Below are 70103 nucleotides of genomic sequence, written 5' to 3'. Positions count from 1 at the left end.
GCCAAATGGCCAAGAGTTGATATTTTTAGTGTTACTACTGCCATCACTGACTGATCAAAGCTTCAGTAATAAAAAGGTGCACTAAAGAAAATTATGCATCCTGTTAAATACGCTGACAAAACAAATGGAAATTATGTGCCACTGCATTCATTTTTAAAGCTGTACTTGTGCATAATCTCAACAGCTGATTAAGTTGATTTGTTGTGCATACAGGTACTAGCTCAGGCTTTACTGGCAGCCTTGCATCGCCATTTTTATGTTTGGTACTGATATGTTAGAGAGAACACCTGAAGAAGAAGAAAGGTTTTATGGTCCGTAACTAGGCATGATGCCATATTCAGAGCAGAGTGTTGTCGAGGTCTATCTTAATGATATTACTGATCTTGATTATACAGCTTGTTGACTCTAACCTCTGATCTCCACATGTTACAGCTCTTGCATTAGTCAGTCCAGCTTTTAAATACCTTATTCTGAAATAATACCAAGTCGAGAACCACTTGGGCATGCGCATTACAGGTGGGCAGATTTGTTGGTCAGTGAAGGAAAAACTCAAATTGATCACAGAAATAACTTCATCTGACAAAAGTAATAATAAATAAAAATTCTATGAAATTTAAATAATGAAAGTCAGACATTGGTTTTTAACCGTGCTTCAACAGAATTATATAAAAAATACTCATTTTTTTTCCAGGCCTGACTCATGAGTTTATTTTTTTTATATAATTCTGTTGAAGCATGGTTGAAAAGCAGTTTTGACTTTCGTCTGTTAAATTTCATAGAATTTTTATTTATTATTACTTTTGTCAGATTCAAGTTATTTCCGAGATCATTGTGAGGTTTTCTTTCATTGACCGATGGGTACAAACAACATGTGTACACTTGACAGATGTGAGGTTTTCACAGGGAGTGCTGTTGTGGAAGAAGAAGAAATAAGGTCACTTGCTGAAAATCCCAGAATAATAAACCAAAACCCATTCTGAGTACGTGTCATGGGACATGACAGCAGGAAAAAAAGAGAAAAGGTTGGGAGCAGTAGATTTTGCCGGATCTTGTTCCTAAGTGGTGGAAGGATGAAGCAAAAGACAGACAGACAAACTGGAGCTTCATCAGCAGTAATGGCAGCACTGCATCTATCAGCTGTGATGAAGCTTTCAAGCTTTCAATTTACTACTTTATCTACATTCAGACCCTCACCCATGATCACAAGATGGGTAGTGACCGAAAGAAAGAGATCACCGATAGAAGCAGCTGAAATGAGCTCGCTTCAGAAGGTGGCTCAGTCTGAGAGACGGGCAAGGAGGTCATAAATCTGAATGGACCTTGGCGCTTAGCCGCTGCTTTTCCTTATCAAAACGAGTTAGTGGTGGTGGATTGGACACCTGATTAGGATACCTCCTGGTCATCTCCCCTTGGAGGTTTTCTGGACAAATCCTACAGAAGGAAGAAGGGAGCCCGGGGCAGACCCGAGACTCACTGGAGGGATTATATTTTCCTTCTCGCCTGGGAATGCCTTGGCATCTTCCAGAAGAAACTGGACAGTGACGCTGGAGGAATGAGTATACGAGTCTCCCGCCTGAAACCGATGCCAAAAATAAGACATTTTTCAAAAAATAAGACGATTCTATTAATTTTAGATTAAAACAGCTCAAACTCGCATTCCTTTCTCCAATGCTCCCTCTTTTTTTTAATACTCTTGTCTTCAGAGTGATCCAGATGGCCAACAACTCTGCAGAAACATCCAAACTCAGAGCCAAAAATGTTCCAATTTGAATTATATGGGAGAGAACGCACACAAAAACTATTTCAGAAACTACTAAAAACGTTTTGTCCGCCTCCCCCACCCCCTTCCCCATCTGTCCTCAAACACAACCATGTCAAAGAGCCTAATGTTAAAAACTGAATCTGGTCAAAGATGCAGCTTTTAGATAAGTTTCTTTGATAACAACTGTCAGTAACAGACTCCACTCAGAGACGTTCTGGGGAGTGAAAAGGTGTAACTAAGACGAAATGATGCATTATTGATGCTTCAGAACAAAACGATATTAAACATCAATATAAGAGGATAGATTAACTGAATCTACAAGCCAATTTAGCTGACTTATTTGTGAGAATACTGTTTCATGTTTCAGCATCTTTGAGGTACCTGAGTACCATTCTTCAAAACACACATATACATAGATCAGGTCATGCTACACAAAAAGCAGTTTTCTATACTGTGTACGGAAATCAAAACAACAACATCCTGCGGTGTGGGAATGCTTGACAGTGCAAGTATAAAAAGTTGCAAATTGATTAGTTTTCTGCAATGCTGATAATACCATAAACACAGCTAATTAATTGCTCTAAAACTTGCACTTGTTTTCTTCTCATGTGGGAAGTAAATAAATACTTCTCACATAATCTCACACCTCAGATTGTGAGCGGGCCGAACACTGTGTGTGCTCGCATGCATATTTGTCTGTTTATGTGTGGAGGAGGAGTCTGTGCTACTGTTGTCAAGGAGATAAATCATGATTTCCAGTCTACTCTCCAGTGATTTGAAATGAAAGTATGGGAGGCTTCCTCTTCAACAGCTGGGACAGATACTCTCACCTGAGGCTTTGCTGTAGTAGTCATGATTGAGACTTTTCCTATATCTCCTAATACCAAGGAGACAAAAATCAAGAAACTGTACAGCACGATCCACAAACCAGTTTCACTGTGCTATGTCCCATCTGTGTGATTAACCACCATGCACAGATCACCCTCATGTCTTCAATCAGAAAATAAAAATATTTTCCAACAAATGCACTCCTTAGATTCATGCTTAAATAACATCTGCACAGAATATCTCAGGGAGTAAAACTTGTATTTCAAATGAAAATATTCATACTAATTCTGACAGCTATATGCTTCTTTACATGTCGTTCATTTAACTTGTACACTATCACGTGACTATCTACAGGCAACAGCATGCATTTACAACGAAGTCATTGATAAGCTGTTATGTGTTGTTGTTTTTCACCAGGGATAAATGCTGCTTGATGTGTGTTTGTCTGGTTTGCAATACTGTGAGCTGAATGTTCTCTCATTAAAACTAAACTGATTGACAGCGTGGAGCATCTCCTTCCTGACATCTGCGATGTGCTGTAATGCATAGCTATCTCCAGATGAAAGGAACTTTTCATGAGGAATCTAATTATTTATTCTTTAGCGCTGATGATCTCCTTTTTTCTGACAGCGTTAATGTGAGAATGTGTTATTAGCACCCTAACTTATTCCCAACAATCACCACCACCATCTGAGCACTTCATCAGCATAAAGAGGTTTACATAAAAGATTTTCTGAGATTAAAAAATGCCAACAAAAATGTGGTAAAAAGAATGGGATTTTATGGTGGATCTGAAATTCTAATTTAATGACAAAACAGTATAAACTGTATTTAAAGCAAGCAAAGCCAGCCATGTAAACTGATAAGCAATAAACAGGCCTATTACAATACATCGGCCTTGGCGTAGCTAACTGTGCTGTAAACTGCATCGTCTATGAATGCCAGGTTTTACAGAACTTAAAGTGTGAACTCAATCGGACAAAAATCTATGTGTAAACAGAGAATATAAAAGAGCTGGATTCATTTTCTTAAGAGCAAATTTCAAACATGATGCCACAGATATAGGAAGGGGTAAACATGAGCTGCTCAACTACACTTAACAAACTTATATTGTGGTTTTGAGCAGATTGTACGCAAATTTACTTACAAACCAGAAAAGCACTTGGAGAGTGCAAACCTCCGCCAAGACATTTAAAAAGTTCCTGGATCCAAAATGCTGACCCAGATCACCACCAAAATTAAATCAGTTCTTCCTTTTCACGTTCCCAACAACTCATAAAAATTTCATGAAAATCCATCCATAACTGTTTGAGTTATCCGAACACAAACAAACAAACAGACAAACAGATAAATGATAAACAGATAAATAAATAAAACAACAGATAAATATAAAATATAACTTCCCTGGCGTAGGTAAAAATTACTCGACTAACATGCACCTCATTGCAGACATGAGTGATTCTGTGTAACAGAACATAATCAACGGCACTGAGATGCACAGCAGTAAGATGCAGCAAATCTTTACAACTAAATCATAAAAGTTTTATACACAATGCTGACAAAGCATAGCTGATCACAAGTGATCCTCAACTTTTCCTTTGCGTTCTAGCGTCTTATTTTGCACAAGTGAATTGTGTCTTGTAGAGGCAAGATACGAGGTACATTTTGGTCAACAGTCAAATTTCTTCACAGCTAATTTATTTATTTATTTATTTTTTTTAAATAAAAATGCTAGCTATTGTGGCTTCAGGTCGGTTTGGTTTATAATAGCCATGAATTAAATTGCTAAGTATTTGAGTTAATTTATTCATTTTCTATACCTTCTAGTCCAGTTAAGGGTCACTGGAGCACATCATATATCAGACGAAAGGCGATGTACACCCTGAACAGGTAGCCAGTGCATTGCAGAGAGACAAACAACCACTCACACTCATGTTCACTCCTAAGGAGAATCTAAAGTGACCAGGTAACCTAGCATTCATGTCTTTGGATGGTGGGAGGAAGCCAGAGTACCAGGACAAAAAAACTTCCCTCTCCTGACGAGACTCGAAAAACAAACCTTCTTGCTGTGAGGTGAGTGGCCTGTGAGTGTTAACCACCAGGCCACTGTGCAATATTAGAATTGATACTTTGGATTTTTTTTCCATTTTTAAATGTCATGAAGCATAAACACCACAGTGTAGAGGTTAAAGAGCTGCCTTGCTACTGAGATTGTTGAGGTTATAGCAATAATTGTGCTCAGAGGGGACTTGATGGTATTTTTGCATAACAACGACCACCTCAATTTTTTACTTGTTAGGTTCTGTAAATCATCTATCAAATAAGAGTAATAAATGCACCGCTGTCACAACTTGTAAATGTCAGTCTCTCAACCCCATTAGCATGTTTTTGCTGCACCAACACATGGACTGCACTGTCAATAGGATATGACCTCCATAAAAGTTGCACACTGTAACAGCTTTGGTGACTTAGTCCACAATTTGCTTTTTGTTTTTTTGTTTTTTTTAAGTAAGATGCTATAAGCACTTTAGGGCTGAGGGCAAAATTAGAAGTTGAGAAAAACAATTTAAATGTTGTTGAGGACAAATAAAAGTACTCTCCCTCAAAATGCAATTCACTAAATTATCCAATTCTCTCTTATGAACATCAAGTCTGCTTTTGGAAAGGACAAAAATCTCCCCATGGAAGCTTCTAAACGTTCACCTTATTTTAGTCACATCTTCTAATCACCAATAAAAAAACATGGAAACCTGGCTTAGGTGGAAGCTCATCACTGTTATACCCAAATAGCCTGTGTGATAAGAGATTGGGAGTTGGTAATGAGTATAATATTTGTTTATCATTTGTCATAGACTACCAGTCAAAAGTTTGGACACACTTTCCCATTGGATTTAATGGGAAAGTGTGCTGAAACTTTTGAGTGGTATTGTATGCTGACTTGAACCTGACGGATGGTTGACTGCAATTTAAGATGACCATTTTTAAAACTTAAAGAGTGTCACACAGAAAGTAAAACTGTCAGTTTGGCTCAGCAGTGATTTGCCAAAAGCAAAAAACACCATCAATAAATAGATTTACGGTATTATGCTAAGGTACGGCTACAGCGGAAGACACAGAAATTTGAGAAAAGTCAAACATGTGATGTTTATTTAAGAACCAATTGGTTTGACACGCACTTTAACACAAATGTAGAAGCACATAATACAAAACTCATTACTACAAGCAAGACATATCAAATATATAAATTGAGGATGGATAGAACATTAACAAAACACATTTGTAAGTGGTGATCTCAAAATATTTTAATTTTTGTCTTAATTTTTGGTGTTGAGAACATGAAATAGATTACCAGTTAATCACTTTAAGGTTTGCTGCCTTTGGACTCAGCTCTTTTTCCTGTTAATAAAACTGTCTATGTTAGAAAATGTAAAGAACACAACAATTTTCACCTGAAAATTTAAAAACAGCTATAACATTACATGGCTAGTTCCCCAAAGGTAATAGTATTTCATTAGGCAACTCATGCACAGCCAAATGCAAAATCAGATAATGCAAAACTTTTAACCACTTGGAGGAAATAAAACAAGATGAAAAACAGCCAGCCAAAAGCTTGAAGGTATTTCCTGAGTGCCATCAAGATTAATGATAACCTCTGTGACGACAAGCTGCTCTCTAAAAGACCTATATTCCTAGTAAAGTTACAAGATTTACACGCATATACTTCCTCTTAACAATCCTACTGAATCAGAGGCTAAAGGTGTCACCAGTGTAGTAGACAGAAAAAGGCTAAAGTTACTAGAAAGAATTTAAACCCTTCAGAATGTAAGAGAGCCTCACTGGGAGTAAGGATATCTGTGACAGAATTACTACTTTAAAACAAGTCAGCACATATGTAACATAGTGTTTGAATGTCCTTCCTGTGCATGAATAAGTTTCATACTGATACTCCAATGACAGCCCATAAACCGTGATCCTTCATTGGCCCAGAAGTGAATGAGGATTATTGGTCTTGTTCGTCTCTGTGTTGGGTCTGCCATTGGATGTGCAATCAATCCAACATATACAGCTACACCACAGGTGCTGGGAAAGAGGATGGTCTGACTTTGATGTCGTCACATGTGCATTATGTTAAGCACACACCTGATCCCAACTAACAGCCCAGTGATGACAGATCTCAATTTACTAAAGAGTCAAGAGACAGGATTAAAAAAAAGCCAAATACAAAATGTACTTGGAGAAAAAAAAAGTCATTTCATAACAGTTTGTGGCACATTTATCAGTTCATTTACCACAACCAAACAGTACATGAATTCTGGCATCACAATGCTAATTTGGTTTGAATACCATATTTGGGAGCATAAAGCATCCAAACCAGGAAAAGGGAAGATCAGCTCTGTTTTCTGGAGAAATCTTTGAAGGTATGCAAAAAAAATATACAAACACTGAACAGGAAGGAATTACATGGCAATGACAAATATAAAAATTTCCCAGCTTTGGGCTCTGAAGCAAAATTCTGCGTTATATATCAGCCATGCTGTCAAAAAACTCCAATATGTGTCGACTGCACTCCAAATCAACTCCACTGAATTATGGGAAAGCTTGATAATGACAAGAACTCGGGAGATGTGTATATAATTGACTATATTATGTCTATGTATAACTATGGCCCAACATGAGACAACATTAGGGCATCTAACTTATAAAAGAAGCAAAAGGCAGCTGTCTTTTTCTAAATTTCTTGGTGAAGAGCAGCTGAATTCAGAATATAACATCCTGTGCCATGCATGACTGGAGCAAGATGCAACTGTGAGTGAATGGAGCAGATAAAAGTGTGTGTGTGTGAGGGTAATGGGTTGTGAGAGGGTAATTGAGTTCAATTGTTGAATAAGGGTGAGTGCTCACAGGACAGGTTGACTTAAGAACAAAGTAAAGACCAAACAAGTCAAAGTCTTGTATGGATACATGCAGATGACAGGAAAGCTATGAATATAAATCACCCTTCCAAAGCCATACTGGTATTTTTTTTTTTTTTTTGTACCTTCTCATTGGACCAATGTCAATGTAAATATTTGCCAAAGTGAAGACACGTTCAAAGAAAAACATCATATAAAAAGAAAACCCACATGTTCTGTCACACTTCATGTCAAAATAAAGGGAAATAATACAATTTATACTGTTCAAAATATTATTTCCTCTTTCACTCATTCACAGATGTGTAATGTTTCACTTGGTGCTTTGCATCTTTTCTAATATTTAATTTGCTGTATTCAAACCAAATCGCTATCTGTTGGTCCGCATAAAGTTCTTCCACAAAAGTCTTCACTGGGAATAAATTTTTACATAAAATCATCAATGTCTCTTAGGAGCTCCAGGAAACAGAAATGTTTGAAACAAACTGTATGTCTGTTGGTTCACATGGCTGCACAACATAAATGGTGACATTCAATTCATATACAAGGCAAAAAAGGAAGTTTAGGAAGAAATAGATTTTGTGTTTTAGCATAGAAACCCGACACTGTTCTGCATTCACAGCTTCCTTGATTACACAAATATATAATTACACATGGTTCAACACAAATCTAACATTTAATCCAGTTCTACAGCTTTGCTGGGTTGTCTGTCATAATATCAACATTAATTTCCTCATATTGTGTCCTTCTCCTTCTAACTGCCCAACAAATTCTAATGCATCAGTGTCTGGGTGGGTCTCATGTCTGCCTTTGGGATTTTGGCACCAGATCTTTAGCATCCTGTTGGTTGTGGGACAAGTTTGTTTTTTCTTTTGTTTTTTTAGATGAGGTACTTTATTGGTTTTGTATCTAGAAAGATTTTCATAAGAAGTTTCTGATCATCTTTTGCATTACGGTACAGAACATAGGATCTTTCTGCTGGAGAGAAGTCCAGAACATCAAGGCGAGCTATCACAAACGTCTGCAACACTGTTTGTTCAGATGGTCAGGGATCCCCAACTCTGGTCCTTGTAGGCTACCATCCTGCAGGTTTTAGTACATCCATGGTACTACACTTGATTCAAATTAAAAGGTTCTCCAACAACTTGCTGTCATCTTCTGCACGTGCCTGTTAATGAGCCATCGATTTAGGTCAGGTGTGTTACAGCACGGAAACACTGAAACCTGCAGGATGGCAGCCCTTAAGGACCAGAGTTGGTGACCTCAGAGCAATAGAATAGAAGTGATAAAAAACTGCATTGCAACGGGATGATCATTCTTTATTTGCTATAAAAGTAAGTGGTTCCAATGTTGCGGTATAGCATTGTGTATATGTGCACACATACCTTATATATATATATATATATATGTATATGTATATATATATATATATATATATATATATATATATATATATATATATATATATATATATATATATATATATATATATATATATATATATATGCATTGCAAATATGAAGCATTAAAGTGATCTAAAATCTTTGGAAGCACTCTGTCATAAACAGAAACAAATGGCAGCAATGCAAGCAGAGGATCAGCTGCTAAAGTCCAATTCAAACGATTTTATCCCTCTTAGTCACTAAGACATAATGTTTAAAATTAATACTGGAATTTTTCCTTTAGATGAAATATAAATCCCAGTACAAAAGCAAGAAACCTGTGGCTTGCTGTGCATTCAGGTGTCACATCTTGTGCACAGCTGATTATTATCTGTACATGAAGATAAGTGTTTGATTGTTGTCAAGTTACATCAAAGATGATGTCAGTGATAACAGGGGCAAAAAACCAACGGCTTAACACCAGCAGATTATGATGTAAATCTCTGCATTTTTCTGCAGTTTTCTGGCAGTTCACACAGAACATTTCACACTGGAGACTAGACTGTTCAATCACAAGATATAATTTTACGACATATTAAGTAATAGTGACAAACCACTTAACGCATCACCTAAATATGTGTGCAGCTTCATGCATGGGGTCAGTATCAATTGAGTAATTTAAATAAAATTGATTATACCCTGTTTTTATCAGTTAGTGTCTGCATACTTGTATAAATGGTATCAATTTTTATCAACAAAACATTAAAACAACAACACCGGGTTGAAATGACATCTGCCATGTGATAACTGATCTTTGTCATTAACCAAGATGCAAAAAAGTATAAAAGGATGTGGGTGAGGTGGTGACACTGGTAATGACTAAGTCCTGGCTTGCTCTGAGAATTAGGGTAATGAGTTGGTGTTGGTACAGATGGCCCAAAATTAGCTTGGAGGCAGTAACTGCCTTAAATGTCTGCAGGGAGTGGTTAATAAGGACAACATGTTAGAAGACAGGATAGTAAATGTAACTGTTCCTAATAATAGGCCTGATCCTCAAAATCACTTTTTGCATGACTGAGTTGCTGTTTTACTGCAAGGCAGGTTATTCAGGTACTTCTCTGTCTCTCAACACAACTTCATTTCACCTGCCCGGTTCAGTTACGGATGTTCATACCTAGGAACCAGTCAGGGTCTCTGGCTGCAGTCCACCCCTGGATTTGTGTCCTGCCTTGGCCTTTAATTTCAGCATGATGGAGGAGTGATTATTATGCTCCTAGGCAATCAAAATCGGAGCCAGATCATATCCATATATTGATGGAATAAGCTGATTGTTTGTTTCCACAGATTTTAGTAAAATTTTTCTTCATCTTCTTAGCAGATGCTGCCAGTTAGGACTAATGTATTCCTGGAAAACAGGAGGGAAGGGATAATAATGAGGATATAGTTGCTTGTATTGTCAGAACTGGATCAGAATTGTGTTTTTAGGGATTACACAGAGGAGACAACATGTCAAATGTTTCACACACAGATAAGTAAAAACAATGTTGGTATAGTGATGGTTAAAACAAGTTTTGGGAGTTTTTTCTGCAAGAATGAGCATATATAAGGAAGCAACAAAAGTAGTTTATTATAGGAGAAGAGGTGCGACTTCAGAATTGCTAAAGATCATGTTCAGTTACTTCACTTTGACTAAAACAAAGACCACATATACTTCTGTTGTCATTATTTTTCCCAGTGTTAATTACCTAAACTGTTGTAAAAACACTTCACCGACAAGGATTAACCCAGAATATTAAAAAAAGGAGTCACATCTCACTAAGCTTTTGCCATGATAAGGTTTTTTTCTTATATATAAACAGCAAATAAGAGCAGTGTGCAACTGCAGCAGACCTGAACCAACTGGGCCAAAAACACGTTAAGAAGCAGTTGGATAGACTGAGCCTGTAAGACACATACTAATGTCACACAGATCTCTGAAAAATTGAGTTGACGCCCTTTTAATTATGTTATCTCCTTGCTGTATTCAGTTATGGACATGATTTGTTTTTATGTTTAGAGAAGAGAAAATGCAAGAAATACATGTAAATATGTAAAGATATCATGTTTAGCCAGATTCTGTCGTTATTGTGTTAAGCCAAGCAGTGGATTGTTTCCTGTATTTTCCACCTGGACTATACTACTTCAGTACAATGAAGCTGTATTTTCTGTTTACGTTTTTTTTAACCATTTTCACAATAAAAATCCTTACTGTTTGTGTTTCACACCTTTCTTTTGTTTAACAGTCACACAAAAGCACACACACAGACACACATGCAGTATTGGGCAAGTTATCTTACTTTTCTGTCATACTGTGCATTACATTGTTCACAGGCAATTAAAAAGCTTAATCAGTTGTATAGCAGCCAGAAGCATCCACCTACTATGCTGAACTGAATTTTAGAGTAGATGGAGCGCGGGGACAGAGTGGCACCTAAGTGTGTTTGGCTCATGCTCCCAATAAACAAGATTCTGTACAGTTGGAATATAATAACAAAGATGATGATATTGCAATAAAAATGTCAGTGAGCATGTTGTGGGCAATTGAACAACAGTGGACCTTTTCATCTGCCTGGACATCCTTTTTTTTGTTGTTTTTTTTCGGGGGTTGGGGGCGGTTGAGGGGAAACTCTCTGGCTGGATGCCTGCAGACTCTCCTCTCTGACGCACATCCACTGCGTGTTTAACCATCCATTCTCGCAGGTTGACACACCTCAAACTCAAACGATAGAAGCCATAAAAACAGTTAGACTGTTGTTGCTTAAATAAGTTTCAACAAAAGCTAAAGTTCTCATTTTGTGTTATTTTACCTCCTGGTTACAATCTGTTTTTTAATTGTGAAATAAACATGAAGAAAACACAAGGTAGTGGTAATAGAAGGTGATCCAGAATAGGTTCATTCGCAGTTTACAGCCCTTTTTTTTTGTTTGTTTTTTTATAAATAACCGTGAATCAAGTGTACTTTCAAAGTAAAGTGCTTAGCTGACTGATGTGTTTAAATTATAATTTATAATCAGCCTTATCACTTCCTCTGCCTATTTTCTTTTTATATGTAGTCGATAACTCGCAGTACGGGACTCACCTGTGTTGGGCTCCCTGCCTCCGTTCCTCCAATACCGACGAGCCACTGGGCGCTTATAGTCTCTTGTATTCCGGCTGAAGTGCTAACACATTAAGCTGCCGCGTGCACAGGAACTATCAGCTGCACGAGCTACAGATGAGTGATATTCTGTGACAAAAAGAGAAATAAGAAGGAGAGAGGGAGAATGCCTGAAAGAGGTGATCTATGCTGCCATCTAGTGGCCATCCCGTGTAACGCGATGAAACAGATGGATTTCGAACTACAGGAGCCTGCGAAAATCTCATGGGTCATGATATGACGATTTTATGATTATTAATCCACACAGCAACTGATTGCACAAGGGGGGAAAAAACGTGTCCAGTAAAAGGTACGTATAACAGAGTGTGTTAAAAAAAAACAAAAAAAACACTCAAATGCACAACTGTTACATTGTTGACTCAAGACAAATACTGGTCAGTAATGCTGGCACAAGGTCAAAAGAAAAGCCATCACTTTTAAACCTTATTTTCATGTCTAAACATTACCAACCCAACCAATAAAAAGAATGGCATTTCACAAAAGAATTTAGGGATATTCACCCTTTGGGTAACATAACAATTTAAAAAAAAAAGTGTCGTGTCTAGTGGTGTTGGGTTGTCTTTGTCTGATAATGTCATTATGGCGGAGACCTGCAAAGATTCTAGTGCTTCTACTCTTTATTTGGACATAATAGAAAATGCTAAACATTCCTATTTTTTGTGAGTATTATATTTCTATAAAACAAGATCGAGAGCAAAAGAGAGGATTCACTTTTTTAGCACATTAATACAGCCTCCACTTATAAAGGGTTTCACAGTAGTAGAAGATAATAGTTATGTATATTTGTATAAAGGAAAAGAAAAGAAAGATGAGAGATCTAGTCTCATTTCAGGCAAAAATCCCATTCCAATTTTTTTTTTTTTAAATTAAAAATTACATCAAGAAATAACATACAAGCAGAAATAAATAAACAAACAAATAAATAACATGTTCAAAATGCTCCAGATTCTCTTTACAATCAGTTTGGTGACGACAGTTTCAAATCCTCAGCCATTTAAACGCATAATCAGGAGTAATTTTATGCATATAGTAAAGCAGTAGCTGTCTTTGCTAGTTATAAGAGTAGTTTGAGAACTCATGTAAAAGTAACACCCCGAGTACAAAGAGAAGACGGGACAGAGATGAATAATCTATTTTAAACGTGTTTGACAGCAAAGAAAAGCAAAATGTTGTTTTATGGTCATATACATTTTAACATAAATATTCATTAGTCACACAAAATAAAATATGTTTGTAATACTGTAAGAGAAAAACTGACAGTGACTGCGCGGTAACATGATACCCTAAAAAACGAGCGGTACTTAAATGCGTCACTGTTTGCCAGCTGTATACTTCAGTTGACCTCAGAAAAAGCAGTGACGGCATAAAGAGAGCAGAAATTTGACACACGTTTCGTTTGTAGAGCCTCGCAGATTAAAAAAAAAAAAAACGATTCAAAAGCGATGACACCACAAGTCAAGGTCTTCTTATTCTTATTAGACCGAGTCTTAGTAAAGTTTAATGCCACTGTTGTCTAAAGAAAAAGTAAATCTTGACCGAATCCACTTGACAAGCCGAAGAAGTAGTACAGCTGCCCAGAATGTCTAAACTACCAGGAAGTGCAGGTGTATCGCTGCTCGGGGACAAATCCCTGGAGTTCTACCGGGATCCGGTGAGCTTCTGCCGGCAGAGGATTGAAAAACACCGAAGCAGAGTGTTTCAATGCCGCCTGCTGAATAGACCGACTGTCTTTATCTGCTCCGTTGGAGGGATGAGAGAGTTGCTGTGTGGTATGTTCCTTTTATAGAGAGGGTGTGCCTCTGTGTTTACATGTGTGCTCGTTGCTGTGGACACACTGTTGTAACGATTTATTTCAGAAATGCAAATAAACTGCACATGAATGTCAAATGTTAATTGAGTTTGGCTGATTAAAAATTTCATGTAAATGTTTCCCAGCTGACCCCTCATCTCTGCGTCCAGATAATGAGCCACATTTCATCTCCCAAACAAGAGTGGATGTTGGGTTTCTTTTAAATATAAATAAATAAAATAGCTCTCAGGGGTTAGTTTCAGCACTCATTAGAGAGACTCGTAATGATTCTGGAGAGGAGGGAAGGGATACTGAAATGAGGTGTTATAGTTCTCCTATCCTTTAAATAAGCTGTAGTAGCCATGAGAACGTATTACTGAAAATGTTCTTACATATATTTGTATTAATAATTATCTCAGCATCAGTTCTAAATGTTTAATAATAAAAAATAAAAAAAAGTTGCTGATAAAGAGTTCATGTGGTTAAGTAGGAAGTAAAATGTAATACCACATAATTTAATATGTGTTTATATTCACACACACACACACACATATATATATATATATATATATATAGTTTTTTTCAGAAAATAATTCTATAGAATTGTATACATTACCTTTCCTTTTTTTTAAGGAAAGCCTTTATGCATTAATATTATATATTCATGTGTTTTAGAGAAATCCAACATTTTTTTGAAGGACCCAACTGATTTGATGACAAACATATATGGTGACACCATCGTCACAACTAATGGTAATCACACACATATTGACATTACGATGCCTGACGTACAAGTTCAGAATTTTACTTTGCTAAAAACTACATTGTATTTATATTTTAGGTGAGGAGGCCTGTCTCCTTCGGCTGTCTCTCACCAGCCTGTTTACAGGAACTTGTTTGGAATCATCAGCTGATTACATCTCCAGGTCAAGGTCAAGTCTTCTGCTTTAGCTTTAGTTAATTAATAAATAATGGGTTAATAAATAGTCCTTTTGTTTATGATATTGAGAAGTATAAAGTAGAGATATTGAATAAGGTTTATTTTATTGTGCAGATGTAATTGAAGATAGTTTTATCAATGTGTATCTGTAATTTATTTTTAAAAAGTTCCTGCACAGATGTGTTTGTTTCTTTCTCTAGTGTATGTGCACGCTGTCTGAATGGCCTCTCACTCAGGTAACACATGTTTCTATCTGTATTAACAACATTACTAGATCATCATCATCACGTTCTGTTTGTCTTTTACAGTATTTCAGTATCATGGTTATTATACAGTATTACAGTATCATGGTTATTATACAGTATTACAGTACCATGATTATTACTTTACTCAGAGATTTGTAGCACTCATCGTTTAATTCATTTATTGATGCCACTTGCATTTAAATATTTTTATGTAATCAACTGAATGCATACAGCTCAGTCATGTTGTGTGTGTGTGTGTGTGTGTGTGTGTGAAGTGGCCAGCCAGAGTGTGTGTACTCCATCTTTAAGCGACTGGGAACGGAGTTGGTGTTGGGTCTTTTCTTGAACGTTCGAGCAGAGGAGCATCCTGAGCTTTTCCAAGAAATCACACAGCTCTGCATCCAGCATTGGCACGGTAGTTCAATGCACGCATCATTATATGAAAAAAGAAAAAAGCACCATTTACAGCCAATTCTACATTATTTATTTACAAATTCACATCATGATAGATGCATTTCTTAGGAAAGCTGCCAACAACCCATTAAAGCAGTCTAATTTTTTTTTTTTTTTTTTTTTTTTTGCTTTAAACTGTGTTGAAATAAAATGGTCCAGAAACGGCTGAAGTAATTCTGTGGCACTGGAAACCACTGACAGGATGACGAAGCATTACATTACTGTTTAAATTCTCTCTTACTGTTACAGTTTTAGGAAAATGATGTGCAATGCGGCATTGCAAAACTTCCCACTTCTTCTTTCATGTGGCTGCACAGTTTCTGTTGTGAAGCTGCTGACTGGACTTCCTCTCCTTCACCTGCAGGACTGATCTCTGCTCCTGTAAACGTGAAGGTTCCTATGTGGTCATCAGGTTTCTCTACTGCTCTGGATGCTAGAGATAAACTGATGAGCATCATCAAAGACAAACTGGAAAATGACACACAAGGGTGAGCTAGCTCAAAAACTTTAGTGTTTTTTTTCTGTTAAAGGACACACACTCTCTCACACAGAGTGTGTCGTAAAAACACAATAAATAACATCTTTCAAATTGATCTTTTTTAACGTTTCATCTACAAGTGAAAGAGTTTTGTTCAGATTTTGCAGGATTTCAGTATGCACACATATGCTCTTCTTCATTGCACTGCCATGCTTATTCATGATGCTCTCTCCTTTTTTATGTATGAAATTACAGACTAGATGAAGCCTCTGATCTTTGTTGATTCCCTGATTTGCTTAAAGCCGTAATTAATTAATAGTGATCTTTTGAACATTATGCAACTCCCCCTCTCGCTTTCTTTCTAGTTTTGTCGGCTGTCTTGGTTCTTTGCCGCTGCCTGACTCCACTTCTGCTGCTCAGCATCTCCTGCTGTTCATTTCAGCTCTCATTCCCAAAGCTCTGGCGTCACTGCTCACCTCCTTCACAATGGCGCTCAGTGGAAAGCAGGTACACAAACTCTATGACTGACTTTATGGCTGTTTTGATATTAGGAATTTTGAAAAAAAAAAAGTAAAACTTTAAATCTCAATTAAATAAAGTTAGTTATATTGTTATGTTGTAGTTCTATGTCAACATTTAATGTTCAGATAAAATTTCTGAGATGAGTCCTCTGTAATAATCGGAGTCATGTTACTAGACTCTGTCGCTACATTCAGGAGGAGACTCGTCGCCAAGCATTAGCAGACCCAGATCACCTCCACAGAGTACTGCTGGAAGTTCAGAGACTCTGGCCGCCCTTCATCGGTGGACGCAGGATAGCTGATCAGGTGAGTCTGATCACCTGGGTGCTGGTTTCACAGAACAAGTTTGACCATTTTTAATCCGATCACCAAATAAAGTATTAATAAATGAATCTCAGTCCAAGCAGAAGATGTTTTATTAAGCTGAGTATTCTGTCTTTCACATCATTTATTGCAGACAGCAACAATATCTGTTGTTTCTTACTCAGCATACACAGTTCTGCTCTGTATGGCTGTACTGCTACGTTCTCATACACACTCACCTGGTTTTTATAATCCTGATGTAAAAATGAAACATTTTGGCAAGAGTCATATCTAAGTGCATATTATTAGTCACATCATATTTAGGGGTAAAATATTGTATGATCAGAAAGCAAAATCGTCCTCGAACACCAGTTTGTACTAATATGAAGTGCCTCTGATGAAAATGTCCGAAACTGAGCAAATCTGCTGAAGTTATTCATGTAATGCATGAACATGAGCTGTTTCACAGAACATTTTGATTTTAAAAAGCCGCAATATTAAATAGGTATAGGCAATTTTTTAGGCTGCGTCAATTAGCCCGTGTGCAGATTTTTACACTTTTGGGCCCCTAATGAAGTTAATTTTGCACCTGGTTTGCTTTTTGTCTCATCTCTGAGCTCTCGCTGACCATTAAAAAAACTGTCCAATGTTGACTTTTGTCTTATGTCTGTCCGTTGTCTCTTTATTTTCCTCCGTTCCTTGTGTAATATCGTCTTGGTATTCTTTGCTGAATCAGTTCTGGTGCATGTTCAAAATTGCCAATGTGCTTTTATCCAGGGGCTAGGATCTGACATAGTTGCATAAAATAAAACACACCTGCAGCATGACGCTCCGGCCTGGCAATGACGGCTTCAAGTATGTGCACAATGAATGTCTGTGTGTCATCAAAACAAGTCAGAAGCACAGAGTTTTATGGTTGGATTCTCATGTAGTGTTGCTTTAATACAATCAGAAATCAGTTGTAATTTCAAAGTTTTAACCGTTTCCATCCTTTAAAAGTTTCTTTGAATGAAATGCTTCTCCTCTATTTAATTTTCAAAAATTTCTTATTGTTGGTTTAGTATTTTTTTCTTTTCTTTCTTTTTTTAAAATAAATATATTAGCACTTCTGAGCTGTCCCTACAATATCTGATTGTTTTGTAGCTGCCCTTCCGTCCACCAGATGGCAACAGGTGACTGTAGCGTTTAGGGCGTGAGTGAGTGAGTGTGTGTGTGTGTGTGTGTGTGTGTGTGTGTGTGTGTGTGTGTGTGTGTGTGTGTGTGTGTGTGTGTGCGCATGCTGGATGGTTCCAAGGGTTACAAAGTATGAAAACAACAATAGAAATGTTTATTATATTATAATGTGGAACACATGATTATCTATTTCTTTTATTCGTCTGTACTTCACTTAGGTCCACTGTAGTTGTTGGATTGGATATATTCGGAGTTGATATTTCATGTTAAGCATCAAGAATCAGTCGATGAAACTGTTACAGCTTTGTTTCCTGGGAACTGGACTGTTTCATGAAAAGATGTGTCACTTAGACAAAGCATGAGTGAGTTATTGTAAATGATTCACTGTGGAGCTGAAAAATGAGACTATTTGGAAATATTACATAGATGGGATTTCCAAACAACGTATTGAGCATTTTAATGCTATTGAGTTCAGTGCTGTTCTTTTGGGTTAAAGATCTAGTTTCTGTATTTTTACCCTGTTAATTTGAAATTGTTCCATGCATTTTAAATCCTTTTGTCATCTGCTTTCATGAGTTCCCAGCCTCATAAAATCTAAACTATAGTGAATTTGTGTATTTTATGAATTAGGCTTACTGTGTGTGTTACATACAGTAACCCATAAAAAAACACAGATTTTCATTCATAAAGACAATTATTCTCTTATTTCGCAATAGTACAGACGAAAGCCTCTTCTACTCTGACTCCTTGTACCTGATTAGCTCTTTGCTCACACTGAGGATGGATGATTCAGCCTCTTCCTGCTACAGATATCTATGATCATTGTGACCTCATCAAGGATGCTTATGCAATGACCCAATAGAAGGCATTGATCGCTCTCTGTGATTGATTCTCTCCGCTCTCTCTCCCGGAAGGAAGCGGAGCAGGGGTCAGGTACTCTGGTGGGGCAAATGTGTGCTGTGACGCTGTGAAGTGGAAAGTTTCCATTTCCGTTGTAATTCCTGTTTCATTGTGCGTGAGGCTTTCGAGAATACCATCAGTGTAGGACAGAATCATATTCAGCAAGAGCTGTGATATTAAACAGGCAAAACAGGGGAGGGATGCAGCATCCCTGGAGACTCAGGCAGACATAACATTATTTGTGTTAAGAAGTATTCCAACTAAAAGCGGCTCTTTGAAGACTATTTGCAGGTAATTAGAGGTACTTTGTTTCTGCCATAGGCCGTCCCCTGCCAATACGCTGTGTAACCCGCACTAATAAGAGTAAATGTAAGACACAAGAGCAAAAGGCTGCTGATGTGTGTGGGAAAGTGTGTGAGAGGTGATTAGGATTCACAGTCAGGTGGGAAAACTGGACCTTCCATCAAGTGGAACAAAGATATGCAACGTATTTAGCAACCTGAATGTGTGGACTTGTACGAGACTGAGTTTGGGCAAGAATGAAGTCAGCAAGAAGCAGAGGCAACTTTCAGATAGAACTGGGAGAAAGGAAGATTTGTGTAAGATTTTCCGCTCTACCGGAGAGCAACAAATCGGAGTGTAGAAGAAAGAGAACGAGTCATCACGTTCTCTGGCAGTCCATTAGCGCAGCCGCTAATGGATGCAGTGAAAATATGAACTGGGCAACGAAACGGGCAAGTGCTCTGTTTGCCTCAAGGTGGATGGGTTTTTTTTTAGCAACCAAACATTAAGCGTGTGACCAAAAAAGGTGATGAATTATCATTATAATGTTTTATCAACACAAATAATAGTGAACCAAAGCTGTGCTTTTATTAAAAGCCCAGAAATTTTCATCAGAGACAAAGGATTTGGTTTATTTTAGAGATAATAATTACGGAAGATGAGTGATAGCATCTGCTTCTGTTTGTGTGTGTGTGCTTGCGTAGGATTCCACCCTTTCAGGGTTTCACATCCCCAAAGGCCATGGTGCAATCTACATAAGCCACTCTGTCCACCGTGACCCAGAGGCGTTCCAGCATCCTGATGACTTCCTGCCGGAAAGATGGATCGGGAGGTGAGGCTGTCAGGAAGTCCTATGTTAGTTAGTTTATTTAAATCATGGTCATTAATCACAAATACCACCAAAGATAGCTTATATGAATACTGTGGGGAAAATTCCACACATGCTGCACACAAACCTCTTTTCTAAATCTGTGGACAGTCCAGGATAAACCTTAATCATGCCACTATGACATTTTTCTCTCTCTAGATTATGCTTTGAGATATAATCCACAGTCCAGTCCAACTTTAAAGTCCAGCATTAAGCTTCTCTTTAATAAAATCCCCAATGATTTAATAACATTTAGAATAAAACATCAGTTGCAGCCAGAAGCCTGATTTTATAGGATGATTCAGAAACATAATCATCCTAAATGAGCAGGTGTTTGCAAAATCACACTCTGAAGAGGACAACAAAGAAATGTGGGAGGTTTATAAGATGAAAGCCAAGTGTCCAGTATCATACTGCAGCAATCTGTTCAACATTACCATATTTATATACATATATAATAAAGATAGTTTTTTTGCAGGATTGGTGAGATTCTACCTGTGGTGGGAAACCTTGAACAACATTAGTGTGAGACAGCTCAGCCACACAGAGCATTACTTTGGGTGTTCCATCCCCTCATTCCACTAATTGTGATATCACACCTGCACACATGTAAGCACTCACTGACCATTAACCGGAGTAATAGGAAGGAAGCTTTCAGCACTGTGACACATCGAGGAAATGTGTCTCAAAAAGCCATTTTTAAGAAAATTTTCCTCCGTGTGCATCAGGGCACAGTTACTTTTCAGACATTTGAAGCTAAATTAGTCTGACAGCCACAAAACAATAATCAACAAAGTGTTGAAAGATTATGTACTGAATATATGGCACAGACTAAAAGAAACATGATTATTTCATTGCTGACCTTCTGCTGCAGTGGTAGATTTACACAGCAGATGCTCTATAGCATAAACAAACAGCAGGCTAGAGGAGATGTGGAAAGACAACTCATGGGACTTATTTCTTACTCACTTTAGGTTTGACTTCTTGTTTTGTCAGATATATGCATTATAACTATTTGGTTTTGTTAAAGGCAGCACAGTTTTTTATCTGAATAAAATGTCTTGATTAGGTTAAGGCAGTCTTTCTCAAACTGACCCAGATCAATTGCAGGTTATTGTAAAAGGAAAAAAAAAAATCCAATTTGAGATTTTTTTTAGAGTTATTAAAATGAACACGTTAATGCAAAGACATCAATCCATGAAATTAATGTGTTATGATTTTTAACACAGTAGGTGGGTGGGTTGGGGTTACACATCGAATTCACAATGATCATATGTGAGGCTAGGAACGTAGATGACCAGTAAATCTAGAACTTTACCTTTGGATTCAGCTCTTTCTTCACCACAACAACCCAATGCAGAGCATGCATCAGCTGAGGATGCCACACTTATCCATCCATCCATCCATTTTTTAACCACTTTCTTCAATTCAGGGTCACGGCAAGCCTATGGAGCCTATGCCAGTAATCATTGGGTGAGAGGCAGGATACACCCTGGACAGGTCACCAGTCCATCACAGGGCGCCACACTGATCCACTTCTTGATCTCCCACTCCCCTTTTCCCTCAGACACGTGTAAAGCAGGATTTCATTCCCGACCTAGAGAGAGAACGCCACTCTTAAGGACTGTGGTCTCAGATTTTACTAATCCTCATCCAGTCAGCTGTCAGCAAACTGTTCCAGAGAGAACTGATGAAGCAAATCCCCAAAGTGGGACCCCTCCACAGCTTGGCTGTACCTAGTAGTTGCAGTACTTTTAACAAAGATATTGCATATTGTTGTACTTTCTTTGCACATTTTTCTAATATTTTGCATTTTTTTGGGGACTTAAATTAGCATTTTTTTTTAGTCAGCAGAGCATAGAAATAATAAGAGAGCTCGAACTGCTTCCTAATAATAATAGCATGTCTTTAAGACTCTATAGGCCAGGGGTGTCAAACTCCAGTCCTCGAGGGCCAGTATCCTGCAGGTTTTTGTGGTTTCTCTCTACCAGCACAGCTGATTCAAATCAAATGGATCCAGCACCTTCTTGTCAACCTATTTATGAATGTTGGTCAGGTGTGTTGGAGCATGGAGACAACAAAAACCTGCAGGATACCGGCCCTCGAGGACTGGAGTTTGACACCTGTGCTATAGGCACTACTATACCCAAAAAACATGGCAGTTATTGACTTCACTTGTACTGTCAAGTTGTTCGACAACGATTTGAATGGAACAGATGTGTTTATTTTACACAAGACTCCCCACAAAGCTGTTTCCTGTTTACATAGTTTTAGTTATAGATACGGATGTAAAACCGTTGCTGCCTTATCTGTCTGCCCTGTGGTAAAACAGACACAAGGTTTCACTTTGGATGACCCAGCCCCTTCATTTGCCAGTGGTCAGGAGTGTTTGGCAGAAGCACAGTGAAACAACAGCCTAAACTGCAGCACGCTTTACGATGCTGTGTTGCTGGTTAATCCTGTAGTTACAGCTGCTCATATATTGGCGTGGACAGCCAATGCAGACAGATTAACGACATCTGAGCACATTAACCTTCCGGCATCATTTTTACTTCCATGTTATGGCTCCGATGGTTAAATGTTGATCTAACTGGAGGAGAAAAAAAAGCCTTCTTTACAGAATAAAAAATACGCCGCCACCCTCTGTCTTTGACCTCTGGATAATTGAAACCTCATCTCATTCACTGATTCAGTCTCTCAGTCAGCCCCTTACTCTATTCATCCGTCTCCTCCATTCACCTGTTTATTCTCATTCATGCGCATTCACTCAGGAGACGGAGCAGAGGGGGAGCAGAATCTATGAATGTATGCATCTGCTGCCATGGGAACTGGTCACCTGCCACCATCTTTACCAATAGGGATTCCCTGTGTTTGTGTGTGTAGTTGGGGGAGCAGCTGTTTTCTCTCCCGTGATGCCTTTTGGAGTGTGATGGGATACAGAATGAGGATCCTGTTGTTTTCATTTCAGAACAGAAACTGGGTGCTTTTTCTAAACTTGCATGTATTTCATTGAATCTTACAGTGTTAATAGATTAGAAAAATCATTCTGAGACCAGAATAATCACCACGTGATCATAGATATTATAGCTGTTGTCTAAGTAGTTTGGACTACTTAAAGAAAACCATGAATTCCTTTATGTGGTAGCAAAATAAAGGAAAAATATAAGAAACATCAGGCATCTGCTTAGCCAATATATTCCCTGATAATGTTCCCGAGGTGAACAAAATCTTTGCTTTTCAATGGCTGCTATTTTTGAGGTCTGTAATAGCAGCAGAGCACTGAGCTACAAAAAAAAAAAAAAAAAATCTATGAATGAATAGACAGGTAGCTGCTGCCATGGTAACTGGCGACCTCACACCTATTTTTACCAATGGGGATTCCCTCTGTGCTTCCTGGGCAATTTGGCGTGTAATGTGTGCATCGTGCAGGACGGGGTGGTGTTAAGGAATGACTCAGAGATTTTCCTTTAGGCCATATAATGTAAAAATCCAGAAAGCGTATTAATGAAATTGCACAAAATAATGAGGCAACAAGACGTTTTGTTTTTCAGGTGCTACATATTTTTAAGTCAGTTTTTGAAATATCCAGACATATAAGCATGTCATGATTTTGTTTGGATGAGAATCTTAAGACAAACTTGATATATTTTATTATTCTTAGTGGGAATTAATCCCATCAAAGCCCAGTCTTGCAGCAGATTCCCTCTGCTATATAAACCAAAAACACTACGCTGTTGCTATGCACACACAGTATCAAGATGTTAACTCAGTAGAAGGCCACTGTATGTGTAGATAATCTTAACTACTGATTTGATGTAGTTTTTTACCTTAACTGCTTTTTAACTAATGATTTCTCTCAGGGTTAATAAAGATGCTTCTGTCTATGTCTGTCTTTATGGATGTGTGTTTGCTTTATCATCTGATCTCTTTCTCCTTCCTCCTATCTCCATCTGCCAGTCTTCCTGTAGACCGCTTTCCTGTCTGCTGCGATAGTTTCCAGGCTCCTTTTCATGCCACCTGGCTCTATAATTTAATGACTGCAGTCCTGTTATATAACAAGTCCACCTACTATCCCCACAGTTTTATCTCTGTTTTGTTCTTTTGTTGTTGTTTTTCTTCTTCTTCTTTTGTGTGTGTGTGTGTGTGTGTGTGTGTATGTTGTTGCAGGGTGGATTGCCATGTACGTGTGTGTATTTTTTGTGTGTGATCTTTTTCAGTTGGAAGCAAATGGTGTAGCTGGCAAGTTAACATCCCATCAGCCAAACGCCCACACACACATTCCGGCCCCAGATAAATGGCTCAGAAATACTACCAAGCACAGATAAAAATCTAAGCTACTGCAGGGGACTGTGCTGCTGGTTTCAGATGAATCCGAGAACAGGCTCTTCCGTTCTTATCTAACCCCTTGGAAAAAAAAATAAAAACACATTTGTTTTTATTGAAAGTGAACGTTAAATTGCCTCTATGCATTTGCATACTGTTTGCATGAATTATTAGACATCAGACACGCCAACATGAGCTGCAAAAGACGACATTCGGATGATTTTTCATCATTGCCACCTACAGTACATGACAGTGTCTGAACCATTTACACGTGTTTGCTAATAGGTTTAATTTGATAACATGAACACATAAAAGTTAAGGACAGCTTCAGTACAAGTCATGAATTAGTTTTACCCTCATATAATCCTGACATACACCTAAACCTTCACTGAGGCTTCTTTTATATATATCTGTAAGAGGTGAAGTATTTTTTACTCTTTCTTTTTGTTCTGCCTGTGCTTTACTTTCCCACCAGATTTAATTGAATTTAACTCAACATTTTTTGTCTATTTCTTTAAAAGCCAAACAAAAGGTTCTTTACAACACTATTGAAGTTTGACCTGCTTGGTGGAGACATAGGATCACTTTAAATCATTACACAGCAAAGTCAGTACAACTTTGATCTATAACCATGGAAGCATTATGACTTTATAGTTAAAGCTTTCATATTATCCTCATTAACAGTCGATGAGAATCAGATCTATGTCATTACACCAGTGTCCCAGCACAATGAAATTGAATCTAATTATTTTGGTGTCACTAAAGCTTTCTTGCATGCATGTTTGAAGCACCTCATACTGGTTTGTGTTCAAAACACTCTGCTGTTGTTCATGTCTCTTGAAGTCCTGATTCTGATTGGCCAGCATATCTTTCCAGGCTTTGACCCCAAACAATTTGTTCTGTTGATGATATTACACGTTTTTTGTATGGACTGCAGTCATGCCAACATTTATATAAAAAACCAACGTGACACCTATTAGGAAAGGGGGAATGCTTGAAATTATTATATAAATGAAGGAAACAAAGCATTTTCCCCTGTAATTTCTCTTTATAAAGATGTCCAAAATAGCCCAGCTTTGATACAAGATGGGATTTACCTTTGATTTTGTATATTATGGAAGCATTTTGCTGCCATTTAAGTGTATTTGTATGAAGTCTTATAAGCACTCTGTTTTTGACCTACAATATTCTGCAGCCAGAATACTCCTAGTTTGGGGAAGCTGGTTTGCTGAGTGGCAGCTAAAGCTTAAAACTACCCAATAAAATATAAAACATTGAAGGATTTTACACCTCGTTAGTGCTATGACCTCGTATTTGTTTGCTTTGACACTCTTTCTTTATGACTCTTTCTCGGCTTCAGAACATCGGTGTGGCAATCTGGTCAGCAGTGCATTCCCAAACGGTCACATTCATGTTGCAACACAGACACTGTTACACAAATCCAGTTGCGACACAAGGCAGAGGTGTGAAACACAATCTCCTTAAAAAAAAAAAATAAAAATAAAAAGCCTTTAAACCCACATCAACTGACTTGCAAACGAAAGCAAAAGTTTTTTGGGTTATTCCCAGTTTGATTTTTCTGACAAAGCCATCTCTATCCATCCTAATGGTTAATCTGACTGATTCAAGTCCTCCTAACCTCTGACTCAGTATGTCAGACTGTTCCCACATTATACTTCAAAGTAGTAAAATGAATTTTTATAGGACAGCAGATTTTTTATTTTTATCTCTGATTTGCTTCTCACCCACACAGCATATTTGATAAAGCTGTACTCCCGTACTTCCTCTCCCTATGTCTCGGTATTACAGGACTCCATCTTGGTGTTCAAGAATGGACCTGACAGTACATTAATCCAGTAGACAGATGGTAGCAACAACAGTAATATTCTCCTATACACATCACTGATGCTTCCTGTTTGCCTTTAATCAGTGATCAGGTTTCAGGAAGACAGGATGCATTAGACACAAGTGGCAAAAGATGTCCGGCATCAGCAGGTTATTGACTGAAAGCTTGAAACAACCAGTATCTATTTAAGTGTAAGAGAGACTCAGACCGTCAGTCTGGTTTATGATTTTGTCCACTTTCAGATTTACTTACCGAGCACTACATCCTCAAAGGGGAGAGTGTTTTGGCTGTAAATACAATTTCAGTGCAGATGGAGTCCAATTTTTAGTCCTTGACCTTTATATCCTGTGAAGTTTGTGATCAGTAGAAACACTGCAGCATTGATGTCTGTTTTGGTTTTCTTTCACATGGTGCATATTCGCACATTCGCAAACATGGAAATGAATGACAAAATAGGATTCAAATGAAAATTATGTGTTGAAAAGTTTAATTTCTAAAAGGATCTGGTTCATGTAAGTAGAACGATGTTTTCAGGAGCTACAGGACCAGTCAGCAAGATCAACATAACAGTCTTTCTTAAGGAATTTATAAAGATAAATACCATATAATCTATTTAAGAAGTGTGATGTGTCAATACTTGTATTAAAAACATAAAAATGAAAGAAGTTAAAAAATTGAAAAAGAAAAAAAAAACATTTAATTTTAATCTGTGAAAGCAAGTTGGATAAGGTGGCACTGCAAACAGAGATGTGGCAAAAGGGAATATAAAAGTTTATCATGTGATTTCCACTCTTACATGTGTTCATCGTATGACCATCCTATGATGTGACACTAGTCTGTGGATGACAATGCTTCCTTTCACAGTTTTATTAGTCATGAAGCAGTCATTGCTCTGCTGAGCCACTGTGAAGGTCAGAAGCTTGAGACATGTTAGAAATAAACATTTCTCACCATCCTTTAAAGCTCTGTAACTCTTTAAGTTTTAAAGGAATTTGTAGTTGTGACAATTCAGTTTCTTTAACAAAGCATGTCTCAAGCTGTTTTCTTTTGCGTCCACAGGAATGCAGGTCAGGAACACTTTCTTTGTTCCTGTGGCAACGGGCCCAGGAGCTGCATCGGAGTTAAGCTCACCAGTATCTTACTAAAGGTGACGATGCTCAAGACATCTGAACACACACTCACATATCTATATATGCATACACGCTGTTTAATTATTGGTGTTTCTCAGTTAGTAAAATTGCTCAGGTACATTTCACTCCAATGTTTCTTTTTTTTTTTTTTTTTTATTATTCCTGAATGAAGAGGTGATATGTCCTGTATATAACCAAACAGGAAATGGTCAAGTTTGAACTGGTAAGTGTAGGCACCTGCATCCGCAAGCCGGTAATTCTATATAGGCGTTGTAATGTGTTCATCACAGAGGGAACATTATGAGAAGATCAGATTGGCTGCTTCAACTTCCCGTGAGCTTCACTGGAAAAATGTTCATCGTGACCAAGCTGCGGCCCACTGCCTAGACTTGAGCGATTGTGGTTGTTGTTATTGTGGTTCATTGTAACTAACCTCTCGCCCACGCATGCACAAGCACAAATAGACACACACACGGAAAATAAACCTTAAGAGAGGTGAACCATCCCCCATCCATCCAGTAAATAGAGCACTGCTCATGGGAATGACAAAACGTTTGGCTGTATGTGTGAATGCATTTTCATGTGTTTGTTTATTAGACTAAGAGAGGAGATATGTAATCACCACTTCCTGCTCCTCATGGCTGCTCTCACCATATAACTACCATTGCCTGCAAGAACGATGCACAAGTCTACACACAGCTTATAGAAGGCAAGAGCCAAACATGTATGTCACAGGTGTGGTCTATTTATTAGTCCTTCTGGAAGCAGTCATGTGTAAACAATATAATTATATGATTATATAAGGTAAGTTTATTTGTATAGCACAATTCATGTACAAGACAATTAAAAGTGCTTTATATAAAATATTAAACCTGGACGGTGCAAAGAAAGCACTCAAAAGTAATAAAAGGAAACAAATTGTAAAAGTAGCTAAAATCATAATGAAATAAAAAATTAAATTATAAGCGCAACAAATTAAAAGTTACTGTGCAAATTTCATACATGAGAAAAGAAATGTTTTAAACCTGGATTTAAAAGTGTCTAGATTTGGTGAGTTTTTTTCTCCACTGACAGTTGGTGGCTTCTCCATGTTTAGTCTGGACTCTGGTCTGGACTAGTTGACCTAAATCTTTGGATCTAATAGTTCTGCTTGGTTTGTATTCTCTGAAAATATCACAGATATATACTGGGCCTAAACTGCTCTGGGATTAAAAAAAGGGGAATTTTGGGTGGTGATTTGGAGAAACTGGCTGCATGGTGGAATAGTGGGTAGCACTGTGGCCTCATAGCAAGAAGGTCACTGGTTTGATCCTCAGCTGGGTGGAGGCTTAAATGGTGGCCTTCCTGTGAAGAGTTGGCGTGTCCTCCCTATGTATGCGTGGGTTCTCTTCGGGTACTCAGGCTTCTTCCAACCGTGCAAAGACATGCTTGTTAGGTTAACTGGTTCCTGTAACCTGCCCATAAGGCTTGTGCGGTTGTTTGTCTCTTTGTGTTGGCCCTGTAATGGATTGGCGACCTGTCCACGGTGTACCCCACCTCTTGCCCAAAGACTGCTGGGATGGGATTCTCTGGGACCTTTAGTTGGACTAAGTGGTACAGATAATAAATGAGCAACAAATTTAATGAAGGCTTTTTTTTTTTTTTTCTTAAAAAGGATTACAATCTTTCTTAATAATAATTTTGCAATCATGCAACTTGTCTTCATCTTTAACTACAAAATAATTGGCCCTTGATTTATGGAGTACAATGGTATACAAAAGTACGGGCCTTATTTCTTGCAAATTGCTAGAAATTGGTCAGGCTGAAACGGCATCTCCAATGCGATTTTTGTTGATACAATATTTACTCTCAATATGTAAGAATTTTGACAAAAAAATAAATATGTACACAGTGTGAGAAATAAAGAAAAATTGTAACCCAGTTTGGATATTCAGCTACATATATACTTGTACAACACGTGAAATTGGAAATTTCACGTGTTGACTTTTCAACATTTCAACATTTTTTATTCTCTTTTTTTTTTTTTTTTTAATAAAATATTGGCAAATCCAAAAAACAATAACAGAAAATATACTCCAAAGTTACTTTGCTGTGTATTGATTTAAAGTTATCCTATGGCTCCACCAAGCAGGTCAAACTTTAGCACTGTTGTAAAGAACCTTTTGTTTGGCTTTTTAAAAAAATACACAAAAAATGTTGAGTTAAATTCAATTAAATCTAATGGGAAAGTAGAGCACAGGCAAAACAAAGAGAAAGAGCAAAAAATACTTCACTCCTGACAGAAATAAAAAGAAAAAAAAAGCCTCAGTAAAGGTTTAGGTGTATGACATAAGTGTTTAACTTAGTAAGAATCATTAATTCAGCCAAAGTGCAAAAAAAAAACAAAAAAAAAAAAACCAAACCCATGTTCAAAAGAAGACACATTAAGGTGCTAAGATTTATCTTGACACAGTAGTACAGAAGATTGGTTTCCATGTTATTGTGAAAAATAATGAACAAAACATGTCCAAAAATATATTTTGTACATGTAATGCTGTATCTAGTTATAGAGATAAGTTGGGAAAGGCCAAAGTTCACAGCATATGGCAAGCAGTGGCGAAAACTATTTTTGTCACTAACAAAAAACATTTTTGTGATATTTTCTCAACTGTCTCAGATATTGTTTTTTAACTGAAATCACCAAAAATCCCAAATGAAAAAGGAAGTTAGTGAGTCGTCCACAACAATTGTTAACTTTGCTGTTTTCTGAAGCAACAAGGCAAAAAAAAAAAACAACAACGAGGGAGCAAAGAGAAGAAAGCACTAGTCACCCAGTGAGAGAATTATCTCAGCAGCATATTTCCGTTGAGTCAGACTGGTAACTCTAGCACTCAAAGTGTTATGTTCTGTTACGTATTTGGTAGATAAAATTCACCCAGAGACTACTGATATTTCTTTGTTGTCAGATTATTAAAGATTAAAAAACAGCAGTGTACTTTTGTTATCACATGCTGCCCAACATTCATGTGTGAGGAGTGAGTCAACTACACATGTTCACATGTATGACGCATGTGAGTGTTGAGCATGGTTGAATAGAGCGCAGGTGTAGCTCACAGCGGTTTGAAATCTCTTCTCGTTGTTCAACAGACCCATCTTGTGTCAGATAAATTGAATTAACAAGTAATAAAAACCTGCCGAACTGCTATAGTGTGTTGATCAGGACAGGACAGAACAGCATTATGATCTCTCTTCTATATTACATGTAGTTTAATGTCTTGGAGTTCATTGACCTGTTATGTTCCAGTAACCAGCTTGAGATGATTTTGAGCTGTGTGACGTGATGATTTCTCCTCCTACAAGATGGTATGCTGTGGTTGTAAAGAGATGGGCATGATAAGCAACCATACTCAGGCAGCCTGTGGTGTTTAAATGACACTCAGTTGGTACTAAGAGCCTAGTGTGCCAAGAAAATACCTCCTCCACCATTACACCATCACTACCAACCTGAACCATTGGTACAAGGCAGAATGGATCCATGTTTCTGCTGCTGTTGTGCATTCAGAGATGATATTCTGCATAATTTGGTTATTACCAGTGATTGCTGCCTTTCTGTCACCTTCAACGAGAGGCTGCCCTTTTGTCCTCTGACTTCTACTATCAATGAGGTCATTAAATGGTTAACTTGAAAAAACAATGACATACCTTACAATTACTTCAAGTAATAAATACATAAAACAAGTGTTAGAAATGACTCAGGCATGACTCCATGAAGCTCTCCACCGTATGCCAAATAATAAAGCACCGGGTCCAGATGGTTATCCAGCTGAATTCTACAAAGAATTCTGGACCACACTGGCTCCAACCTTTTACAGCATGGTATTAGAAATAAAGGAAAAGCAAAAAATACCCTCCAATATGAACTTGGCGAATATTTCAGTCCTATTAAAACCAGGAAAGGACCCTACACTCCCATCCAGTTACCGTCCAATTTCATTAATAAACGTAGATCTCAAAATAATCAGCAAAGCTCTAGCCAGAAGGATAGAGAAAATAACCCCTTCCATTATTCACCCTGATCAAACAGGCTTTATAAAAGGTAGACATTCCTACACTAACATGCGCAGATTAATTAACATAATAGATTATTCAACTCTACACAATCTGAAGTCCACAGTTATATCTTTAGATGCAGAAAAAGCATTTGACCGTGTAAACTGGAAACTTTTATTTGCAACTTTAAAAGAATTTGGGTTTGGGTCATCATTTATTGACTGGATAAAAATATTATACAACAACCCAAATGCATGTGTGAAGACTAATGACAAAACTTCTCCAAACTTCTGCTTACAGAGAGGCACCAGACAGGGCTGCCCACTTTCTCCATCACTCTTTGCCATTTTTATTGAACCTCTGGCAGCTGCCATAAGACAAAACCCAGAAATCAAAGGAATTCAAGCTAAAAATATTGAACAGAAAATTAGTCTTTACGCAGATGACATTTTACTTTTCCTTAACAACTCACAAACAACACTTTCTCAAACAATCACACTAATTAATACATTCTCTTCAATATCAGACTATTCTATTAATTGGTTAAAGACTACAGCAATGCCCATTAACTGTGACTTTAAAAACATATCTAACACCACTATACAGTCAGGAAATATTAGTTATTTAGGTATAATAATCTCTCCCAGACTAACCGAACTAATAAAGTTAAATCATGATCAGCTAATAAAAACAGTAGAGGATGACCTCTCAAGGTGGAACCGCTTGCCCATATCACTTATGGGGAGGGTTTCCACTGTTAAAATGATGGTTTTACCAAAAGTTAATTACCTTTTCTCAATGGTTCCCATCAGACCATCCTCCACTTGGTTTAAATCACTAGACTCCCACATATCCAGATTTCTCTGGAAAAACAAGCCATCCCGCATTAGTCTAAAAACTTTACAACAGACCAAAGACAGAGGTGGGTTGGACCTGCCAAATTTTAATCAATATTTCTTATGTAATAGGCTGCAATGCATCTCCAAGTGGCTTAATCCAAGTTCTTTGGATGAGTCATGGCTGGATGTTGAGCAAGCATTGTGTGAGGATTTAGTCATCTCTGATTTACCATTCATCAGCTCAACTGTCAAGTCATATAAGTGTTTTAAAAGCATTAACATCAGCTCCAGTTTAACGGCTTGGTGGGAATTCCTGAAAGTAACCAAGTCTGCGCTTATTCCATGTAAGCTCACACCCATCTGGAACAATCCTGACTTCCTGCAAAACAAAAAGATGATAAACTTCCCTCGGTGGAAGAATAAAGGAGTAAAGCAGTTAGAACATATAGTAGAAAATGGAAACTTTCTGCCATTTGATGCAATTTCTTCACGGTATGAATTCAGCAGCACCAAATTCTTAGAATACCACCAACTTAAATCTATCATAAGTAAGAAATACACCACTGATCAACTAAACTTACAGTTACCTATAAGGGTTGCAGAATTCCTAAATCTTAAGGCCCCGAAGCTACTATCCAAAATATACAGATTACTATTGAAGCTAGAAGATTCCATCTCTCTCCCAACTTCTAAATGGGAAGCAGACTTATCCAGCAACTTCAATCAAAATGAATGGTCACAAATCTGCTTAAACACATTCAAAATGACTAAGAATTCAAGCATGCAATTAATACAATTCAAAATTCTACACAGAACTCATTATACGGGACACAGGATGTTCAAGATGGGTCTGTTACACTCACATATCTGTTCACACTGTACTGACAACATGATTGACAGCTACTACCATGCCTTATGGTCTTGTCCACCTGTCCAGAGATTCTGGCTCCAGGTATGTAAAGATCTGTCAGACTGGTTTAAATGTAATATCCCTGCAAACCCCAAATTGTGCCTATTGAGTCACTTAGGCGAAAATAACATAGGGTTTAATTTAGCAAAACCAATCCTCAGCAGCCTGTGCATTGCAAAGAAAACTATCCTTGTGAACTGGAAAAGCAAACAGAATCTGTGTATCCAGCAGTTTAGAAATCTGTTATTAGATTACATCAGCATGGAAATGATGTCTGCCTCCTCAAAGGATCAGTCAGTTGAATTTCACTCTCTCTGGTCTCCTGTGATCAACTCCATCACTTAGTGTAGGGGGGAGAGTGTGACCTCATCCTGCTCGGGGCTAGGGAGTGGCTGGGTGGCTCAGGTGGCTATGGGTCTGGGGTGGACCCCTGGACGGGGATCTTGGCTGCTTCATTACTGGGGGGGCTAGGTTTCCAGACCTGGCGGGAGGCCTTGGGTTGATCAATGGTTGGAGTTGCCTTTTGGCGGTGGGGCGAGGTCGCTGGCGGGGGCTGGATCGGCGGGTATTGGCTCCGTGACGGGTGGCCGTGCCGCTGTGGGGTGGGCGGGGTGCGGGTCCTGGGCTCCGGTGCCCGGGGCTGTCCCCTGCTTCTCGGGGATGGGGGGTCGGCCCTGCCGTGGGGGGGTTGGGCTGACCTGGACCTGCCGCTGCAGCGGGGGCGGGTCCGTGCCCTGGTGCCCGGCAGAGGGACCCGGGCCCAAGATAGTTGAGGATGGGGGGGTGCCTGTGTATATATGGGGTGTGTATGGAGGAGTGTAGTGGTACATGAATGTATGGGGGGTAGGGGTGCGTGTATGTGGGAGTGTGTTGAGGCATGTATGTGTGGGGGTGTATGTATGAGGGAGTGCGGTGGTGTATATGCGGGGTGTGTATAGAGGATTGTAGCGGTACATGAAGGTATAGGGGGTGAGGGGTATGTGTATGCGGGAGTGTGTGAGGGGTGTTGGGGTGGAGGTTTAGGGGACTGTGATAGTACATGAGTGTGTGGGGTGTAGGAAGTGTGTGGTGGTTTATATATGGGGGGTTTATGGGGAGTGTAGTGGAGCATGAGTTTGTGGGGGGTAGGGTTGTGTGTAAGGGGGAGTGTGTTAGGGCATGTAGGTGTGGGGGTGGAGGTTTTGGGGCGTGTGATAGTACATGATTGTGTGGGGGGTTGGGGTTGTGAATGAGGGAGTGGGTGTGTGTGTGTGTGTGTGTGTGTGTGTGTGTGTGTATGGGAAGGGGTAAGGGCTTGTGTGTGGATAATCTGGTGTTAAATGCATGGGAGATAGGGGTGTGTATATAGAGGAGTATTGAGATGCATGTGTATGGGGGGTAGTGGCCCGTGTGTAGGGGGGAGTGGGGGGGTGCATGTGTATGTAGGTGTATAGGGGGGTGAAGGGTCATGATTATGAAGGGGGTAGGACTTCAGTGAGAGAAGTGGGGAGTTGTAGTGGTTTGTTCTAGTGTAGGTAGAATGAGAAGGGGTGTTTTGTGATGGGCAGGGAGGTGAGTGGGATGTAGGGTTTTGGAGGTGGACTAATCTTTTGGCCGTGTATCTGTTAGAATGGGTGTGTATGTGTATAGATGTATGTGTGGGTCTGTAGGTGTGTGTGTGTGTGTAGATGTGTGTGTATACCAGGCTGATGGTGAGGGGGTGTGAATGTGTTGGTGTGTAAAGGAGAAGGGAATGCAACGTGTCTCTGGGTGGGGGCGTCTCCTAGGGGTGTGGGGGCGGTGGGCCCTTGGTCTGTCTCTCCTTCTCCCGCCCCTCCTCTTCTTTGCCCCCCCCCCACTTTTGCATGTGGTTCGTTGGTGCCTTCTGGGGCCGGTGGCGGCTCCTTTATTGGGGTTGCTGAGGGCCCTGGTTGTTGGGGCAGCTGCCCTTGGCCTGTCCTGGCCTTCGGGGGCCCCGGGAATGGGGGACGTGCCTCGTGCCGCAGGTGGCTCATCTTCTTGAGGGAGGCGCGCTTCCCTCGGGACCTAAATCCCCGGACCCCCCTCCTTCCCTTCTTCCACCACACACAGGCAGGGCGTTGGGAGGTGGACACGTTGATCTGGATGGTGAGAGAGGCCATCAAGGTGGTTTCGATCGCTGCACCCAGCATCGGTTCACCTCCCAGTTTTAATTACACTTAGTCAACATAACACAAAAAACACACACTGACAACACATGGACATATTTTGGGGGGCGGGCCATGCAGTGTGCGGTGGGCGGGGCTGCTTTGGTGGTCCCGCTCCCAACATGATGTGGTTACTTCTTCCCAATTTTAATTGCAAACAACACACACTTCACAATCATTCATAAGCTGGGAGGGAGGGGGTGACAATGGGGTCCTGCCACGCCCCTATTTCTGGGGCTGTGCCGGAGGAGTTTGGGCGGGGGAGTGGTGCTGTTCAGGGGGCCTGGGTCTGGGCTGGCCTGGCGGGGGTGGGACTGCTGCTGGCCCTGGGTGGTGCTGGATCGGCTGCATGTGTGGAGTGGTGGGGGGGCATTGACAGGGGTGGGGGGTAGTTGTGGGGCCCTGATCGGGGCCCTCCTATCCCCTGCTCCCCCGGGGGTATCTCACAGGGGACACGTTGGGAAAGAAAGGTGAGGGCGTGCATGAGCCAATGGATGAAGTGGTGACTGAATGTTAGGGTAGAGGGGGGGTGGGGGGATCAGGGTGAAAGAATTTAGGAAAGTGGATGGCCGCTGGGATAGGAGGAAGGGGGGGTGTATGCAGATGGGTGGGGGTGCGTATGTGGGGTTATGTTGGTGGTACAGGGAAGTGATGGGGTGGGTGTACAATGAGGACTGTGAATGTGGATAGAGGGGTGTAGGGAGGTGTGTGTGTGTGTGTGTAGAGTGGGGTATGCGTGTATGGAAGAATGGGTGATTATAGAGGGAGCAGGGATGTGTGTGTGAGGGGTGTGTGTGTATAAAGAACGGGGGTAGGAGAGTGTGAGTTTGAGCGTGTGTAAGAGAATGGGTGTATAGGGTGTGTTTAAGGAGGAAGTGTGGATGCGTGTGGGTGTGGGTGGGGGTAGGTGGGTGGGTGCATGTGTGTGTGTGTGTGTGTGTGTGTGCGTGTGTGTGTGTGTGTGTGTGTGTGTGCACATGTGTGTGCGTGTGTGCGTATGTGTGTGTGTTTGTGTGCGTGGGTGCGTGGAGGGTCTTGGTGCTCGGGGAGCGCTGCTGGTGCGCTGGGGTGCAGCCTGGCTGCCGCTCGGTGGCGGTCTGGGGATCCCGGCCCTCCGTCGGTGTGGGCTGGGCCCTCTGCCTGCGGGGGTGGGGGGTTGCTTCTGGGCTCTTGGGGCCGTGGGGCCCGCGCTCTGTCTGCCCTGGGTGGCCGGTGCCCAGCGGGGCCGGTCCTCGCTGGTCCGGGCCTGCTGGGGCCTGTTCCCCCTGACTGCGGGGGACTCTGGCTGGGACCCCCCTCTGCCTCCTCCTGGGTCGGTGCATGGCTGGCTCCGGGGTGGGGCGGTTGGGGTCTGCGCCTGGGGATGGCTGCCGATGGCCCTGGTCTCGGGGGTACTCCTGGCGTGCCTCTTGCCTTTGTGTGGGAAGGGTCACACTGGCATGATCACCTTTTCCGGAACACGTTCCACTCTGCATGTTCTGCATGTGACACAGTCACCGAGTCGTCACGCAGTTTTATTCACTAACAGCAGCTAGTTTTCTCATTTCTGTTTGTTTCTTATTTATATTTAACTTTTTAGATTCATAGTTTAGTTACTATGATCTAAAGCTGGCTTGTATGTGTATGTATATGTGTTAATACTGGCAAGTGCGTATATGTTTGTATGTATGTATGTGTGTGTATGTGTGTGCATAGAGGTGTGTGTGTAAATGTATGTATGTGTATATGTATATGTGTACATATGTATATATTTGTGTATATATATATATATTATGTGTGTATACATGTGTGTATATGTATGTGTATGTATGCGTGTGTATGTGTGTGTATATGTATGTGTGTGCCTGTATGTGTGTATGTATACATCTGTAGGTTGTTTTCTTTCTTTTTGTTTTTGGGTTATTTTTTAGTTGTTGTTTTTTTCTCTCCCTTTTCTCTCCCTTTATCTCTTTCCCTTTTCTTATGAGGTGTTTCTTCTCCTTTCTCTTTCTGTCTTTTGTCTGTCCTCTCTGGTCCAGCAGTACAAACTCTACAATTCAAACAACAATACAAAATAAACATAGAAATAAAATAAAAAAATCAGAAAGTCAAGGGGATCATTATATCTATAAAGCTTCCCTTGGCAGAGAAAATTTGCTCAGCAGAACACAGCATCCAGACCATCATTCTGCTTGCCTAAATGCTGGACAAGACAAAAAAAAAAAAAAAAAAAAAAAAAAAAAAAAAAAAAAGAAATGACTCAGGCATGCTTACTTGCTAAACAAATCTAATAAAATCACTCTAATAAAATCAATAAAGTCAATGAGAAAATTTAGTCTACCAAACAGTAGAGCAGTTAAAGGGTTAATCTCTTTTCTTACCCGCCTTGATGTTCAGTTTGAACTTTAGCAACTTTATGTTGACTATTTCTACATTGCTAAAGGGATATAGTTGCTGCCATATGATGGATTGATTAGCTACTTGTACCTAATAAAATTATAAATATATATATGTATATATATATAGATAGATAGATAGATAGATAGATAGATAGATAGATAGGCATAGGTTTTATTAGGCGGCATATAAATATATATATATATATATATATATATATATATATATATATATATATATATATATATATATGTGTGTGTGTGTGTGTGTGTGTATATATGTGTGTGTGTATCTATATATATATATATGTATATATATATATATATATATATATATATATATATATATATATATATATATATATATATATATATGTGTGTGTGTGTGTGTGTGTATATGCCGCCTAATAAAACAAATCATGTCCAGGCCTTTTGCCCAAAGACTGCTGGAATAGGCTCCAGCTTCCCCACAACTAACCCCTCATCAGACTAAGCGGTTAGGAGGATGAATGAATGAAAGCTTGAAATGGCTTACATGAAACTCTACACTCTTGCCTTCTTAGGAATTAGAATGAATTTGAATGTGCAAATTTGCCCTTCCTCCATCATTCACCTGTAATCTGCCATTATATTCCTCAAGAGCAGGGAAAGCAGGATAATATAAAAGAGAGATATGCCATGGTAGCAGGCATATCTTTGCCCTTATTCCCAGATTGATAGATTAGTTCTCCAACAGCAGCATGTCACCCATGCTATACTTAGGTTGGATGTTACTTGGTTCAAATAAGTCAACCAAAATAGACAGGCCTAAATTGAGGTAAAAATGAAGAAATAAAAACAATAAATAGTTGTAGCTGTCTTGTTGCGAGCACAGCATTTATTTTTTGTCTTAACAATGGCCTTTTCCCTTCAAGATAGTAGACATTGGCAAAAACAAGTGCAGCATATATTTATAGTTGTCTATGATGTTGTAGACACCGACTTATGAGGCTAAAAAGGCAACAAGAAGTAAATGCACCTCTACATAGCATTGTGCTATACAATGCAGAGCATATTCAAAACTATACTGGGGGTTTAAAACTGGTTGTTCTGCTCCACCAAGCAGAAAACCAGTGTATGTTTCTGAAAGGAAAAGAAGAAAACTCCAAGATTAGATCCAAAATGACTGAATGAATTTTAGTGGAGGTTGTTCCACATGAATTTTAATCATGTAGAAATGTTAATGTTGTTGATTTTAATCTGCACCCATATTGTTTATTCTCTATCACATTTAGTAATGTTATATACTATATATATATATATATTGCAGTTTGTTTATGCTATTAATATTTAATTGATATGCTTAATTTTATTTGACTTTATGTCACTTTATTTGATCTCACAGTTTATCCTCTGATCAGGTTAAAAGATCTGAATTTAAGACCCATACATGTACCAATATGTTCTAATGCATTACTGATGTAAAATTATTTTTAAAAAATTTCAGGATTATTTAAAAGTACATCTGACTGGCTTTCAGCAGGCTGGCTATTTGCAGAACACACACACTTGCACGGAGGAGAACATGACCAGAGTAAAAAGTAGACCGCAGGGATCTAGGTCAGAGATGTGACTCATCTCCCTCCTTCATCCCTCCCCTGTCCTCCTTCGTCCCCACCCCCAATCACCCCATCCTTCCTTAGTTCCCTCACTTCTCTCCTCCCCATCACCCCTCCCCATCCATTCATCCAACTCCTCCCCCCACATCAGGAAAATATTCATTCATAAATGAAGGGGGTTGGATCTGGAAATTTAGAATGTACATGTCATCCACAACAGTGACTGAAAATATTAAAATAGCAGAAACTCCAGTTGATGATTCTTGTTGAACTGAGCCACACAGTGAAAGTTCAGTAAATTATATTGTAAGGATATTGTAAGGATTCAAAATATCAAAGCAAAATTTGGAGATGCTACTTCAGTCTAGATGACCTAACATTGCATTAAACTTGGCAGCTTGAAAGTGTTGCATTGCTCTTGCAAACAGAACATATAAAGAGAAGTGCTAAAGACGTAATCATCGTTGGAAGAGGCTCAAGCTCTTCAGCATTCTGTTTTTACTCTCTAACTAGAACACTTTTTTTTTTTCCCCACCAGGAAGCATGTATGTACCTGCTAAAGCACTACGACTGGTGGCTGGACCCTGCGTCGCAGGACCTCGAGTACAAATGGCTGCCTGTGTCTCGTCCCACTAATCCCCCCACCGTGTCCTTTGCCCGACTGGATCAGACCACATCTGACAGAAGAAACCCCGGAGATGCCCAGCATGTTTGACGATGTACCTGCTGAGCACTAAAATCTGTATTTATTAGTAAAACACAGGTGTCTACAATGTTCAGAGAAAGCTGAGGAATGGCTTTAGACGTGAAGAGGGAAAGCAGCAAACTGTGAGGCTTTCCCCTGCTGTTTTTAACTCTCTAATCATCCTGGGGAAAGCCAAGGAGGGCGCTGGTTTCACTCTCTCTTTACTCCGCCAGATAGTCTGCATCTTCTCTTGACTGCTCTGCAAAGGATAGCTAAACATATGAGCCAGTCTTCCACTGTAAAATCTGACACCATGTTTTTTTTTTTTTTTACTAGTTTGCTATTTATGTAAATTATATTCAAAATAAACAAGCTATTTTTTTTCTTTTCAAGATAGACATTCCTGCCTTTTCTATTCTGCGATGGTGTCCCTCAAAATAGAAACTCACTGCAGTATCAGTATTCATGCAGGGCATGGCACGTGATAACATAGGTAAACCCTCAGATTCCATCACCAACTGCAAACCTGACTCCCATCCCCCCCCTCCACCACCTAGCAACCGCCACTGCTTAGCAACAGTTCGTCATACCGACACTGACTTGCTTCCTTTTAGTATGCAAGTCTCACACACACACACATACACACACTAACCTGGTTATTTTTTAAAGCATTCACTTGGCACACCATCTGAATCCCATGTAAATTATGCCAGGAGGCTTTTTAGAACGCATGCCTGAATTTTAAAGAACCTGACTGATTTAAACCATAAATGTGACTTCTTTTTTTTTTTTTTTATCATATTTTGTTATTTTATCCTATGAAAAGCATTGCTTGGAATGTTCTGTTTATTCATGTGATGTTGACGTAAACTCTTTGTGTTAAATGTCATGGATGTATTGTTGATTTTTCTTTATATTTATGTGCAGTTCCAGTCAAAGCTGTCATATGCAGTCTTTTGTGTGTGTGTGTGTGTGTGTGTGTGTGTGTGTGTGTGTAAGTGTCTGACCTAATTAAATCTTTAGTTGATTGGAATATGCAAATAAGTGTTGTATTTTAAACAAAAACCAGACTGTTAATTTCAATGTTAGTCATTTTTTGTATCATGCTGGTTTGAAACAGTTTTGAGAAGTTAGCCAACTTTGTCACTTTGTGAATGACATAACACATCATCACTGGGCCTCAGTACAAGTTAAGCAAAACCATGATTTTAATATTATTCTTACCTGTCAGTCTGGAGTCTCAGGTCAGATTTGCATCTCATCCGACCAGATTCCACTCGGTTTTCAGCATATCAACCGGCAGTGGTCCAGTGCAAGCGAAGATGACTTCAGTGTATATATTCAGCAGAGTTCTCTTTACACTGGATGCCTGTAAAAACATTTTGTAGGCAATTCAGAGATTTTTGCTTTGCAAATTTGCCTGTAAATGCTTTAGATCCAGCTGCCAGGCTCTTACTATCTTTTTCTCTTATACCAGCCTCTTCCAAAACAGTTTTTTTTTTATTTATGTATGCCTTTATTTTTATTTTTCATCTTCCTTTCATCACAGTCTAATTTTATTAATGTCAAATTATCCACATGCAGTTTATATCTATGTTCACTGCAAAATATAAGTATAGAAGGTCCAGTCTACCGAGATAAGAACAACTAGCTATTACTACAGCATAATAAGTGCCACTAACATAAAATGTGGCTCAAAAGATATCAACTTTAGAAATGTATTATAGAACTGTGGTTTATTTATTTATATATTCATATATCTCTAATCGTTGCTTTTTGTTCTCCAACTCAAAATCTACAATGTTCCTGCACTTTTTCCTCAGACTTCTCCTCCACCCTCATGCACCATGCCGAAATTAACTTGTTACAGCTCACCAGATTTTAAAGCAAGATATCCCTTTCCGTATAACACATTAACACATAAAACTCATTTAATTAGAGAAATAAGTGTTCACCAGTGAGGTAACTCTGAGAGCCTTTAATGTGTAAACGACGCACCCACTTCAAAATTTTTATTTGTTTATTCGTACGTGCTCCACACACTGCAGTGAGGATTTGCTTCTCACACAAGCATTACAGCATCATACACACATGCTGCAGTCATGCATGTCTTACATGTGCCTGTCAGTTGTCACTGTTTCTCCATTTCTTTTGTGCACGCACTTGCAGACATACATCACACAGGATCTAGCAGAAAATGAGGTTCTTGTGAGCAGGCTGGTATGACTCACTGCTCTTGTCCGTTAGCTGATGCTTCTCTCCGCAACAGATTGTGACAGGCAAAAGTGACTCACAGTGAATCTTCATATGCATAAAGACACATGGCTCTGATTTATTTGTTTTGGCTTATACATGTCATGTCAAGTTTTGCTTTTTGTGTTTTGTTTTGTTTTGTGTTGTCTTTTTTGGTTTTTTTGGGCTGACAAAAAACTCAGAATTAAGATTTAAACATCATTTAAATATATAGTCTTAATATAACTATTTTTTATTCTTATTAGTAAACTAAGCTCAAGCTCCAGATTTACCCTCCTTTTAAACTTCCAGCTGCGTTATATTCCATTGAAACTAAACTTTAGAATGTGATGTGAAACGATTCAACTAACAACATCCAGCCATCTAATGGACAGATCTGCATTTGTATTGCATTCCAGTCTTCCTTGTTGTCCACCTCTTTACATATTAAACCAGAATTTATGAATCAGATGCCTGTGTACCCCCGAACAATGACCTTCTGAAAGTAAAGTTTCATGAATTTCAAGAATGTGCCGAGTAGAAGTTGAATGCATGTGTTGGTACAAAATACAGCTCATTTTAAAGCAGGCTAAAGCTGGAATATTCATTATGTAGGAAGGAGCCTGCAAAACAACACACAGCATTACTAGTATGTTTCAGGCAATAAGAGGAAGATGCACAAAGCAAAATCATATTTACATTTTGGGGTAACTTTTGACCAACAGACAGAAAACTACAAAAAGAAAAAGACATAAACTAAAAATTGCATTTGGTGCCATTTTTCATCTAGAATTGTGAGGAAAAGGGGGAAGCACATCAGTCTCTCACAATCAAGAGAGCAGGACACTGTATCCAGATGGCAGAACAAAGCCTCAGGTCAGTTTTAATGAGCAAAGCTAATTACCACATGACTGTTTTATCTGTCCACTCGCAGTGGACTGTTGTCCCGTAATGGTGTATACAACAGGAAGGAAGGATACCCTACCCCCTACAACTGCAACACACACATGTTGGGACACAGACAAACACAGCTGATTCACACATCCTGGTAACTTAGCAATGGCTGAATGCTAGAAGATTTTATTTTTATTTTTATCATATATAAAAAAAAGAGTTTCTAATCTGTTCATGTTCTGTATTTCAGGCTTTCCTTCATTTTGTTCTGTTTCTGTCAATCAGCCCATAATTCACTTAGCAGAATTTCCATCGGACTGGTCAATCTGGGAAATCTAGTGTTTAAAAGTATGGTCAGGCAGGTAACCAGCAAACAGGGTGATCACTCAAATGAGACGCAGATTTTTTTGTGGAGCAAGGAAAACTTGCAGAAACAGAATCATAAGTGAATCATCCCACTAGTCAGGAAAGACAGAAGCTGGTCTCGGCTAAACTCTGGACATGTGAATCTACTGGGAATTTGCCTAAACACACCTAGTTTGACATAGGATCATAAAAAAAAATCTCTGATCATAAGAAACAAAGGCTAAACTATTTCGTCACAATTTCAGTGGTGTGTGTGGATGAAGCCAGATAGGGGTCAGGATAGTGGTCAGGGTAGAGAGACAGGCAAATTCAGGGGCAGGAGCAACCTTTAGGACCCTAGCCTCTATGAAGCAGAGAGCAAGAAACTTTTAAGAAAGGTGAGTCAAACCTGTAAGATTTTTCCCAGGAAGGCCTGAAGTTTCCATTTCAAAAAGGCTTTGTAATGTACAAAATGAAGGTGTGAATATTTGAATGTACCAACAAAAGTCTGAGAAACACACGTACATGTCATAATACGACTTTCTTTATGGTCATTATTAAAGCGGATGAAGATTATAACAGACTCTCAAGTTACAATTTTGTGTTATTGGTAGGTTAGTTGAGTCCTAAAGTATAACTTAAATGATTTACAGAACCAGGACTTATAGCCATGACTGCATTTTGACATAACTTTATTCAGTCAGATGGGAAACAGAAACAGCTAATAAAAGTTAAAACAACAGAATTCTCAGTTGGGGGGACATTTGTGGTTAACACCAGGCTGAAAGAAACTTTTGTCAAAATGGACAGATGTACTTTTATTTTGTGATTTTCCGATTTTTGATATTTCACATTCACTTTAGTACTCTGAGGTTTTATGTACTTTATTTGTTCTTTTACGCATAGGTATGCAAAAATAATCTTCAAATTACTTCCTTTTATGAGTTAATTCAATGAAATATATCAGCATATTCAAAGGTTGGAAATACATTATTATAATTAATAATTAATAATAATAATAATAATTATTATTATTATTGCCTTGAAATAAAAGACTCTAATCTATGGAGCTTGATTTATTACATTTACACAAAAAATAATACAAACATATTTATTATTTAGCATAAACAATTTAAAAAGCCACATATTTATAGGACTTCATGAGATCCTCTCAGTATTATAGTTCTGATGGTTTCAGTTTTCGAGTGAGAAAATTCCTACAACAAATCCCAGAAGACACAAAGACTTTGCTGCCTACAGTTGTGTTTGTCTGTGCTCTGACAGGCAGGAAGGAGAGGCCATTAGTCACTGAGGTGCCATCAAGCTCTGTTTAATTGTCTCATTTATCTTCCCTCTGTTGCTGAACCCTGTGTTGCTGTTCGGATTTATTGGGAAGCCCTTGAGCACTCTGAAAAATACGACTATACTATCATTAATTGCAACAAGTGGTTCTATTTTTCTTTGTGAACATGCATGCTGAAGATGTGATCAGATAGTTGATAACATAACTGTAACTGCTCACTTCCTGACTCTTCAGCTGCCCGAAATGTTAATGATCTTCCTGTAATTTGTTCATGAAATTCATGGATATCTAAACTTTGAATAGTCATTAGTTTAGGATGAAGTTAAAACATATAATAATGAAACAACACTGATGACAATAAAGTGTTTTGAGTGCAGATGGACACAAATTCTGAATTTTATGCCACCAAGCACAATTTTCCAAATATTTTACTGCAATATGTTATTTATATTTTTTGGCAAAGGGACATTTACCAAGAAATACAAAAGGGGATATTTTGTTGCAGAATGGTGTCATGGTTGTGTTTTTAATGCATTGATTTGTGCCCATTTTACAGGAATAACAACTTTTTTTTACATTTTATTACAAGGCCGGGTTGGTGAGACAGAGCAGAGCATACAGAAAAATCATGTAAGCCGTGCCTTAGTGTGAGATTGCAGCCTAAAATGCCTTGCAAATGTTCACACAGAAAGTAAAATACACACAGTAAGCTGAAAATACATCCCTATGACTAAACATAAGCAGCAACAAGTTCAATCAAGACAGAGAATTCTGTGAAACATAAGGCTAGCCAATTCCCTTGAGGTACCTAAACTTCTGTTTGTGTTGTCCTTTTCTCAGAAAGTCGAACTCGCTTAAATAGAAACATAGAAATTATTCAAAGTAATCCATTATTTCATAATATTTGGAGGTTAGTTCCTCTTGTACTCAGTACATTAGCCGTGACTGAAGTTTGAAGCTGTTTTGCACGTTGATGCCCACTAACAAAGGCTGATACGTCTTGCATCTCGTCTCTTCTCTGAGCTCTCGACAGCCACTAAAAGTCAGTCTAACGTTGCTCTTGCTTTCTAACTCTCTCTTTCTTTTTCTCACAGTCTCCCAAAATGTCTGGTGTTTCATTGCTGAGTCAGCCATGGCGCATGCCTAAACAGCAAGTATGTTGACATCCAGGTCATGGCATGTGATGTGGTATAAAGCAAAACACAGCTGTCACATGATGTTTTGAACTGGGAAAAAAAAAACTGCATATATCTACAGGTTAATGATCATGCTAATGGTATAATGTAATGATGGAGTAGTGCTACTTGATTTATGAGTCAGTGGTAGCAATGCTATGGGTGATCTGTGCATTTACAAAGTATCTACAGTGGATTTATACTGATTACACCTGTTTATCACTTCATTTACAGCTAGATACACAATTCACAGTAGGACCCTGATTACCACAAACATTTGATCAAGTGTATATTGTAGTAAAATACAAACAAAATGAAATCTAGTTTAACTTAATTTGCCAATATCATTTTTCTTTTTACTAATAAAAGGCAGTAATTTAACCCTAAAAATGTTAGATCTTGGCAGAAATAAAATAACCCAGATATTCTAATCTTGTGTCATAATTTCTTTTTTTTAGTGTTCTTTTGGAAAATAGACTAAAATTAAACGTGCTGAGTTCATTAACATTAGATTAATCAAATGCAGCCACTTAAGGCCCTCTGCATATGGTACAGTATCTGATACTGAAATAACCCAGCACATAACTACACATGAAAACTATTTCAGGACTGCTGTCGTCCTCTTGTGACTCTCACTGTAATTTTAATAAGTGTTGTTCTGTAATGTTAAAGTTGTGATTTGAGAGCGAGGGTAGGCGGGATGGAGTGGAATCAGGGAGCCAGATAAGAGGTGCAGAGTACAGTTGGATAAAAAAGCATCCCTCTCCAAACTCACTCCTCCATACCTATTTGGCACACTCGCTATGTCTTTTAAACACTGTCCGCCACCCTAAATCCCTTTGTTTCTCATATCACTTCATTCATCTCAAATCCTTTTCCTTTCCTTGGGACTGCAGTCATCAATATCAACATCACGGAACAACACTTGACCTGTTTTTAGCTGCTGGGGTAATGATTCTGTCTCTTGTGACGTCCATTTGGAAGGAGGAAGAGGAGAGGAAGTGGGAGGAGAGAGAGATGGAACAAATAAAAACACATTACAAAGCTGCACTGTTGCTCTCTCAGTCTTCTGCACACGGACAGTGCTGAAATTAGTCTGTTTCCAAGTGCTTCCCTACACAGGATTTGTCTTACAAAGATACTCTATATGAAAAGGAACAAAACAGTTTTAGCAGTGGCTCTTTGCAACTACACAATGTGGTACAACTGAATCTACTCGCAAAGGCTATTTTTCTCTCTCTTTTAACTGCTGGTAGTGTGCTGGATGTAGACTGAAAAAGCACCACTTCTTTGCTTTTCTCTCTCTTTTTTGGATCTGTTACCTTCAACTTAACCCGTTCCACAGCAAGATAGCTTTGTAGCATGAAGTAAGTTGCCATGGTGACAAAGTGAACCCGGAAAACTCCAGATTCAACCTGAAGCCACTTCTCTAACCTCAAGCCCGGCTCCATGGTAGAGGTCCTTAGAGCGCAACTCAGACACGCTGCATACTTGGCCTCAATCTGTGCTGTTTGGTTGGTGTTACAGCGTACCGTGAAAAGCATGTTTATCGTCAGCTGTTGAGAAAGCTGCCTGGCAAACACACTCAGATATGGCGACAACAATAGCAGACCTGTTTCTTTTCCAGCTTTAGCTGTGCTCACGCCGCTTGAATTAAAAGGTCAGGACACTTCTCTAACAGTCTGGCTTTCACTACTGACCATGATTTCAAGAGACAATGAGACATAGTATTCACGTGCTTCTTGAGGTCATATGATTTTACACAAATTTAACATGTTTCTGGATCTCAATTCTGCACAATTATGAAGATATTGGTTTAAAACTATAAGCTTGGCTAACAACCTTCCTGATCAACACATATTTATTGTAAAATCATTAGACAACTCAGCAGAGTCTAACTGAGCTTCCGTAGAAACACGTTTATGTAGACTCAGCCTAATAACAAGCAAAGGTTTTAAGGTGGACACACTCAGCTCTATTTTATTATTGGAGCAAATATGCTGAAGCAAATTGAGTTTCCAGTCACAATAATAATGACAAAGTAGATAATTGCATGCAGTGGAAACAGACTACAAAACACATTAACCCTGCAGTTTATAATCTTTTGCTTAAAAGCCTCTAATCTAAACGGATGTGGTTGAATGTGAAGCTGGTTGTTTATGAAGTCGGGCAATAATAAGCTATGCATCATGGGCTAGGAACTGATTACTGTGAAGGTTATAAGTGGACACAAAACAAACCCATTCCCTTTTTTCCTCAGAACCAGTCGGCCGCTTATATTTGTTAGAGCGTCATCTTTTAATAATATGTCAAAAATGTTAAAGCAGTATAGAGAAAGGACTTTGTCTAAAGTGTAAGCAAAGAAAGAAATCTCATATTTTTATAGAGCAAAGGAAGGAGTCTTTATTTGGCTGCCATTAATGGAGTGAGTAGGAGTCAGACTGTAAGCCTGCACAAACTTTTCTTGAGTCTTTCTCTGGGGGTTTGATAGTTTCAAGAGTTAAAGATATAACTAAATAAAACACTCAGAATAGCGTCTTCCTGAATATGATAAACAACATGACCCTCAAGTGCAATGCCGATGGGAAATACAGTATTTCCAGCAACTTGACATCAGATGAGGCATGTGGCCTAAAATATCATCAAGTTTTTCCTTGGCAACCTCAAGTTTCAGTGCCAGAGAAGTATGATTCAAAGATGCACAAAAATGTAATGAGCTCAAGGCATGAAAAACATTTTGAAGGAGGAAAAAATTTAGGTATAGACAGGAATGTAACATAAATATCTTGTATGAGGCAAAAGGCACAAGCAGAATGGTTTCCAGCAAAAATAGACAATTAGCTTCCATGACAAAGTCAAAACAGATAAAGCAACATGCTTTAAAAGAGCAAAATATCATGTCACATAAGCCACAACGCAATAAGATTAGCTGAGAGGTCTAGTTAATGTGGCTCAACCCCTCACATGTGAAATAAAATGCCACAAAATTTTCAGGCTGGACATTTTTACAGCTATGCAGTTAGTTTTAAAATGAAAGGGGACAACATGATGTAGCTGTAACCTGTGACCACAGAGAGCATGCAAGAGTACTCTTTCATAAAAGTCAAGATGAAAAGTGCACCCCTATATGTAAGTTATCAGCTGCTGCAATTACAGTAGACATTTTGACAGAATCAGCAGGTTAGGACCACAAACAGACAGTTAAAGTAAACCTCAGCTGGTAATATTCTAATTGTTTTTTACCTATAAATTGAATCCATAAATGTGCTGAAATAGCATCAGTATTTTTTTTTAAGTAGATAATATATCATTTTACTAAACTAAAGAATGAGCAGTTGAGGAAATGTAAAGCTACTTTGCGTAAACTGAACTTAAAAAAAAGTGTGTTATGTAAATCAAAATAAAATATTACGCTGCACTAACCTGACACTATTATTCAGATTGGCAAACAAAATTATTTCAACTTTACAGCGTGAGTTGTTTTAGCTGAAAGCTCAGACTCGCTATCCTAACTCTCTAGATTCAAGATTCTGTTTTGAGGTACTCTATTAATTTAGCTGTGCTTTTGTTAAGAAATTGTGAAATTGTAGAAAGGACAGCTTGTTCTCCAATCTTACTGAGAAATGGGAGGTTAGATATCACCCTGTAGCTGCTAAAGATGGACAAGTCTAACATCTTCATTTTCCAGAGTGGCACAATGGCATCTGGCGATGCATACGCTCTCAGCAAACACACACATACACACACACACACACACACACATCCCTTCCTGCCTGCCATTACCATTCTCCTTATTTTTCCATTGTGTTACTTACTTCCTTGGCACAAACGTTTTTGTCTCTGCCATAAACTAGCTTCCGATTTTGTGATTTCATACATTTTTCAGGTTTAATCTCTGTTTGATTTAGGAAATCAAATAAAATGAAGTAAAAATGAACAAAGATGAAATATTAAAGGATAAAGTTGTGGCAACTTAAAGTCTGGAGAAAGACTTTCTGGAGAAAGGGTTTCTGTGGGAAGACACCTGAAAACAGAGGCAGATTGTTACAATCTGTAAAATATCTGTGGCTATGCTTCTGGAGGCATTCATGAAAAGTCCAATTGGACAGAGTATCAAGATTCAAGAGGGAAATAATCTTTTGGCGATAGGACTGATGCATCTTTGTGTTTATGAGTGGATGTGGGATAATAATAGGTTTTGATCTTGAGCTGCAGTTTTGCAGCCTTCCCAAGTCAATTTTTCCCTGTTCCCAGAAATGCACTGTGTGGGGCCTCTGACTATCAATGACCTCGCTATAAACTGCTTTTCTACGCGATGATTCAGGTGTAGGTGAAAGATGCCCGATACACTACCGTGGGTTTTTTCTCGGCAGCATGTGCGAAAACATTGATTCACTGAATCAAAAATAAAACGCTTGCATCAGAGTCAGCTCTCGCCTCCGTTCTGTCTGTATTTTTATCATTTCATGGAATTAAATTGGTAATCTTCAAACAGCAAGTCCAATTCCCCAACCTGACTTGTATCATCCCAAGGTGATCTAGCCAAGACTTGATATAAAAACAATCCTGATGACATATGATCACAAAATGTATTCAGCTACAAACAAATATAATAATAAAAAAGATATAATTTTCCTAATAAGCTTTAATATAAAGGCTAGTTATCATATATGTGCAGCCATGACATTTTTCCATTTTATTTTTGAATGCTAAAGTTATCTGAAATAAAACAACACTGCTATTCTGGTTTTTGTACCTTCAGAGATGTCCGAGTGGCTTCTGTGACAAATCAACTTAATCATTACTCCTCTGCTGTATATCTTACAGCCAAACATAATCTGAGAGCAGGAAGAAAGTGTTTGGAGCTCGTCAAATGTTCAGATAGGATTCAGTTGTGTTTCATTCTGGAAGATTGTGTCTCCAAGTTTGGGCTTGTGCTTCCAGTGGGCACAAAGGGAGCAGAGGGGGAGGGTGTTTCAACTGTGTGTTGTGTAACTCTATAGTCATATTGGCTGTCAAGCAATTGGGCAATTGACTCATTACCCTTGTACACAAACACACACTCACACAGAGGAAATTCAATCTCTTAAATGTGACCATGTCACACTAACAAAGACACTACACTTCCTCTCATTTCTCAACTTGGACTCTCCATCATGGTCTTCATTCTTTCATGCTGACTTTTGGGACTTTCTCTGTTTAAGTTTGAATATACATGCAAGCACACATTTGTACTTTTGTACCTGTCCTCCCCCTTGAACTATTTGCCCTGCTCATTGCCTTAGCAACAACACTTTCTGACTCTGTCATAGCCTTTCAGACAAAAACAAGACAGACTGATGACATCAGCGTGCGTGTGTTAGGTCCGATACACCTCTGCCACATAACGGAGAATGGGGTGCCAGGTTGTGTGTGTGTTCACTTTCTGAGTCAATGTTGTGAAAATGGCACATAGAGCCTCTGAATGTGAGTGTGTGTGTGAGTGTGTATGTGTGTGTAGATGTGGACATGGGTTCAATGGCAGTCTATTTCCTGTCTTTAATCCTAATATCTGTCTGCTTTCACTGTCACATGACACACAATCTCTCTCACACAGATAAATCGTGCTTTGTCCTGTCAGCGTTTGACCTGCAGTTAATCCTCTTCATCATCTTCATTCATTCATTTGTTCCTTAGCAAATATGCTGGGGGGTAATTAGCAAATTGGAGATTGTTCCAAGAAAAATAAAGATTAAATGAGTTAAGGGGTTAAAAAATACAACAAATAAGTAAATTGCTTATAATGTTGTTTTTCTTTCCCTTTTTATTATTGAGTGCCAAATCACGCAATATCAAATCATCTTTTTGACACTAACAGTTTATTAATGTGTGCATTGATTCACAAATATAAATATTTTATCCATAATTATATATCCTACATAAAAATAAGGCTTATTTTTGTGTGTTTTGTAAAAAAGCTAGCACAACAACTGAGCACTACATTGGGATAAAAGTCAGAAGGAACTCATGAAAACCAGAAAAACAGAAAGTAAACTTAAAAATTGAATTAGTTTTGGTTTTACTTCATGTTCAAAGTTTAAAATCAAAGCATGTAGGTAATTATTTGATTAAACTGTCTTATTAATAACTATACTAACAAGCTTAAAAGTTGAATGCTAACTCTAGGTTGACAAACTAACTGTTCAGCTGATATTTTCTCCTTTTACCTTTGACACCTTAGTCTCTAACACAGCTCATGAAAAGCTGTATGATTCTGACAGAACACTGACAAATTGGAGTAAAAGTCAATTATTTTTTTCCAGTTGAATTAAACCCAGCAGGCCAGTGTGTTAGCAGTTTGTAGTTTAGCTGCTGGTCATGCAAGTCTTTCATGCAAACATCCATGAATACAACAATAATAATACAACAATAAAATTTATTTTACATATATACCTTAAAAAAAAGGTTCAGATTGAAAATTGACACAATTAACTTAGATGATTGATACATAATTAGTTGTATCTGACAGAAAAAATGGAGGTGTTGCTTTACACAGCTTCATATCATAAATTGTTTATCAGTTTGAGTCTGAATGACTAAAACACCACAATAACAGTATATCGTAACAAAACCATCTGATAAAGTAAGCAGTAGTTCAGCTACAAATGTTTTTTTTTTCTTTTCAAAAGTCTAAATCAATAAAATTGCTTCAGGGCTGCCTGACGGCAAAGTAAATAAGTGAAAATGCAACAAAAATGCAGCGCACTGAAATTAAATTTTGGTGAAAGTTCAGTAAGGGAGATCTGATCCATCGTTCTCTCTCTTTCTTGTCGGTCGGGCTTTTCCCTTTTCCCTGCAACCTCTATCTTTCCCACTCTGTCAAATCTACCATGTTAATTATGACGCCCCTACTCTGCTCCAGTGGTGTTGTGTCCATTCTCATCCAGACAGTCTCCTACATCCTTTCAGTCTTTATTTTCATTCTGCTTTGGACATCCCATTTCTTTCCACATGCACGCTAGACTCTCCAGTTGTCCAACCAGCATCACTAGCATCTTAACTGTGGGCCTTTTCTATTATCTATCATGCCATTTTCCATCCATCGTGATCCACTATTATCTAATGGCCAGACATGATTCTAACTCTTTGCACAACATTTTATTTGACTGTTTTAGAGGCACTTTTCTCTGTGTCTAAAGTAGATATTGTTGCTAAGATTTTATGCAGGTACTCCTATTTCTGCTTCCTACTTGCTTCTAAAGAGTAGGACTATGCGATCAGCTGTAAATGATACAAAGTATCAACTATGATAGAGTAAATTATCCAACTCAGAATAGAAATACAAAAAAATCCTAAAGCTTTAGCAGCATCGGTAAACTTCTCAGCACCTGCCTGTGATATTATCCAGAAAGTATGCCAACATGTGCCCATGCTGCAAGACAGTATTTATGACAGGAAGGCGCTAAGAAAGAACAGTTGTTCCCTTCTGGCTATGATCATGAACTTGTCTCTTTTTTCAGTAACCAAAATTATATTTACATTCATTGTACAGTTTAAAATGCTGTTTGAAGATTGTTGTCATGACAGTAATGCTTGCTAGCACGCCTGCTCCTGGGTTACACTTGTTTTGATAAAATATGTATAACTTTGAATATGATTTGACCATGCTGCTTTGACTATTCCAAACATGCAATAACATTTGAATGGAAGGGAAGTGATGTCCTTTTTTTTCCAGTAAATGTCAGCGAAAGAGGAAAAGGGTGGTGACAATTTGATCCATGCAATCTCACTATCACATGGCAAGTGTAACTTCAAAAATTCAATGGTTTTGTTCTACCTTTGTCCCTGTTTTTTAAAAATATAACTTGAAGTGGAAACAGAAGGACAAAACCTGGCTCTGTCTGAGTTAAAAAAAATGTTAAACTTGAACTATAATAATGAAGTCATACAAAACCTCTGTGTCACGTATTTGCTTTTGGATTTGGAGATAATGCTCAAGTTTGCTTTTATTTCTCCAGACTTTAAGTTGCCACAACTTTATCCTTTAATACTTCATCGTTGTTCATTTTTACTTCACTGATTTCCTAAATCAAACAGAGATTAAACCTGAAAAATGTATGAAATCACAAAATCGGAAGCTAGTTTATGGCAGAGACAAAAATGTTTGTGCCAAGGAAGTAACACAATGGAAAAATAAGGAGAATGGCAATGGCAGGCAGGAAGGGATGTGTGTGTGTGTGTGTGTGTGTGTGTGTGTGTGTGTGTGTGTGTGTGTGTGTGTATGTGTGTGTTTGCTGAGAGCGTATGCATCGTCAGGCTCACTGGGTTAAAATGTGAGGGCCAGACAAGAAGGGATTCAGTGCGTTGATCTTGCACGTGTGTTTGTTCACTGAGTTGCATTACAATTAGGATAAGTACTCAGTGACCTGTTTGACAAATTACTCATTAACCCACACAGTCTCCACAAACAGCTCTGGATAAACACAACACTAACTCAAAAATGAGCCGGAAGAGTTTCTGCTTTAACTGTGTCTTGAAGGCCGAGGGAATAATAGCGACATCCGTTGCACTCAACAGAAAAGTATATAAAAGCAGACAAGACAACGAGCTGCACAAATTGAAATATCTATTAATACTAGATATTATTGTGTAATGTGATCACACCAGACATATTATAATGAGTAAGTGCTTTATAGTCATTACTAATGTTCATGAGCTTTTTATTATCTGAGTTCTCATTGCAAACTTATCTTTAAACCCGGAAGCCATTGTTAACTTGGATACATACTTGGGATGTTTGATGAACTCATCATCAAATAAGGAAATTTTATATTCCCAAATTACATCAATTGGCACTTACAAATACACAATCCTAATTCCAACGAAGACACTGTGTAAATGTAGATAAAAAACAGAATGCAATTATTTGCATAAACAACATATCAGATGGTGAAACTGAGACATCTTACAATTTTTAGGAAATAATTTTAGGTCAATTTGAATTTGATAGCAGCACATTAAAAAAAAAAGTTGGAACAGAGGCAACAAAAGACAGAAAAATAAACTGGCACAAGTCAAAACAATAGGAGGGGGCTTTGTCAGTTAATCAGGTCTCTGGCTCCATCTTTAATATGATGGGGTAAGGAAAGGAGCCATTTGGAGGCAGAACTTCTCAGACGCTAAGATGGACAGAAGTTCACCCCTCTGCAACAAAGTATGTCTAAAATTGTGGATCAATTTCAGGACAACGTTCTTCAACAAATTCTAAGGATTTTAGAAGATCTCACCACTCGCAGTGTCTTACACCATCAAAAGACTCAGAGAATCAGGAGGAATCTCTGTGCATACGGGAAAAGGTCATATGTCAAAACTGTACATGTGTGATCTGTGGGCCTTTAGGTAGCACTTCAATACTAACAAGCATATTTCTCTATTGGAAATGACTGCACAGGCCTAGGAAGACTTCAACACATCACTGTCTATTAACAGTTTGTCATGCAATCCAGAGGTTAAAGCTGGAACCTGCAAGTGGAAGAGGTCATGTAGAAACATCATCCCGAAATGCTGCTGTCTTCTCCTGGCCAAAGCTAATTAAGTGTTTGGAAGCAAAGATTGAAATGGGATTTTCTTTCTGGAAACTATTTTGGAAAATCAGAGTCATCAAACTTGTTTTCAGTGAACAGTTTCAAAACCTGCATGTCTGATGGTATGAGGTTGCGTTTGTGTTAATGGAGTGTGAAGCTTCCACATCTGTGAAGGCTCCATCTAGTTTTAAAAGCACATGGAGCTTTTCGATTTAATGGTGAAATGTCTCTGTATTGACATCTAATATGTTGTTTTTATTCAGTTCAGAATACAATATGGGTTAACGAGATGTACAAATAATTATGTTTCTGTTTTATTTACATTTTAGGCAGTGTTCAAACTTGGAATATGGGTTGTAGACAGCTGCCGACGTTTACGAGGAAGCACACACAGATTACCATGCATGACAAAAAAAAAAGCCAAAAGACATCAGTTCCGTTAAATAAAAAACACTATGAAAAACAATTTTAGGTGATAACTTCTGCAGATGAACATTGATTTAATGCTAATTCTTCCCTTTCTTACCTCTTCTGACAACTAAATTATCCATTGCTGACATTTAATCATTCATTCATTTTCTACACCTATTAGTCCAATTCATGGTCTGAGAGGAGCTGAAGTCTTTCCCAGCAAATAGCAGGCGAGAGGCAGGGTGCGCCTTGGTCAGGTCACCAGTCAGGTGACATTTAACTTATATTTTATTATCAATCTCAGTTTTGAATTCATGCATCTGACTAAGAAGCAAAATAGCAAAACGATAGTTCATATCTGCTTTCAATTCAGGCACAAAAAAAGATAATTTTAAAGCTTTGCCATCTTTTTGAAGAAGTAAACCTGCTTGCCAGCCATAAAAATGTTTCGCTGTTGTCAAAGTACCAACATGTCTCTGAGAAAACATTGAAACAGCGAAACAACCCCCACCTCACCACTCCTCGCCCACTTCCGCAGCTTAACTCATCCTGCCTCTTTCCACTGTCCTCTTCCTTTCACAACTTTTATTTTGATAGTGTTTTTTCACACATGTCCTTAAAGCATCCTTAAAGCATTCATTCCACTTCTACATGAACTAACACACACAGACACACAGACATAGACACAAATAAAAATACACACCTCACCACTTTTCCGTCAGTACATTTAAACACATGACAAATAACACAAACTCATTCATGAAAACGTAGCAGCGCTCAGTCAAGGCTTAACCGCTGGATTACAGGATTAGAGAGAGAGGGACAGATTTAGAGCGTATACAAATGCAACACACTGTGATAAAAGTCTGTGAGCATGTTATTTTTTTAGAGTATGCTGGAGTTTAAATAATTTTACCTTGAGGACTTTTGCATCTCAAATATGCAGTATTTTCATCACAAACCACCAGTCAGCAGTTGAGTGCTATATGTCACTAGTTACTGACCGCTCATCACACAGATGTGCATGTGTTCCGGTAAAATAAAATGATACTGGCTGCTTTCTTGATTTTGTCTCTTTAAGCTGCCTGGTTTTAGATAACCGTAGCTCATTCAGGAGGTTTCATCTCAGTCAAATTTAAACATGTGTCCAAAGATTTGGCAGGTTCTGCTGCAGCGGGCTTGAACTATAAAAACACAGTAGTTTTAAAAAGGAATGTGTTTCCAAATGGATCAATAAATGATCCATAACACTTTTATCACTGCCATAGATCTGCCAGTTTGGCTAAGTAGGTCATTGTCTCTTTTACGTATGGAAAGCAAATCCATACCGACATAAAGAGGGGCTGCTGGTGAGACTGCTGGATCTTCATCTAAGAGACTAAGGTTTAAAACTGTGGTACATATATGGATAAGAAGGATTTATGTAGCCAGTAGGCAGGCAATTTACATACATACATGCATTATCCTAGCCGCTTAGTCCGATTAAAGGTCGCTGGGAAGCTGGAGCCTATCCCAGCAGTCTTTGGGCGAAAGGCAGGGAACATCCTGGACAGCTCGCCAGTCCATCGCAGGGCCATGCAATGTAATGCCAACAAAGTGTCTTAAAGTGAAATATCACTCATGTTGCAAAGGCTGTCTCCAAATGACATCTTTCTTCAATAGATTCCCATTTAAAAATCACCAACATCTCCTGAAAAACCAAGAAAATAATATTTCCCTCAAACCAAACTGACTGAGCTGCTCGTACAGTCTGTAATACAGCTATTGCTTTCCCTATAAAGTTAAATGGTTTTACTTTCTGGATTTGGTTGTTCTTTGGTTTGGTTCAGGCAACAAATGTACATGGTTTAAAAAGAGATGCTTGAAACTCTTTTTTTTTTTTTTTTTAAACTGAAACAACACAGAAGAGATGACCAAGGCAAATGCACTTGTTCACACTCCTGCCAAGGGTAACCTATAATCTGAATGTTGAGTGGATAATACACATCTCTTAGAGAGCAATGTGTCTAATCTGACACATATTAAAGCAGGTCATATGAGCTGATACCAGCCATATGATCAGCTGCAAACTTTCTAAATCTGTGGCTGTTTCTTCTTCTGTCCTTTTCAGTCCGTGAGCTAAGCGAAGCTAACTGCTGGCTGCTTCAGGTTTTGTACAGCAATTAAACAAAGTTAATAAGGGTACATCCTCTTTTATTTTTTCCATTTTTTGTTTTGTTTTGCTCTTTACTTGTTCTTGCAGGATATTGCTCCCTGGATATTGATTCAAAGTGCTGGACTGGCCTTCAGAAGAAATTTGTGTTTGCTGTCTAGCTCAGGGACACCGTGACATGCAGACATGAGAAAAAAGTCTGTGATGGACGATCTGCTCTACCTATTGAGGCACAGCTGTAAATTACTCCAAGCTGTTGCAGCCTTGTGATGTAAATGTCTGCTGTCATCATTTCATGATGCAATTTTGCCAACATGTAAACAATAAATATCAATCTTCTTTCATTTCATTAATTCCATTTGAAAATAATGTCATGTACAGTAAATATTTTTTTAAAAATTACACGACTGCATATTCAGTGTGTCAAGACTGAAGCCTTTGTTTCTGCTACATTTACAGATGTGTCATGGTGAGTGAGGAATACAAGACAAAAATGGAGTAAATAAAAGCAGGAGGAAGATAGATGCTTGCTTCCTCCCCCCCTGCATCTAGTCCACTGTATTGATGGATGACGGCATGCATTTGAGGGATGTGATGTGAGGGGATGAATGGATGGACACGAGAGAGCAGCGGGAGGGAGGAATGACATCATCTCAGAGTCCTTTTCCAGCCAATCCCCTCACAACCCCGTGCTTGCTGTCTCCGCCCTCCTACACCTCTCCCTTGTTGCTACGGCAGCAGGACCATCCCGCCTATTGGAGGCATTGTTTAGGGTTGATAGTAATGCGGCATGGTGTGCATGTGAGTGCCAATATGGGATAGTAGTACAAGAAATCACCTCCCGTTTTCTTTTTAGTTCTCAGTTTCTCCTTCTTTGCCTCTTTTTTCTGCCACGTTCTGTCACTGTCTTGCCTTCCACCTTGCATCTTACAGTGTCCCCCTTTTCTGTGTTAATATTCCTTTCATGGCATATAAGATTGAATCTGAGATGGAGGCAGACAGGAGGACAAATCAAAGGATAAATTATATTTGACAGCATCAACATCACTGAAATAAGAAGGAAAATCTTTTGGTAAAATTATGTTCATCCCTTTAATGGAGTTTTAAAGATTTGGAGAATCTCTGTCACAGTTCTGAAGTCCCCCTGACCAGAAAATGAAACTGTAATTTATATTACTGAATTATCAGTTTACTAGTGTTCTTATCCTTGTTTCACAACAGAGCTTTGACACGTCTGAGAAATTACTAAATAACTCAAGTTCTCTGCTTGGCGTTCGGGACAAGTGCCCTTAGAGGTAAGTTAAGGTACATTTGGGAGAAATTATGTGGAGCATGTTTTTTTTTTTTTTTTTTTTTAAATACACAAAAGAAAACCAAAAAGTACACACTCATACTTTTAATTTTGCTGATGTATTACTCTACATGAGTTATGTATCCATTCAGACATTCAGCATTTATACAATCTCAGGCAACATTCTGCATTCACATACATTGCCTGTAGCCTGTGCCTTCATTTTCATACATTAACACACCCATCAGCGCCCCCCCCTTCCAGTCGGTTTCTTCCAGCTTGAGTGTTAGTCTGTTTTGCTTTCAGTCTGTTTTTGTCTGAATTTTCTTCTTGTCATCTGCAGCCTTGCTGCTCTCTTTCGTCCTGTAACCATGGAAATGAGATCAACATGCAAATACCTGAGTATGCTCTAAGGCCTATGTGATAGATGCAAATTGCTTCCGCTTGTAGGATTAGACACTCCGTTCTCAAACAGATGCACACACAGACATATACACACCCACACACAAACGTCTGTGCGCACACGCTCACGCTCATAAGCACTACTTCCAGTCCAAACCACAACAGCAGTGTGATGATGAAGTTCAAGTGCTGAACCTAACAGAGCAACAACAGATGTAGCTAAAATAAATTTGTATAAAGCGGTACAATTTTTAGCAGAAAAAAAAAAAACTGGCATTATTCATGTAGGTGAGTTTATTCTTTTCTGTTCTGTGTTTTAGTACAGGACATGTGATGTACAGGTGATGTATGAATAAATATTTGAACAGAATTAAAGAGTGACACATCAATAAATATACCGATTCGTGAAACAATTAAACAAAAATGACATAAATATATACATATATATATATATATATATATATATATATATATATATATATATATATATATATATATATATATATATATATATATATATATATAAAAGAGTTAAATCTTTAAATAGCTCATGAATTGCCATTTTGTTCCAGGAATCTAACATACACACCTGAATTTTTCACACATATGAGTCACTCTCATTGAATTCAGGATTAAAATTGATTATAATATTAAATACTGAAGACTAGGACTAAGTAAAGACCAAGGATAAAAAAAAAAAATATGGGAGAAAAAGTTTTATTTGTAGTGTTTTGTGGTGAATACCTTAACAAATAAAATCTGAGAGGCTCTGTTATGTGTAAAATCTGGGGCTGGAAACAGTTATAATTTATTCATCCATTGCAATTCTACCCTTAGAAATCCATAATTAAAAAGTGGTGATGAGCCTGTTTCTTATGGAGTTTATTCGCCATCCTCATCGCCTTTACTTTCATTGATGTCTTTCTTTCTTTTTTTTTTTATGAATGAACGGCGAAGGAGGAAAGGGCATGCTGAAGCTAGACGCCTCGCCATTGGCTGCTGTTGGTTGACGTCACCTCCGCCGTGACGCCATGCATCCATTCATAAAAAAAAAAAAAAGAAAACAGCAAAGAGTCCGAGGGAGAAACACACACAGGCAGAAGGAGAAAGAAAGGGAGGTGACCGGATTGATCGTAAGAAGAAGTAGAGCTTTTACAATGCGCGTTTAGAGGAGAGGCGCGGAGGTTAATCCACCGCAGCATCCGCGTGCCTTCTCCATATTTGTTAAAAAAGCCTGTGGGGTCTGAAAAAAACAAACAAAACAAGAGTCCGAATTAGGATATTGACGACAGAAAAACACATACTCATACACGCTCAACCTGAAGTGAGGAGCGATGGAAGATCTGTGCGAGATGGACTGCACGGTGCTGAAGCGGCTCCTGAAGGACGACGGCGCCAAGTGCCTGCTGCTGGACTGCCGCTCCTTTCTCGCCTACAGCGCGGGGCACATCCGGGGCGCTGTCAACGCCCGCTGCAACACCATCGTCCGACGAAGGGCGAAGGGCTCCGCGCTGAGCCTGGACCAGCTCCTGGCCGGGGATGAAGAGGTCCGTAGCCGCCTCCGTTCTGGGATGTACTCCGCTGTGGTTCTGTACGACGAGAGAACACCGGACTCCGACACGGTGAAAGACGACAGCACCCTGACTCTGGTGCTCAACTCACTGTTTAGGGACTCAAGGGAGACCCACGTATACCTGCTAAAAGGTAAAAACAAAAGCAAACAAAAATGACAACATTTAAGCTATTTCAATGTGCTAGTTAAGTTGACTAGTTACAGGTGTGAAAGAACCAGCTGTTCCAGCGCGCTAGTAATATTTAATAATTTAGTCAGTTAAATCAGGTATTATCATGTGATAAGACTTAATAACAATTTAGAGGCTGCCTATGAATTGATACATACAGATAAGGATAAAGAAAATACATACATATATTTTGGTTGAGTTAGTAATACTACTAAGGTTATAAAAATTGTAGTGTCAGTACTAGACAGCTATTTCCATATTTTAAAAATGACATCAAACATGCAGCTTTTCTGTATGAATTCATTTCAGAGATAAGAGTGGTGAAAATATTGTAAAACATCAGATAAATGTACACTCACTTGAAAAATATGTCATTTAAAAAAATAATTAAGAAAATGTATTTAGACTTAAAATTCTACATTTGTATGAGCAGCTTTAATTTGGATTATTTATATCCCAGAATGCTAACACAAGTTTCCTGCACCCATAAAAACAAACACAATAAATCTGAATGTGAAATTTTCTACCGACTGCGTTATTCATTTATATGTGCTAGTGTGTCTGATTTTTTTTTTTTTTTCCAATACACACTTTCACACATAGAGCAGTAGCTGGGAGCTGAATGAATGAGGTAATGGTGATGCGTAGAAGCCACATCAAAGTGGAAGGACATCCAGCACACCCATGATCATTTCACAAAGAGTCCACTGTGGGTAAATTACTGATAGGAAGGACGAAAATAAAGAACAGAAATCAGTGCTCAGTTTATCTGCCCTATATTTAGACTGCAGGGAATCTGAAAACCGAAGCTGCTGCAAGCTATGTCGCAATCCCTCCCTTTTTTAATTTATTTTTTTTGTGCATTCTAATGATGAGGGCGTCTTGAAACGCAAGGTTATGTGCAGCTTGTAAAGATGATCCATCGTAGTTAATGCGGTTTAATATTTCAGGTGCGGACAGCAGTGGTTAGTCTGTAGATTCATTAAAAAATAAGGGATGATAAACAGGCAGACACATGTCACAGCAGGTCAAGGGATGGAAATACCGCCGCAGATTTGTGCTTTTGATGCCTTTTTTTTTTTTTTAATATGTATAATTTGTGGAAATGTGGTGCGTTTAAGGCAGCCAGAAGCTTCTGTTTCTGCAGTGTTTTTCCTGCAACCTCTGATAAATTTTTAATCATGACATGTCTGATTTTTATTATTATTTTTTGATCATTTCCAGGGGGATATGACAAGTTTTTCACAGAGTATCCAGAGTTTTGTTTAAAGACCAAATCCTTGCCTTCCCTCACCAGCCAGTCCAGTGTGGACTCTTCCTGCTCATCCTGTGGAACGCCGCACAATGATCAGGTAAAATGCAACCCAGTGCAGAATAGTGTAAACGTGTCATAAATGTCATAAATAATAACGAAGGCATATCATATCATATCATCTGTTCTAATAGCATTCATATTGTGTTTGACCTTCAACAAATGACTAAAACTTAAATTGGCTCAATATTATACTAAATCCCTGAGCAGTTACTCGAAGTTTGAAGTTGGATAAACAGCATACATGTGAACTGAATTAGTAATTTGTCTCATAACAGTCTGGCCTGGAAGTTACCATCGATTCAACTCAGCACTTACTTCCTATGACCTGGCTGGCCCAGTTGTGTTGGACAGTGATCTGTTGTTTGAGTCTGTAGACTTTATGCAACGCTCTCAGTCACATGTGGTTTGGGTTTAATTCCCCTGGAATGCATGAGGAGAGAGACAACCCAGCCTCTGTGTTTGTTTTCTCCGAGGAAAATGCTTGATTATCTCTGCCATACTGTCAGGTGTATTCTCACTTAAGGGTTGTTGCAACTTCCTGTGGCAGCATGAACGCGATTGGGGTCGCCTAGCCCCTCCTTTCACGCTACCTCTCTTAGCGGGTATTGATCATTTCCTGACTCCGTTTCAGTACTGAGTTCGTCAGCAGTGGTGACATAAACAGACAGAGCTTCTGTCAATAAGTCGTACTGCCGGTATAGACTGCTGCTGACCAGCTGACCTCTCAGATCCAGTAAAAGAGGTGCCAGTACTTCCACTTTTCATTAGATAATGCGGATCACAGTTACAGCTGAAATGGATCTTATCTTCTTTCTCTATTAAGAAAATAGCTTTTCTTATTTTATCCTACTTAGAAAAAATGTAATAAATGTGCAACTCTACATTTTTATGTTGCTGCAGATACTTCCATCCTCTCAGAAGGCATTAATATTTATAACCCCAGTCAGCTCTGTTGCTACATGCACATGGTGCAGTGGTGCTTTTGCTTACACAGAAGCAGCTGCAAACATGTGTTTCTGAAAAGCTGCTGACATTCTAAATAAATGCTGTGGAGCATCTTTTTCTTTGAGGAGCTGAGCGAAATTATGCTTTCTAAGCAGAGTAAGAGACAACTATGAAATGCCACATTAGAATCATGCAGGTTTTGCAACTGAACCGCCTGGTTTGAGGCCGTGCACATTATGTAGGCAGCTCCTCAAGTAAGCTGTTTGTGTCTGAATGTGGAACTAGCTCGGCTCGAGACAAACAGGCAGACTAAACAGTGAATCTGGTCTGAGCCGTCGTTTCTTACACAGATAATAAGCTGCTCCTGTCCAGTGAGAAGCATCTCTAATTTGATTAACAAAATATTCAGGGAAGGTCATAAAGTCGTCTGGTATCTGGGCTGTGCTGCTCACTCAAACAGGGATTTCTTTGTCTTAAGTACGCTGGCTTTTCCATTCACTCACACAACATGGCTGTCTAAGATGCTTTGGCCAGGAGATGCTTCTTTATGCAGTAAGATCATTAATAATAATTTAAAAAAAATGTGTATACATAATTTTTTCCCATATGTCTTGTGTCCAGGGCGGCCCGGTTGAGATCCTCCCATTCCTCTACCTCGGGAGCGCCCTTCACGCCTCAAAGAAGGAAGTCTTGGATGGCATAGGAATCTCTGCTTTACTCAACGTGTCAGCCGACTGTCCTAACCACTTTGAGGGCACTTACCAGTACAAGTGTATCCCAGTGGAGGACAACCACAAAGAAGACATCAGCTGCTGGTTCCTGGAGGCCATTGAGTTCATAGGTCAGTGTGTTATTTGTATATTTTTTTAAAATAAATGTTTATAAAATGTGTTTCAGTTCTGTACTTGCTCCACGTTAGTCAATTTGTCAAAAATTGGCATTCCCAAACAAACAAAATGACATAATACACATAATAAAACAGAACGCTTAAAATAATGAAACGGTCCAGTTAATGATTACTTTCTGTGATATAGTTTAGTTAAGTGTGTTTTTGCGCTGTGTATCGAGACCGTGTGGTTTTCTGTGCTCAGAGTGTTGTGTTTGCGAGCATGTGTTCTTTTGTGTGTAGGTGTAGGTGCTGGTATGCGTCATAGTTAGCTGCTGTGGGACCAGAGTCTGACTCATCCACCATTACTGAGCGAACAGACGCTGTTAGAGTTACCTGAAATCTCTCTGTGTGCGAAAGTGTATACATCACCTCTAAAAAAAAAAAAAAAAGAGGAAAAAACTGATATTGATGCAGGAAAAATGAGAAAAGGGAAGACGTTTGTAAACAGTCAAGCATTCTCTGCATTTTAAGCAACATTTGTAAATATTCCCAGTGTGTGTAATTCTCCTCGTGTGGCTCTAAAGTCTTGGAGTGAACTTCTAAACAGAATTGCAGAAACATATTTTTAGAGAAATTAGATTAATTTAATCCGTGTTAAAAAAAAAAAAAAAAAAAAAAAAAAAAAAAAAAAAAGAAGAAGTCTCTCCATTAATATTTTCACATTCTGTGCTTCTCATTTCCTGCAGGATAACACACGTGTTCTGTAACATTGTCTAACTAATCAAGCTCATTGGGGCTGTTGGGGAAATTGAGTTACTGTAAATGCTCTAATTAAACTCTTACCTAAATCCAGTTATTCTCTATAATAAAGCAGAAGCACATATTTATATATTAACGAGACAAAGCCATAAATAGGTTTGAAGAGGAAGTGTGAAAAAGTGGCTGATGACTCAAATTTGGCACTTATGTGTTTCGGTTACTGTAAATGCGATTTGCTGTTTTCTCACTTTGAGGTTAGTTATCGGTTTGACTGTGCAGAGAGGCACGAAAACGAAGAGGAGAGAAAATGAAAGCAGTCTGAGGTGAAGTTCATATCTGGTGTGTTAAAGATACTTGATAGGTGTAAACATACACACACAGAAAGACAATTTGCTAATGCTTACAGAGTTGATGGAGGAAAGTAATGGGAAGAAAGAATTTATTTAGAATTTTATGAAGATTTATTCGAAAATTTTATTGTGAATTAATCTCACAATTATTATATCATTTAGATCATTAGTCAGCCTATGAAATACCAGAAAATAGAGATATGCTTTCTAGTTTCTGAGAGCTCAGAGCTAAATTACATTTAATTCGATATCATGAGTGATTACGAAAACTAAAACAAAATAATTCTGTACATTTTTCCTTTGAGATATGGAGATTGCCATTTAGTGGGTGATTTATAAATACTGTAATCTGTAAATTATCTGGAAAAATTGTATAAGTAACATGTCTTTTATAATGTGTGCCCAATGTAAGTTAGAATATATGCATAAAGGAGTTTTAGATACAAAAATGATGTATAAACAGATATTCAAAGTATATGTCTTTACATGATAAAGACTAGTTTATTGAAGGTTGAAGAAGTCAAACTAACCTTAAACTGACACCAACCAAGAACTAGCAACCAGCTGGTATCGATGGAGGTGTCAGTGCTATTTTACTGAGTGCTAATATTTTAATTCAAGGATGAAAGCAGCACTGAAATTAGCCACTAAACGCAAGATTTAAATTCTTGTTTAGTGTTTATATTTTAAGATGTTCAGGTAAAGAAAATCTCTACTTAAGTTAAGATTATAGTCATCAACAAGCCAGCTAATAGCATGCTAACATGTTCACAATGACAGACAATGCTAACAGGTAGCATTTACTGTTCAGTCAAAACATGTATCTCAGAAAAATTCTCATTGCAATAAAACATCTCAACAGGGTAATACATTTTGAAAATACAGGAGAGAATTACATTTCAAGCCCACGTCATCCAGTAGTTGTTAAGACGTACTTTAAAACTAAATGAGCTGAACTAGAGGTGTCCCCAGTTTAGCTGCGAACAAGAACAATATGGGAGGTAATTTCCTGCTGAGAGCAATTATTCTACACAGACTTTTTTCATAGGGAGTAATGACTAATATTGAATCTCTGAATTGGCAGAGATATTTTTGTTTTCAGTTATTTGTCATATTCAGTTCAATTAAAATCAAAACATGTTCTGATAATGCTAGATGACGATGTCTCTCCTGAGGAAATATGACAGTACGAATCTGTACCAGTGCATCCAGCATTTGTTGATTATATTTTCAAACTGGATGTTTGTATCTGCTTTTTTTTTAAATTTATATGAGAAACATCTGACCTCTGACCCTTCTGTTTTCTCAGATTCAGTGCGAGACTCCAGTGGGCGAGTGCTGGTCCATTGTCAAGCCGGTATCTCCCGTTCTGCCACCATCTGCCTGGCCTACCTAATGAAGAGGAAGAGGGTGCGTTTGGAAGAAGCATTTGAGTTTGTGCGCCGGCGCCGCAGCATCATCTCCCCCAACTTCAGCTTCATGGGCCAGCTGTTGCAGTTTGAGTCACAAGTCCTCGCCACCTCATGCGCTGCTGAGGCTGCCGCCACAGCGAGCCCACTTCTTGGACCCAAGTCAACAACAACCACCACCTCAACTACAGCAACGCCCACCTCTCCGTTCATTTTCAGCTTCCCGGTCTCAGTGGTTAATCCTGCCTACTTGCATCACAGCCCCATTACAACGTCCCCTGGCTGCTGAGGGACAGCCAGACACATAGGTGAACACAGATTGGGCGACCATTGGCTGGACGAGCTGTCAGTCTCACAGACAGCTGCAGTATGTACATGCTTCCATGGTGAGGTGGTGAGAAGCAGAATGGCGTGTGGACTTTTTGAAGTTCACAACCCAGCCAACGCTCCTTCCAGTTTGAAAAGACATTTATTCCACTTGACCAAAAATGAACTGGCTTTCAAAACTTGTTTCTGTAACCAAGTTCAGCTGGAGTGTTGGACTGATGTCGACTCAAGATACACTTCCTTCCAACATGCACAGAGGCACACCGACAGAGAGGCCTACGCAGCAGCAAAACTCTATTTCTCTCTCCCACACACACGCACACATTCACGACTACCAACTGAATAAGCTCAGTATGAAGACGGCCTGTTGCTATGGAGACAAGGTCTTTAGGAGAGGAGATGGACACAGGAAGGAAGGAGGAATTTTAAGCACCCGCTCTTTCCTCTTCGGGTGACCCTCCTGTTGCCAGACAAAAGAGATGGATGGAAAAAGAGGGGAGGAGATGGTGACAGAAAGCAGGAGCCTCTTCAGTGACAGGTGCTCTGCCGGGGATCCGACCGGAGCTTCCTGTCCTTCATACGTCCTCTTCCTCTCTCCCCCACATCTTCCTCTCATCTCCTTTTCATCCCTTTATATCACCTTCCTCCTCATCCTCTCATCTCTGCCTCTCATCTTCAGCCTGCTTGCACCCCATCCCCTCCCCTCTTTCTCCTCCGCTCCTTACCTCCTCCAAATGAAGAGTCTAAATAAATAAAATAAAATGCCAAATAAAGGCCAGGGCCTTTGTAAATGGACTGGGAAACCCCTTTGCAAGCCCCTGACACACTTAAGGAAAGCCCATCTGTTACATCACATGAAAATGGTTCAGATGAAAGGGCTGAAGAACAGAGAATGAAGTGGTGAAAATGAGTTTTGCTCGGTGGCGTGCAGAGATCCACAAGTCTCCTCTTTGGTCAGATGGTAGAACTGAGAGCACAGTAGCCCTTGAAGTCAGCCACTCAAACGACCATGCTGGTGGTTTCGTATTTTTAATCTATTATATATTATGTATTCTTCACCGTTTTTCCAATTTTCCAACACATACATCACTTTCAAGACCTTGGTTTCAGTTCTTTTCTGCAAAGATGTTTTTCTAGCCAACTGAATTGAACTGGAAACACTGGCTCCTGTTAGGTGCCTTGGAAAATTGTCTTTTTTTTATATATGTAATGGGCAAAAAATGCACATTGTCGGAAGATGGTCTTTTAAGGTGTTTGTGCCTTGTTCATAAAAGATTTAGGCATCTCTGATGTTTTTTGTTTTCCTCTTGCATACATTTTGGAAAGCAGATTACTGAATGTTGGTCAGACCTGTAAAAATCTCATTATTTTGCCAGTGCAGGATGGACTTGTGTCACAGTGTCAAAAGAGCAATTTTTTCTGTTTCTATTCTTTTAGACACAGTCTTTTATGAACACATACACATTTAATGTAGTGTGCAGATGTAGGTTTTACAAAAAACAGGCATTATGTACATGAAAACAGCAATTGAACACAAATAGACATTTTAAAAAATCATTACAACTATGAATTATTGCAGCAATAACACTATTCTCATGTATCCTCTGAGGCTGCTGCAGATTCACCCTTTTCACAAAGACAACCCGACAAAAGTGCTCTTGGGTTATGAAAACTATTGTTTCTCATTTTAAATCTATTTATAAATCAGTTCAACGTGACCTGCCGTACTCTCCACCCACTCAAGCACAAGGCGCCATCAAAACTCACATGAAATCTTCATTTCACAATTTTATACAATTACTGTAGTAAAAAAGCTTCAAGCTAAGCTATACACTGTGCTACACCAACAAAGGCAAAAACGATATAACATCCAAAAACAAAGAAAAAAAAAAAAAGATAGTTTTTAAACCCAAGTCGTGATGTACAAAAGCTCTACTGACACACACAGCATTTTAAATAAACCACAACTTTCTCAGTTTTTGAAGATTGTCAGAACCTATCTCTGTAGCACTTTGAAGTGATGCAATACCGTATTTGTAAATTGTGATTGATTTGCACATGATGGTGATGGACTAGACTGGCTTGACTATGTACACACAATGATAAAGAGAGAGGAAACGAAGGAGAGCCAATCAATGAAAAATGCAATACTTTATAACCATCTGTGTGGTTTGTACCTGTTTGTGTCTCTTTGTGTTAGTCCATCTGTCCTGGATGCGTCTCTGTCCAATCATTGCCATCGTGGCAATATCAATCCTCAAAAACAAAACAATTTCCCCTCAGTTTTATTGTGGAATGAATGATCTGTACATTTATTTATTACTGAAGATCCACTGTTGAATAAACAATGTTCTTAAGTAAGCTGTGTGTGTTTCTCTGTGATTGGTGACACTATTAAATGCAAATACAAACCCTATAATTACATATATTGCCCATCAGCTAAAAGTGCAGTGAATAAGTCGTGCCTGCATGAAAACTTCACACAGAAAATGACAGTAAGGGGGAAAATATTAATCTACAAATAGCCACATAATGCAGAGCAATAGATACACATATAAATGACATTTTTGTGTAAGAAGAGGGTTTTCCTCTTCAAATTAAACCAGCTGACTGGTGATAAAATGTATGACCAAAGAATAAATGATCAATTACAACCTAGAAAGGACCTGAATTGGTTAGATTTGTGCGATATCCCTGCTTGAATTACTCTCTTGAAACAACTGCAGCTG

At 38.7% G+C, this 70103-nt stretch overlaps 2 protein-coding genes across 2 annotated transcripts; both read left to right on the top strand.

The window, feature by feature from the left end:
* Positions 1–13657: 13657 nt before the first annotated feature.
* Positions 13658–39960, top strand: LOC306768130 (putative cytochrome P450 120; the record flags this gene model as incomplete). Its single annotated transcript, XM_079256362.1, has 11 exons — positions 13658–13847; positions 14543–14620; positions 14709–14793; positions 15008–15043; positions 15328–15467; positions 15870–15993; positions 16349–16490; positions 16700–16810; positions 19867–19994; positions 27259–27346; positions 39784–39960. 11 exons carry the CDS (start codon positions 13658–13660, stop codon positions 39958–39960), a joined length of 1299 nt encoding a protein of 432 aa, XP_079112488.1.
* Positions 39961–61032: 21072 nt separating this feature from the next.
* Positions 61033–67336, top strand: dusp4 (dual specificity phosphatase 4; the record flags this gene model as incomplete). Its single annotated transcript, XM_079256197.1, has 4 exons — positions 61033–61402; positions 62665–62792; positions 64322–64541; positions 66948–67336. The coding sequence occupies 4 exons, from the start codon at positions 61033–61035 to the stop codon at positions 67334–67336; spliced, it is 1107 nt and encodes a 368-aa protein (XP_079112323.1).
* Between the last annotated feature and the right edge of the window lie 2767 nt (positions 67337–70103).

Source organism: Telmatherina bonti (assembly GCF_933228915.1).
Source record: "Telmatherina bonti genome assembly, chromosome: 17".
In the NCBI taxonomy this organism is placed as follows: domain Eukaryota; kingdom Metazoa; phylum Chordata; class Actinopteri; order Atheriniformes; family Telmatherinidae; genus Telmatherina; species Telmatherina bonti.
This window is presented reverse-complemented; position numbering and strand designations above follow the sequence as displayed.